Source organism: Bos javanicus, chromosome 24 (assembly GCF_032452875.1).
Source record: "Bos javanicus breed banteng chromosome 24, ARS-OSU_banteng_1.0, whole genome shotgun sequence".
In the NCBI taxonomy this organism is placed as follows: domain Eukaryota; kingdom Metazoa; phylum Chordata; class Mammalia; order Artiodactyla; family Bovidae; genus Bos; species Bos javanicus.
In genome coordinates, this window is record NC_083891.1 from 27,618,725 (window position 1) to 27,690,813 (window position 72,089).

Sequence of the window (72,089 nt, forward strand, 5' to 3'; positions counted from 1 at the left end):
GACACAAGAGAGAATTACAGAGGAAACTTGTTTTCTACTACCAGCCCCCCCAAAAGAAGATGGCCAACCCCTCCTGCTGTGTAGACCAGAGCACACTGAATTCTAACTGGCAATTCACAAAAGAGCTTTCTGTAAATAGGAGCTTAACATTTAACTGCCAACATAAGAAATTTAGAGTAAATTGAATTTTCTATGGCCTCCCAGGTCTAGCAATGGGAATCAACAAGCTGAAGAAGCCACATTTAGCTGTTGCTAAGTTACAGTGAATACCATTGTAATGTACGTGGATGTACATTAATTCCAAGTGCTGTCATTAGGCACTGCGGTAATACAAAGAAGAACAAATAGATTTTAAATGATTTTTTAATCTTATTAAATTAAACAGAAGCCACATCCTCTTGCACCATTTTCCCCCATGCCTTCAAGTTTTTTTTTTCTTTTGATTATTATTGTTGCTAAAACTTCACAATAAGAAAAGGAAGGAAAATACAGAGTTACAGGTCAAAATATAGACACACTTTTGTTTCTGTCTATAAGATGTAAGAATAGCAGTCAGTTCCGAGAAAGGAACAATGTGTGCATATACACAATGTAGAATATATCTTAAACATTTTCTTGATGTTCAGCAACAACACAGTGCTATTACTGAAACTGAGTTATAATAAAGTTTAATCTGACAGAGGAATTTGCAATTTCTACCTGAAAGCCAATAGTGGTGGCTTAGCAAAACTGAGTTCCCAAACTAAGAAAGATGGAATGGTTTGTACATCATTTGAGAGTAGATATTTCTTATAAAGTCTATTTACTCTAAGACCCAAAGTACTATCATAAATGCCACATCTTCTTGAAAAGACGTATTATTCATATCTTTAAAAAGAACTATTTTAAAAATGGATTAGTCATTGCATATGAATTATGCTCTATTTATATTATATTAAATAATTTACTAAAGTTCTTTCTACTAATGTAGTATCATACCTATATCCTTTAAAACATCTAACATATCAATATATCTAACATTTATCTATATCAATACCATAAATATGTCATGTTTTTATGACTTAATATAGACATCTTAGTATTAACCCATAATCTCTACTCAATGAAGTCCATATCCTTTTCCTCTTTTTCATCTGCTAATCTGCTCCTGCTTTCTTCACCATTCTATTTTCCACAACATTTCATATCTGTCCACATTGCATCTTATCTGTGCTTTCTTACAGTCATCAATTAATCAATAAATATTTAAATACCTACCAGGTGTCAGATCTATTCTAGACACTAAAAAACAATAGCAAGTATCATCAGATTTGAAAAAGCTTATGACCTAAATTGACTTCTTGGTGACTCAGATGGTAAAGTGTCTGTCTACAATGCGGGAGACCCAGGTTCCATCCCTGGGTTGGGAAGATCCCCTGGAAAAGGAAATGGCAATCCATTCCAGTACTATTGCCTGGAAAATCCCATGGACAGAGGAGCCTGGTAGGCTACAGTCCATGGGGTCGCAAAGAGTCGGACATGCCTGAGCAACTTCACTTCACTATGACCTAAATACGAATGTTGTTGCTGTTGTTTAGTCACTACCAGTCCTTAATTTTACCCTCAAAGTTCCAAAGCCCTCCTTTCTGACCTCCTTTCTCTCAGGGCTGTACAGCGAGGTAGCATGTAAATGGGTCAGATGCCTCTTTGGAAATAAAGTTACTTGGATGGGGTAGGAGAGCCAGAGGGAAGATCTGTGAAGACAGATGTCAGGAGGTGAATCGGAGGTTGGGGTTAGTCAGCAGTTTTCTCCTATCTAGGGAGAAACTCATGGTGAAACCTGGAATAAGATCCAGATGTTAGCTCCTTCCTGTAGCAGCATTAGTGGTCTCTCAGGCCAGGATAAGGAAGGGCCTGTGGACAGGTTCACAGAAACTATGCACTGTGAAAACATCAGTATCAGATTTGAAAGAACTAAAGTCGCTGGTGAGAACACGGTTCAGGCACGAAAGCTTAGAGTATACGAATTCACAAAGCTCTAACTCCATGTTTGCATAAATATATCAACCATGTGGTATACTGTGCTTAGTTGCTCAGTCGTGCCTGACTCTTTGCGACCCCATGGACTGCAGCCCTCCAAGCTCCCCTATCGATGGGAGAGAATATTTTCAGCAAGAATATTGGAGTGGGTTGTCATGCCCTCCTCCCGGGGATCTTCCCAACCCAGGAAGGGAGCCAGGGTCTCCTGCATTGCAGGCGGATTCTTTGCCATCTGAGCCACCAGGGAAGCACAAGAGTACTGGAGTGGTAGCTATCCCTTCTCCAGGGGGGCTTCCTGACCCAGGAAATGAACCATGGTCCCCTGCATTGCAGGCAGATTCTTTACCAGCTGAGCTACCAGGGAAGCGCCATGTAAACCATACAATGACTTATTTACACACACTTGTGTGCATATACACAAACAACTATTCTTTCACTAATATTTCCTGATGCGAAGGGAAGAGGGCGAATACTACTGTGATTTGGTTAAAATAGTGCCCAATGTTTAGAATAGCATTCTTTGAATTTATCTATTTGTAAAAAAAAAAAAAAAATTAAGCTCAGTTTCTATGAACTGTACATACAGTATGTTGTTGAAGGACATCTTCCGTCTGGACCTCTAGATATTTCTACATGCTCTTGAAATAACCTAAAATATAGAATACAGGAAAAAATACCAGGATGCACAAGTGTTTATACAATATTCAATATTTCTTAAGCTATTAATGCACAAATAAAATAATTTATTTGAAAGAAAATTAAAAGTTATGTTGTGCTACCACAGAAATACAGTTAATCTTTATCTAAAATAAAAATTGGCTTAGAATTGTTTAATACTTGGCAAATTCTTGTGGCAAAGTTGACTTGTCTGACAAAATAAGTGTGCTTCAGATTCTTCCTAAACAATGAGTATCGCTTTTTTTTTTTTTCCCAAGAGAGCTAAGATCATCTGGCTGAGATAGACGTTTCCTTCCAAGGAATCAGATGTAGACTTAGAAATGGAGAACTGCAAGGTTTCAGCATAAATATATTTTTGTGTTCATTTGCCATGATCTCACATTTTCTTTGTGCCTGCTATGGCATTCTGGGACAAGTATACGGCTATCTTCAGAAGGATATGAAAAGATGAAGGAGAAACCCAATCTCTCCAACCTACCATTATCTACAGGTAGATCTAATGAATGTTTGCCAGATTTCCCAACTGGCTTGGAAGCACAAGAAAAAATTTGAAGCTCAGGGTCTATGGAGGAGGTGCCCAGATAGGAAAGGAATTAGCAACCACTTTCTCCTTGATAGCTGTACTTGGAATGCTCTGAGTCTTCATTCTCTGTTCATACCAACTCTTATTTGAGTGAACTTAATACAGATGAAGAAATATCACAAAGACTAACAAAGCGTAATAAGCCAAGCATAGTGTATTTTTTGAAAGAAGTAAGTAAAACACAAGTAAGTGATGAATTAGATCATTGTGTGCTCTTCCAAGGGATCTTCCTGACCCAGGGATCAAACACTTGGCTCTTACATCTCCTGCACTGGCAGGTGGGTTCTTTACCACTAGCGCCACCTGAGAAGCCCAGATCAGATGTTAGGTCCTAAAAATACAATTACTTTATGAAAAATTAATATTAAATATAAAAATGGAAAATATAGAAAGTCATCCATCCCAGACATATCTACACGCTTATTTGGTGCTTTGCCAAATTGTATCTTGGAGGAAAAGTAACATTTACTTTCTCAATACTCTAATTCAATTAAAAAATAACATTTATTTCCTCACTATACTAATTTGATTAAGAATAACCTGTTGTATGTTTCACATGATTTCTGGTGAATTTTGAAAATTCAAGAAGGTCATGTGGATATTTTAAAAAGAGATAAAGTATTTATTTCACATGTAGTCTTTATCAATTTGACATAATTTTATCCTAAAACTCTGAATTCTCGAAAATATTGAAATTACTCAAGGCAAATGAGCTTGCCTTTTTGGGTAGAAATTTTCACATAATTTACTAGTGAAAGAACATTTTGTTTGAATTGTTAAGTATAATAGATGCTGCCAAGAAAGAACAGGGTTTCAGGCAAGAGGAATCATTCCTGACAGTTCAGCTCCCCATAAATTTAAGCATATGCTGTCAGATTAAAATAAATGTTTTTAATCATCAACCTTTGTCTAGCTTATACTACGTCTTGAGCAGGTGGTTCAGGAACAGAGTTTCCGAGCAACACTGGAAAACATTATTTTCCAGCAATAATGCATAATTGTTACGTCATTAATTACTATGCCTGTCAGCATTGTAATCCTGTCATTTAGGTTCAGCTTTGTGATTAATTTTACTCTTCCATCTCCAATTTACGGCCAGAAAGCTCTAAAGTCTGTTTGGTATAATTAGCAGCAGTGCTCACTTGTTCTGGAAGAGACTATTTATTAAATGTTTTCATTCCTTATTCAAGATGACATCTTTTATATCTTTCCCAAATACATATACGTTTACACACACACACACACAGTTTCCCCCCTTAATAGTTACCCTTTCTGTTATTTTGCTTTAGAATTTCATAAGTGGGGAGAAAGAGATCCAAGGGTTGTATGTGTTACAAACAGTCTGTGCTCTAATAGAATCCTGGAATATTCCATTACAAATGCTATTTGTTCCTTAGGACATTGACACATAAAATTTTCTTAAGTGTTCTGAGAGTCATGCAGGTGAGAAGAATGTCAGGTCACAGGCAACACCAGTCTTAAAATATCCTTTCTCAGTCATTCTTGGTGATACATATTCATCAGCTTTGTCATGCACTACACATCATAATACTGCATTATTTATGTTTCAAACAAGGATTTCCATTTCAACTTTCTAATTCAGGAAAGTCCAATTCTACATGCAACTCCCAAAGAGATTGGAATTCTAGGAAATAATTAGATGCCAGGATATCGGCTAATCTAACAGTTTTTATTTATTTAACCTACTTCAAAATGTCAAGCTTGACTTGCCATTTCCCATAAAATTTAACTCCGGAAATTAGACGTTATCCATGTTTAACTTGCTTTTATATATTTTTATTACTATTGTAATTATAATACTTATAAATAAGTATTTACTTTGGTGCCTCCATCACACTGTCATTTTCATTGTGATGTCAGTGCTATTTAAAAATATTGTGTACTATGACTCATAATATAGTACAGACACAGGCTCCCTCATTTGTGAATGTTGATTAGGACAGCAAGTTTTAAAACATTTAAATAGATCAGATGATTTCAGAGAATCAGTCGATAATTCTCATCTTCCTACAGTTTGTAAATGGCCAGTGTTGATTCGTCATCATTCCCTCAAATTTTTCAAACTAAAGACATCAAATGTTTTACATATGAAATTATTCCCTTTATCATCCTACTTTCTGCCATCCCTCCTGCTCATAGGAAGCTATTTGTCATAAATTGGTGCATATCCTTCAGTGTGATGTGTATGTGTGTATCTCTACATTATTTGAAGAGTATATTCTTTTCTTGTCATAAATGATTTAAGTGACATACTACAACTTTTTTCACTTAGCATGGTTTTTAAGACCTAGCCATGAGAATCAATACAGTTCTAATCCTAGATCTACATCATTTGTTGGAATTGTGTGGTACTCCTCCATAAGCAAATACCACAATGCACAATGGAAGTTTGAGTTGCTTCTGATTTTGCTTTATGATAAACAATATTGCAATAAATTAGTATGCATAAGCCTATAAGTTTCTCTAAGGTAAATAACTGCAGATGAAATCTCATGTTATAAGATATATGCATTTTCATATTTATTAAATATTATGAAACTAAAGGAGAGAAAGTTTAACGTGGCTTAACTGTGAGAAAATTACACACTCTTCATATGCAATGTCTTGAATGGCTCATCAAAACATCTATGTATCCAGATTTAAAAGAATTTTATGTCAAGAGCACAAGATTTAAAAGTTATGATTTAACCAGTAGTAAATTACAGTAAATACCATGCCATTGTTTTCAAAGTTCAAATCTTTATTAATGTGAAGCAAAAGTGGATAATGCACCATAACTTTTAAAGTATTAAAAGAGTAGTATTTTCCTAGGGATTTCCTGATATAACCAAAAGTTATTTAGCATTAAAACAAAATTTAGGACAAATAAATTGTCATACTTTTTTGGATAACTTCCTTTTCCATATTTCCAAGAATGAGTATAAATGTATTCACAAAATTTAAAAAAAATAGTGCCTAGGTACAGCTATATTTTTACATACGACCCACTATCACTTTCCATTTATTACTTTTTAAACTATTTATTTACTTTTAATTGACTGATGATTGTTTTACAATATTGGTTTGATTTCTGTCATACATCAACATGAATTAACCATAGATATACATGTGTCCCTTCCTTTTTGAATCTCCCTCCTACCTCCCACTCATTTCCAACCCTCTAGATTACTATAGAGTCCAGTTTGAACTTCCTGAGTCATACAGCAAATTGCCATTGGCTATCCATTTACATATGTTGGTGTATATGCTTCCCTGCTACTCTCTCCATTTCTTCACCCTGTCCCTCTTCTCCCCCACCCTTGTCCGTAAGTCTGTTCTCTGTGTCTGTGTCTCCATTGCATCTCTGCCAACAGGTTCGTCCGTGCCATCCTCCTAGATTCCACACATACCTGTTAATATGCGATATTTGTTTTTCTCTTTCTGACATACTTCACTCGGTATAATAGGTTCTAGGTTCACCCACTTCACTAGTACTGACTCAAATGTGTTCCTTTTTATGGCTGAGTAGTATTCCATTGTATATATATTCTGCAGCTTCTTTATCCATTCATCTATCCCTTTATTTTTATATACAGCCATTCTACTGCTTCCAGTATTTTTAATGCCCACCAAATATAAAATTACATTTTTATTTTGGTCTGAAGATTAGGTAATAGTTTATATTTTGAAAGGATGATGTTACAGATGATAAAATGATTCACTTGTGTTCTCGTGTGTCTAGAAGTAGATTGCCTTTCCTGCAATAAGCTTCAGATATACATTTCATTAAGACTAATCAGACAATCAGAACATTGTATCTTTGGATCCTGATCCTATAATTTTTTTTCTTTACTCAGATGGTATGGATTACAAAGTCAGACAAGGTTTTCTCCTAATTTCTCCTTTTCGTTTTTATGAATATCATTTTAACTGATAACAAGAAACCAACTCTTACTTTTGTACCACTGAACTTCCTGTTATAATGATCCTCAATATCACTGGCATAATTAGGTTATGGACTCTATTTGTTTTGTGCCCTCTCTCCTTTAATTTGGGTTGCTGCCGCTTATAGTGTATATATGTAAATTAAAAACTATACTAGATTATTTCCCAGGTAGATTTTATTCATGTTCTTTATGGCAATGATCATCACTCTACTGTTATATCCTGAGAGTCACTTCCAATATATATGGATTCCAGTACTATAGTGGATTCCTAAATGCTCTGAGAGGATTCATTTACTTCCTCTTTGCAACGGCTGGCCATGCAGTCCTAGTGAAATCAATCTAGTGTGCTGTAAATAAATTGTTAGTAAACACACTCACTTATTGGTATCAGCCACAGACACAGATAAAATCCCCAGCCAATTATTCCACCATTCTAGGAATCAGGTAGTCGATTTGCAGTCAAATATACTGTCTTGATATCTAGCTTCTCCTTGGGAATACTTCATAAACTGCACGTATATCACCCCATCATAGAAAAACCGCAGGGCAAGCAGAAAGGCTCTCTTCTATGCAAAGTTAAGGGGCAAGATGCAAGACCCTGAATTTTCCCCTCCTTCAAAAGATGGAGAATTTGCTCCCAATAAAACAGGTTCTTTAAAAAAGAAAGAAAGAACAAAGCTATGTGTGTAAGCAGCATACTTAAAAAGGGGCAAGGGAAAAACGCCTATCCCTCTCTTCTCTCTCCTTCCCTCCCTCTTCCTTCTCTCTTCCTTTGCTTCTAATTACACCTGTAATAAGATGGACAATAACATTCACCAGAATACCAGGAGATTATCCCTTGAGAGCCCAGCCAGCCAGCGGTATAGATCACTGGTATACACGACTTCGAGAAGGAGCAGGAATCTGATCAGAAGGTGCAGTTGAGAGAAGAGCTTAGTAGCGAGTAGACTGTATGCAAAGAGGGAGAAGGATGAAGGGAGAAATATTTAAAGTGCAATGTAAATTTTTCTTGGAAAGTGTGCTGAATTTCGACATACACGTGCTAATTATCTGCAGTATTGTAAAAACACTGTCTATATGATGTTGATTCTTTGTAATAGTCTAGGATTCTTTTGCAGATGGCCTACCACATACTTGACTCTGTGTGTATGTGTTTCCATACATATGTATGTGAATATCCTATGTGATTCCAAAAGAGTAGCTATTCTTGGCTTTGAAGTGTGTGTGTGTGTGTATTCTTATATATTATGCAAGTGCTCAATCACTAAGTCTTGTCTGATTCTTTGCAACCCCATGGACTGTAGCCCATCAGGTTATTCTGTCCATGGAATTCTCCAGGCAAGAATTATGAAGTGGGTTGTCATTTCCTTCTCCAGGGGATCTTTCTGACCCAGGGATGGAACCCACATCTCTTGTGTCTCCTGAATTAGCAGGTGGATTCTTTACCATTGCACCACCTAGGAAGCCTCATTCTTATAGCTAACCCAAGCTTAATTTCTTATTCAAATCTGATGTACCTTTACATGTTAAATATAATGGTAATTATTTAGTGTTAGAAAGGGGTATTGAAATTTCCCACTGTACATTTTAATATAGTTCTGGCTTCTTTAAGTGGGAATTTTTGCTTTTTTAATTCTGGGCTATACATTTAGAGACATACGTATAAGACCATGATCTACTTTTCCTTTTATCACTATGTAATGCTTCTCTTTATCCCTTGTGATGTTTATATATTCACTTTTGAATCTAAAGATTTTTTTGTACAGATTTTAGCATCTTTTAATTTAGGTGTAGTGTTTGCTTGGTCAAATAGGATTTTCTTAGCTAACCAGTATTAGATTACATACTTGTATCCAACATGAGGAGATCTCACTCTTTCTCTCCCTCTCTGTCTTTCTCTCTCTGGCTGAGTTGACATTAACATTTTTTTGTATTTCTATAATATTAGGAATTCTGCCATCTTATTTTGGGCTTACTGTTGTATCTTTTCCTACCTTCTACTATATATGTTGAATTTTTGTTATACAGAATTTAATAACATATTAATAAAAGTGAAAGTCGCTCAGTCATGTCTGATTCTGCAGCCTTATGGACTATATAGTCCATGGAACTCTCCAGGCCAGAATACTGGAGTGGGCAGCCTTTCTCTTCTCCATGGAATCTTCCAAACCCAGGGATCAAACCCAGGTCTTCCTCATTGTAGGCAACTTCTTTCCCAGCTGAGCCACAGGGAAGCCTGTATTATTAAAAATCCACCCATAATTTTATCTACCAATTTTCTAAAATTTCTCAGTATCTATATGCTTCACTGATACACTGCAAGAATTTTAGCACATTCTCGATTTTGCTGGATTCCTCAAAATCAACTTCAACCAGCAGGATAGTTAAATCAAGGTTAAGGATAATTTTATTTAGCTTACAGATTTAGATGATAGTTTATCAAGCTATAAAATTACAAAGTTCTTCTTCTCTATCAATTTGAAGATATTAATGGTCACCTTGCATCCAGAAAACTGTTAAAAAGTCTGAGAACAATCAATATTCTTCTTTCATAGTTAACTGAATTTTTTAAGTTTTGGGGATGTATCCTTATTTTTAATCTTCTTAAATTTCCCAATAATACTTCTATAATATATTTTTCTTTTTATTTTTTCAAATAGCATTTCAAGCCTCTAAATAAAATTTAGTTGAGACCCAGTATCTCTCTTTAATTTAAGCAAATGATTCTTAAATATTTTCTCCTTCTTATTATTTTTTTCTCCTTTGACATTTTCATTATAAATATACTGATGTCTGCTTTCTTTCTCTGCACTTTCTAAATCTCTTATCTCACTTTAAAAAATCTATTTCTTTCAGACATTTTCCAAGAGAGTCCTGGGGTTGATCTTCCTCTCCAGTAAATTGAGGTACAACCACTATATACTTTAACCATCCACAAACATACATATGTATTTACATAACACATACCATATACCATGATTTTAGTATGCACCTCTTTTCATTCAGTTCTCTAAAACTGTTTAGTAAAATTTTTTAAATTGCTGTGAAATCTTGGTACTCTTACGTATGCCTTGAAACAACATTTTGCATGCTAAGGATTCTAAAAAGATCAATATATAATTATGGGTTATGGACAACTTATATCTAAATATATCCAAAAGAGATTTATCAGTGAATATATAATAAAAACTCTAAAAAAACATGTGTTAAAGACCAGCATATTAAAAAGCCAAGACATTAACTTGCCAACAAAGGTCCATCTAGTCAAAGCTATGGTTTTTCCAGTAGTCATGTATGGATGTGAGAGTTGGACCATAAAGAAAGCTGAGCACCGAAGAACTGATGCTTTTGAACTGTGGTGTTGGAGAAGACTCTTGAGAGTCCCTTGGCCTGCTTGGAGATCAAACCAGTCAATCCTAAAGGAAATCAGCCCTGAATATTCATTGGAAGGACTGATGCTGAAGCTGAAACTCCAACACTTTGGCCACCTGATGTGAAGAAGTGATTCATTGGAAAAGACCCTGATATGGAAAAGATTGAGACAGGAGAAGAAGGGGACAATAGTGGATGAGATGGTTGGATGGTATCACTGACTCGATGGACATGAGTTTGAGCAAGCTGTGGGAGTTGGTGATGGGCTGGGAAGCATGGCGTACTGCAGTCCATGGGGTCGCAAAGAGTTGGACACGACTGAGCGACTGAGTATGGTTTCAGTGTGTCTGCCCTCTGATGCCCTCTTGCAACACCTACCGTCTTACTTGGGTTTCTCTTACCTTGGACATGGGGTATCTCTTCACGGCTGTTCCAGCAAAGCACAGCTGCTGCTCCTACCTAGTATGAGGGGTATCTCCTCACCGCCGTCCCTTCCAGCTTCTCATAGTTTTATGCTTTTGATCAACTCTTGGGGTATCTGGTTCTGCCCTTTGTTGCAAAACTTCTATATAATCCAGCTCCTCCTTTGCCTCCTTGGAGCAGTTCTCTCAGGGCCACTTGAGATGCTGCCTCCTGGGCTTGAAGTCTAGATCACTGGCTCATTACGAAAGATACAACTCAGGAACAGCCACCTGGGAGAGGTACACAGGGCAAGGTCTTAGAAGAGAGGACTCTTTGCAGGCTGCCATTGTCTCCAATGGCACCAGACCACCTGACCTGCCTTTTGAGAAACCTATATGCAGATCAGGAAGCAACAGTTAGAACAGGACATGGAACAACAGACTGGTTCCAAATAGGAAAAGGAGTACGTCAAGGCTGTATATTGTCACCCTGCTTATTTAACTTATATGCAGAATACATCATGAGAAACGCTGGGCTGGAAAGAAACACAAGCTGGAATCAAGATTGCCGGGAGAAATATCAATAACCTCAGATATGCAGATGACACCACCCTTATGGCAGAAAGTGAAGAGGAACTAAAAAGCCTCTTGATGAAAGTGAAAGTGGAGAGTGAAAAAGTTGGCTTAAAGCTCAACATTCAGAAAATGAAGATCATGGCATCTTGTCCCATCACTTCATGGGAAATAGATGGGGAAACAGTGGAAACAGTGTCAGACTTTATTTTTTGGGGCTCCAAAATCACTGCAGATGGTGATTTCAGCCATGAAATTAAAAGACACTTACTCCTTGGAAGAAAAGTTATGACCAACCTAGATAGCATATTGAAAAGCAGAGACATTACTTGGCCAACAAAGGTCCGTCTAGTCAAGGCTATGGTTTTTCCTGTGGTCATGTATGGATGTGAGAGTTGGACTGTGAAGAAAGCTGAGTGCTGAAGAATTGATGCTTTTGAACTGTGGTGTTGGAGAAGACTCATCTTGAGAGTCCCTTGGACTGCAAGTAGATCCAACCAGTCCATTCTGAAGGAGATCAGCCCTGGGATTTCTTTGGAAGCAATGATGCAAAAGCTGAAACTCTAGTACTTTGACCACCTCATGTGAAGAGTTGACTCATTGGAAAAGACTCTGATGCTGGGAGGGATTGGGGGCAGGAGGAGAAGGGGACGACGGAGGATGAGGTGGCTGGATGGCATCACTGACTCGATGGACGTTGAGTCTGAGTGAACTCCGGAAGTTGGTGATGGACAGGGAGGCCTGGTGTGCTGTGATTCATGGGGTCGGAAAGGGTCAGACACCACTGAGCGACTGAACTGAACTGAGCTGAGTGACTGAACTCACTGAAAGATCAATACATAGCATTTTTGTCTTATGAGAAAAATACTGGAACATTCTGCAATTGAAGATGACTTGTTTCTTTAAATTCTGGCTTCCTCCTCGTACTTCCAATATAATAATTTAATTCTTAGAAGTTTATTTTAAATTCCCATTGTGTCTAGTCTGTCAATTTGTTTTTTTTTTTCCATACACGGTTCAGTTTTCTTTCTGAGATTCATCAGCCACATAAGCATTTGTACCTGTAAGGAGAAATGGAAAATCAATATCTTAACTTGTACTCCTCCAAGAAAGGAACTTGGAGCATTCCTTAGAGGAAGAAGGGGAGAGGGAGGTGAAGAGTACGTCTCAGGACAGAGAGCCTTGTAGGTAACTAACTGAGTTTACTCACTCTCTACCTCCCTGACACCTAATGAGGGAAAACTGCACTGCAGAAAACCTTCCAGAAACTACTCCTAAGCAACTGGTCTTTCATAAAATTCCCTCTGGCTTGTACTTTACTAGCTTAGTGATTGGGACTTGAGGGGAGGTTGGGTTGACATGAGGTAGGACTCACATTTAACTATTATACATCATGACAACTATACCAGCTGGGAAAATGTTTGAAATAATTGCTGCTGTGAGACCCTATTTGCACCTTTCAGCCCAGAAATCTCTCTACTATCCAATAAGAGATCTCACCTGCAGATCCTTCCTGCAGAAGGAATCTGTATGAGCTCCACTCCACGATGCCACGTGTACCAGTCAGGAATAGGGTGTGGCGCACTTCTACAGGGGTTGCCACTATAGTCACTGTTCATTCTGACAGGTCACTGTTCATCATGACTGTGCCTTAACAGTTATTAAATGTTTTGACTGTGTAAGTGGAGGAAACAGTCAGGGCTGTGCTCCTATCTGTGCTTGTTACTGTAGCCTCCTCATCCCAGCCTGACTATGACATGACCTCCCAAATTACCAACTTGCTTGAAGTACTCAGTGGCAAGGAATGGTTTCAGAGAGAGAGGCTGCTCTATCACATGGAGGATCTTGAATGTGTTAAGAAACTCAAATTTGATTATTCAGGTCAGAGATTTCAAAAACATTCTCTATACAGCCCTGTAAGATGATAATAGTAAATCTTAAAAGGGGACTTTGCAATCATAGACAGTTAGCAAATTCTCAGGCCAGAGAAAACAAAATATAAGCGGGTGTTCTAACTGCCAGACTTCCGTAAGTTGTCATAAATTAATACATATTTTGACTACCCAGAAAAAAAAAAAAAAGATCTAGTATTGAGCATTTTACAAACAGGTTTGTTTTTATATACACATGTGCTCTATAATGAGCATAAATGAACCATTTCTGGGGCCTCCCAGGTGGTGCTAGTGGAAAAGATCCCACCTGCCAATGCAAATAGACAGAAGAGAAGTGGGTTCCGTCGCTGGATTGGGAAGATTCCCTGGAGGAGGGCATGGCAAGCCACTCCAGTTATCTTGCCTGGAGAATTCCATGGACCGAGGAGCCTGGGCGGTTACAGTCCACAGGGTCACACAGAGTCAGACACAACTCAAGTTACTTAGCATGCAGGCACACAGTGAACAACTTCCAGAGATTCAGTATAGAGCTACAATATCTAGAACTTGGGTATTGTGTGACTAGGAGAGAACACATTGCTACAGACAATGAGGAATCATGAAGAAGGGGATTTCAGTTATAAATATATTGCTCTGATGGTGTTTTGGAGACTGCAAATGAAGTAGTGAGGGAAGAGGAATGGGATTTGTATTGTGGAAGTCTCAAGTGGTATGAGGGACAAAACTAGCATTGCCAGCAACAGGGATGAAGAGAGAAAGTATCTGTCCATTCTACACAGTGCTACTTTTAGTAATTTGCTATCTCTTGGACTTTCTCCCCCTGCCTGAAATCTTTCTATTTCCTGTCATTTACACTAGATATTGAGTTTCTAAGGAATAGAGACCCTCATATAAGTCTTATCCATAAAAACTTCTACAATGTCTGGACACAATAATCACTAAAAAACAATTGCTAAGAATGAAAAGTCTTCCCTGGCAACTCAGTGGTAAAGAACCCGCCTGTCAATGCAGGAGATGCAGGTCCAATCCCTGTGTCAGGAAGATCCCCTGGAGAACTCAATCCAGTATTCTTGCCTGGGAAATCCCATGGACAGAGAAGCCTGGCAGGCTACAGTCGATGGGGTCACAAAAGATTCAGACACAACTTAGTGACTAAACAACGATAAATGAGATAATAATTGTATGTTTAATATTGTGTCATTAAGAAAAGAGTATTTTACCTAACAGTTTATTTCTGTTTCCAGTATGAACATTTTTTTCATTGAATTAAGTAATCTACTAACTGAAAATCCCAATTCTATGCCTGTAGGTTAGCTCTGATTAGAATTTGTGACAGAGTAGGAGAGACATATCCCATGGACGGAGGAGCCTGGTGGGCTGCAGTCCATGGGGTCGCAAAGAGTAGGACACGACTGAGCGACTTCGCTTTCACTTTTCACTTACATGCACTGGAGAGGGAAATGGCAACCCACTCCGGTGCTCTTGCCTGGGGAATCCCAGGGATGGGGGAGCCAGGTGGGCTGCCGTGTATGGGGTCGCACAGATTCAGACATGACTGAAGCAACTTAGCAGCAGCAGCAGCAGGAGAGACATATAAGAAAAGAGTCAACTGTAATTCATCAGCAGCTCTATATGTATCATAATGGGAGCAAAAATCCAATTGTTATGAATTCAATACAGAGAAAGCACATCATTTTCACTTGCTTCATAGAAGTGGGTTTTGAGTTGAGATTTAAATAACAAGTAACTTGTCAGGAGATGATGTGCCCAATGAAAGTAGTACATGAACAAAATGATGGAGGCATGACAATGTGTGATATGTTTGAAGAGCTCAGTATGTCTGAGGCATAGAATCCATAAAGAATGCAGTGGAATCAGAGGCTGCAAAGTCTAGTTAGACAGGCTCCCAGGTGATAAGAATGCTCTTCTTAGGAGATGATATTTTTTGTTACACTCATGGGATAGAAAATGCCAATTCAAAACAGTTTCTGGCTTTTTTCTTACTCTAAAAACAATTCACATGGAAGACAGGTTTTTAAAAGGCACTATGGTTGCAAGAACATTGTATATAATGACTGCATTTTTATATAATATAGAAAATATATTTTACAAACAAGTAATACATAAATATACATTATATATTATTATATAATTATTATATAATGTATATTATATACAATATAATATATATTATATATTACCTATAGATAGATAGGTATACAAGTATTTCCAGAAAGAGAGAAAAAGGGAAAAAAAAATGGGAAAAAAAAAACCCAGGATAATGTATCATCAAAGAAAAGACCAACACTTCCACGAAAACTTCTTAATTAAAATATTTGTTCTCCTTAGGGAGTCAGCTTGAAGGAGAGCTAAAGAAAGAAATTCTCATTACCAAAAATAGCATGTCTAGAGATTTCAGAGAGATTAAGCTTTGACAGGGCGTACAAGGGGGTGGCGGTAGATACCGAAGATTGAGTATCTAAGAACTAAAACAAAATTTGCCCATTTTGAATATCAGATTTCTTTTAAAAATAAGAATAAAAACGAACAAAGGAAAAGACCTTACACTGTTAAAACACTGAGTGGCTTCAGATCAGATCAAATCAGATCAGTCGCTCAGTCGTGTCCTACTCTTTGCGACCCCATGAATCGCAGCACGCCAGGCCTCCCTGTCCATCACCAACTCCCGGAGTTCACTCAGACTGAGTGGCTTAACTATAGACAAAAAGGAATAAATGACATGAGCTAGGTTCTAACCAAGGATTTAGGACTTACATTTGAAATTAGATTTTGGATCTAATTTTCACCTGCAGTAGGGGAAACAGATGTGGGTTATTTGGAGTACTGTATTCTTCATAGAGTTAATACATGGAGATTGTCACAAGGATCAGGGTAAGGAAATAAGAATCAAAGCCATTGGCCAATACGTTTTACAGTGGAGCCAGGGAGCAGGGCTGGGCTGAGAGGCCAATGCCAGGAAGCTGACAGTATCTCTTCCAGAAGCTTTCATCCCTATAGGCCCCTCCCAGGTACTGTTGTAATATTATATAATGGTGACAAGAAAGCCAGAGATGTTATTGAGAAGAAACTGAGAGAGAACTGCATAATAAAGGGGCTCAGTGATTCTGTGCCAAGTTTTACAGGTTAAATGTGAGAATTTCAATGATTATCTGAATAAAATTTTGAACAAGTAAAAACGCCCTCCCTTTACTTGCTTAGATTTTTAAAAAATATTTATTTGTTTTGTTTGTGTTACATCTTAATTGCCATATGCAGGATCTTCATCATGCTTAGTTGCCCTTCGGTATCTGGGATCTTAGTTCTCTGACCAGAGATTGAACCCCCATTCTCTGCTTTGGGAAATAGATTCTTAATCACTGAATCACCAGGAAAGTCCCATACGTACTTAGATTTTATTAAGAAAGATGTAATCAAAGATCCATTACACTTTGCCTCTTTAGACAATGTATATTGGAACCATTCAGTATTTTTAAAGAAGTTTAAGAATTTATAGGGAACATATCAATATTGTATTAATATATTAATATTATACTGTTAATTTCTTTGTGTATAGAATTAATAATATATTTAACAATTTCATACTTCATTTATATTATATTTTATTTATCTTATAGAAGAGTCAAGTTTTTTGAAATAAACTTATGATCATAAATATAAAATATATTTAACATATTTATAAGTGTTTTTGACTGCTTTGTTCTCAAACAACAATAACTAATTTTCCTTGGCTTTATACCTCCTAGGAAAAAACCTTAGAACATTAATAACCACATTAAACAAATACACATTATTTGTTGGATTAATTTGAGAGCATTTTGGAGTTATAAGAAGAAATGCCTGAAGGTGGAAGTTGCTAACTGCTCTAATTGGTTATTAGGTGATATCTTGTATCATGTTGTGATGGTCTCTCATAAGAGATTTAACTGTGTTTCAACACTCCTGATTCATTCTAGGCCCCAGTAAATGGTTATAAGGACTAAATGGAACACACTATCAATGACAAAACAGCAAATTTTTAAAAATTAATATTAATGTAACCATATGAGGGCTTCCCGTGTGTTCAGTGGTAAAGAATCTGCCTGCCAAATGCAGGAGACTCAGGAGATATGAGTGGGATCACTGGGCGGGGAAGATCCTCTGGAGGAGGAAAGGGCAATCCACTCCAGTAGTCTTGCCTAGAGAATCCCACTGAAAGAGGAGCCTGGTGGGCTCCATGGGGCTGCAAAGAGTCGGACCCGACTGAGCAAGTGAGCACACATGCATGCAAACCATATGAAGCAAAATATATGTAAATATCTGTATCTCCAAAACCCAAATACAGAATTTAACAGTTTATGAAATAATATTTAGAATTTCAGCTCAGTTTAGTCACTCAGTCATGTCTAACTCTTTGCGACCCCATGAACCAACTGCAGCACGTCAGGCCTCCCTGTCCATCACCAACTCCCAGAGTTTACCCAGACTCATGTCCATTGAGTCAGTGATGTCATCCATCTCATCCTCTGTAGTCATTTAGAGTTTACTTACCTGTTAGACTCATAGCAATTGAATATGTATCCACATGACCTGTGATATATACATAGGAGAGAGGCCTATGAGAAATATGAAGCTGAACAGTTTTTTGTTTTCATTAAAAATGTATTAAACTGACATTATCCGAAGTCTTGATGGGAAGATTTATGCTTCCTCTCGCAACTCTTCATGACAGAATCTGTATAAGCCTTGATTCCTTGTTCTCTGATTTTCTCTCATTGCCCCATAATTTCATTGTATATATCTTTACACCACATATGCCTCCAATACCTCGCCCTTCAGACTCTGCTTTGATTTGCATTCTGCTTGACTGGATCTGCATCATCAGATAGCTCCTTTTCAGATAGTCACTGGAGATGTTGGTTTTATTGCCCATAACAAATAAAACTTATCTCCACTCCTCAAAGCTTATCTGTGACTCTGAGACACTACAAGTTCAACAGCACTCAATAACAAGAGGCTCTAGAGCCAATAAGTAGATGAGACAATGAGATTGTAACCATTTGTTTAAAGGATTTAAGACTTCTTCATAGCCATAACAAGACACAAGGAGCACTTTATTGTGCTCCTTTAGAAGGACAGATCAGTCAAAAGATAACCTGAAGGTGTGTTTATGAGCAGATAAGACTGAGAAATCATTAAAGATTTCTGCGAGTTGAAAGCTCAGAGAATCCCAGTTCCCAATATGAAATAAAGGGTTGTTTGGGAAATTATTCATTAATGCCAGAGGAAACAATTTCCATTAGCTAACAACATTTTATCTTTGAAACCAATTAACTATAGAGTATTTCAGAAATCCCCTGCAAAACAATTTATACACTATAGGTAGTATTTTCTGCCACATATAATTTCATAAATAATGATGCTCTTTCCATTGTGTTCTTATGTGGCATGATATGGGGGAAATATAATTTCAAACCATGATAGGAGAAGTTCATCTCACAAATCTCACAAACCATTGGAGATAAATAAATATGATGGTGAAATTGCAGTCCAGAGCTTAATTATCCCAGTAGTCACATACCATTGTAAGAGCCAGACTGTAAAGAGGGCAGAGTGCCAAAGAATTGATGCCTTTGAACTATGTTGCTGGAGAAGACTCCCAAGAGCTCCTTGGACATCAAGGATATCAAACCAATCAATCTTAAGATAAATCAACCCTGAATATTCATTGGAAGGACTGATGCTGAAGTTTGAGCCATTTTGGTCATCTGATGAGAACAGCTGACTCACTGGAAAAGTCCCTGATGCTGGGAAGGATTGAGGGTAAGAAAAGGAGAGGGTGTCAGAGGATGAGACGGCTGGATGGCATCACTGATGCAATGGACATGAATCTGGGCAAACTTTGGGAGACAGTGAGGGACAGGGAGAGCTGGCGTGCTGCAGTTCATCGGGTCGCAGAAAGTCAGACATGCCTGGGTGACCGAACAACAGCAACAACAACATAGTTTACAATAGTTTAATATATGTATATTATAAATTGCAACTCAAGAGTTTCATATTTTTAAAACTCCATTGCTTTCCCTTTGAGATAGGGAGAAAGTTTGATGTCATGATTGCAAATACATCTTTGCTTACTGTATGCCAAGTTATCTGGTGCCTGGTTTATGTTGGCCATCTGATTTAATCCTCATAATAGTTTATGAGTTGGCAATGTTTACAGTACTGCTGTCATCCATATTTAACAGATAAAGTAATTCAAGCTTAAGTAGTTTACCCCCAAATTATGTATTGTCTGAGTCTGACAGATCAGGAATTTGAATACAAACTGCTCTGAAAATTAAAGAAAATCGTTGTAGAGACATATTTAGTCATACAAACTAAATAAACTTATAGCACACATATAATTGGTGCAGCAGAAATGAATTTTACAGGAGTCTTAAACATATTTCTTACAAATGTAACTTTGCTAAAGTTGAAAAAATTAAGAAATAGAGTTTTATAATAACTCTTGATGTTATTAAAATAATAACTATAAGATCCATGGGGATATTATAAGACATCTATATAGAATGGTTGAAAGCAAACAGAAAAAAATGCAACATAGTTTCCTTAAAGGTTTAATAAAAGAAAATAATGTATTTAGTAGATAATTATGGCTTATATAGCCACACATCTTTTTCCTCTACAGTGGCAGAATTATTAACACACTAAGGCAAACAAAGTTGTGTCATATTCAAACAAAACAGGCACACACACGTACTGCAAAATCTCCTGCTTATTATGTATTCACAGAAGCCCACAACAAATAAAAAATGATTACTCCTATCAGGAAAGAAGCTCTGAATCTCAAATTAAGACTTTTTATTGGAAAAGGCTGTGGAATTTTAAGAACTCAGTTTTAGACACAGCTGAAATATAGCTGCTATTTTAACTAAGTTTTAAAAAAAAGTTTGCATCCTTGGAAATATAATAAACCATATTGTCCCCACATATACATATATACGTATATATATAAAATCTCCAAAGGAAAATAAAATAAAGAAGCAAAATTGCTTCCATATATACATATATGTGTATGTATCTTTCCAAATACTCAGATTAATGTCTTTCATTATCAGTAACTGTTTTAAACTAGGTACCCTGCATTTCTGCCATTATATGCCTTCAGTTCAGTTCAGTTGCTCAGTCGTGTCCGACTCTTTGCAACCCCATGAATCGCAGCACGCCAAGCCTCCCTGTCCATCACCAACTCCCAGAGTTCACTAGGACTCACGTCCATCGAGTCAGTGATGCCATCCAGCCATCTCATCCTCTGTTGTCCCCTTCTCCTCCTGCCCCCAATCCCTCCCAGCATCAGAATCTTTTCCAATGAGTCAACTCTTCACATGAGGTGGTCAAAGTACTGGAGTTTCAGCTTTAGCATCATTCCTTCCAAAGAAATTCCAGGGCTGACCTCCTTCAGAATGGACTGGTTGGATCTCCTTGCAGTCCAAGGGACTCTCAAGAGTCTTCTCCAGCACCACAGTTCAAAAGCATTAATTCTTCAGCGCTCAGCTTTTTTCACAGTCCAACTCTCACATCCACACATGACCTGGAAAAACCATAGCCTTGACTAGACGGACCTTTGTTGGCCAAGTAATGTCTCGGCTTTTCAATATGCTATCTAGGTTGGTCATAGCTTTTCTTCCAAGGAGTAAGCGTCTTTTAATTTCATGGCTGGAGTCACCATCTGCAGTGATTTTGGAGCCCCCAAAAATAAAGTCTGACACTGTTTCCACTGTTACCCCATCTATTTCCCATGAAGTCATGGGACCAGAGGCCATGATCTTCGTTTTCTGAATGTTGAGTTTTAAGCCAACTTTTTCACTCTCCTCTTTCACCTTCATCAAGAGGTTTTTTAGTTTAGGCAACCATATTATTTCCTTAGCCTCTAAGAACCTCTCAAAATCAGAGCTCCGTTTTCTATCGATTAATTAGAATTGATTTATAAAATTTAACTCACAAATCTGCTCAGTTTAGAAATATTATTTGAAAGACCAGCATTAACTTTCCTAGATTAGTGCAAGCTTTTCCTAGATTATTAGTGTTCTTAAATAGTATAAATACGTTTACTAGGACATCAATCAAACTCATGGTTTTCATTGAGCTATTGTTTAAAGATTATTCAGTAAAAACAAACTTTAACTTTATGCTTAATAAAATTAGTGGAAAATAAAAGCCAGAAATTATCTCATGGGCTCCATTCCCATTCTAAGTGGTTAAGTGAATTATGATGCACTAGTATTTCACTTCTAAAGAATGATGCCAGAAAAAGACTGGAAAATAAACTCTTGATCATATGAGTCATGGAGGTTCACAAAGTCTCAAAAAGAAATGCTTCAACAGTTTCATTCTGTCTCTTAGTGTGTTAATGTAAATCTACTGTAAATATATACTTATACAATGAATTTTTCTAGTTTAGAATAAACATTGCTCACACTGTAAAAAGTATAAAATTCTTTTAATTATTAATTCTTAACTGCTTTCTTCAAGATACCTTAAAATTGAGATAAATTTTTATCACTGAGTCAAAAGTCCATCAATTTTAATAAGCTAAGAAGTAATCATCTATGCTTAAAATATCTTAGGATTGTCATCTTTGGATAGTTTGATTTCTTGTATCTCCTGCAGTTGTTTTTATGATGAAACTCTCATTTCAGATTTTATCATCAAGACTAATTAAAGTAGCCGGGAAGTCAATTTACATGATTTTGAGTTGTAATTTTATTGTATTATGTAGTTTTCTATTTTTTATATTATTTTTAAATATAAAATTAACCTAACCTTTTTTAAAATCACATATCATTTACATAACTGAATAGCTAATCAATGGATGAACATAGTCAAAATGTACAAATTTCCAGGTATAAGATAAACAGGTAATAAGGATGTAATGTACAGCATGATTAATGTAATTCACACGGCTGTTTGTTATAGTTGTCATGGCAAGGAAAGCATTTTTTCTTTTTCTTTTATATTGTATCTCTATGAGGCAATGTAACTTCCCTAAACTTACCATCTGCTGATGTATGAAGGTCAAATCATTATGCTGTACATTTTAAGCATATAGAGCATTGCAGTGTGCTCAGTCGCTCAGTTGTGTCCAACTCTTTGTGACCCCATGGACTGTAGCCCTCCAGGCTCCTCTGTCCGTGGGATTTTCCTGGCAAGAATACTGGAGTGGGCTGTCATTTCCTCCTCCAAGGGATCTTCCTGACTCAGGAATTGAACCTGAATCTCCTGCGACTTCTGCATTGGCAGGCAGATTCTTTACCACTGAGCCACCAGGAAAGCCCAACAGGTATAACACTGTATGTCAACCATGTCTCAATGAAATTGCAAGAAAAAATTGAATAACTAATCAATTTTAAGATCAGAAGAGATAAAACTAATAATTTTCAAATTTTCTCATGAATCATCTAGGGCTATTTAGAATCTTTTAAGGAACATTGGGCAAAGGAAATGAGAGTAAGAGTAGAAAAGAATTTTAAATGGGAAGGGAAGGTTCCTGTCACTCTTCATCAGAGCAGTTCTGTATATATGTATAAATATTTATGTGTGCATATCTGCATATGTGTGTGTGTGTCAGATTCCTAATGATTTTAACTAAAGTAGTATTCTGTTGAAAGAAAATGTTTGAAATACTCTGATATGTATCTGCAATCTCATGATCTCTTTTATCAATTAAGTTACCTGTGATTAATTGCCATAAGCATCAGTTTCCTAATCATATAATGGCAAAAAGCCAAATTCTCTAATGTTCATTATGCATGAAAGATTTATAAACCGTGGTTTACACAGAAGCACCTCATTTCCAAATACAAATAATCATGAGAATAAAAAGTTCTCTCCATATATTTTAAGATTCAATATTTACAACATCAAAGATTAATGAAGTGAAAAACAAAGTACATTATATTTTTGGCAAGCCTGTATCTTCATTGATTAAATTTCCAGATTGCTTCGACCTTCATTCATTCCTTTGTTAAATAATTGAACAACTATTTTTTGAAGATATTTGTATTGATTTCCAGTATAGAGAATGTAAAATTTTTATGATGTGAGTCAAATATTACTTGTGAAACAATATGAGCTATTCATATTTTATACATCATGAACACACTTTTTATAATAAAAAAATTGAACTTTAAAGGCTATAACTTTTTCCAAAACAAGTCAGGCTAAAAGTGAAGGAAAATGTATTTGTCATACAATGAGGAATTAAGGAGGTGCCTACTGATTTCATAAGAAAGACTTCACCTAACAGTCCAGCCTTCAACTGAGTAACAAAACTTTAGAACATATCACAAAGACTGCAATTAGTGGATTTAGGATCCAAAGCAACCTTGTCTAACTCCATATCTTATCCAGCTTCCCCTGTTCAGCTCTGCCAGTGATTATGATAGGGGAAATCAGCCAAACCTTCTATATTTTGCCCATATATGAAGGAGTGGTTCATTGTGTACTGTGGCATTGGAATAAAACAGCCTGGTACTGTTGTGTGAAAATTGTGTAAGTCTTAATTATGTTGAATTGGTTCATAATGCTTTTCAAGTCTACTATATATCCTCCTACCCTTCTGTATATTCACTCTATTAATCTTTGAGAATTTGATATTGGAAGTCAACTAAAAATCTTAATTTATCTACTTAAAATGTATTTGTAATATATAATGGAATTGTATGTTACTTTGTTATGTATTTTCCAAGTCTCCTGTAAATGTACTTTCATACTTTCATAATTTAAAAAAGAAAGAGAAAAAAAAAGAGTAAGACAGTCCAGCAACTTCCAATTATTCTTTATTACATTAACAAATGAAACGAATGAAAACATTTCAGAAAACTTAATATTGACAGGACATCAGGAGAACTTTTATTTCTTAGGGAAGATAATAATGGTACACTAGAGGAAAAACTATTGTAGGAAATGTAAAAAAGAAAATAATTTCGATGATAGTATTAATAGTCACTTCTTTCTAAGAATACTCTAATTATAGTTCCTCTAGTCAGAGCAAATGAAACTCACTGTTAGACATTCAAGTTAAGCAACAAATAGAAAGTTTTCCTGAAAGATTTATGAGACCATTATTCTCTCTCTTCCCAGTAATATGCCACAGTGGACTGACAGTTCACGCAGAACCGCACAAAAGGCAATTAATTCATCCAGCAGAGCACTACACAGAGGCAATTTGTCTGACATGTAGCATTTGATTTTCAATAGTTGCTTATCTACCCAGGGAACATACCAAGTTCATCCTTCAGAAATGGGATAGGCCAATAAGCCGGCTTTGTGTCCCGAGACTCAGGGATACCATTTACTTCAAAATCTTACGAGCATGGCATTAGAGAGAGAGCTGAGGAGGAGGCTGTCACATTACATTCGCTTAAATAAAATAGATTCTGAGTTACAACTAATCATACAATTCAATATATGATCATTTATGCATCTTCAAGTAGCCCATGAGAGTTTAAATAGATAATAATAATGGTAGATAGATATAGGTAGATAGATAGATGGATCCCACCTGCTCCCCACAACTATGAAAATAAGTCTTGATCCTTGATACTCTCTCCACCTAATATAGCATCACTTTATATTGTGTTGTTAGGATTAATTGCAGACTACTTAGAGCAGTATTCTATTTTTAGTAAGTGCTTGATAAATTTAGTTATTCCTATTGGTGTTTTGATTATGATGGTAGTTTTTAATAGAAACATTGGACTAACAGTCCTCTGCTTGGATCAGCACGTATCTTCACTCAAAACCACAACCATAACAAAAAAATAGCAGGGTATTTCTCCCTTCTTACTTTGCCAACCTTGTCAGTGAATTCTTCAGTGCCTTTCTTATCTGTGTGCCACCCAGCCTTGTGCCAGGTACAGAATACATACTCAGTAGGAATTTGTAATTTGACTGTTGTGCAAATGAATAAATGCCATTGGGTTATTTCAGTTTAGTTCATTCACTCAGTTGTGTCCAACTCTTTGCAACCCGATGGACTGCAGCACGACAGGCTTCTCTGTCCATCACCAATTCTTGGAGCTTACTCAGACTCATGTCCATCGAGTCAGTGATGCCATCCAACCACCTCATCCTCTGTCGTCCCCTTCTCTTCCAGCCTTCAATCTTTCCCAACATCAGGGACTTTTTTGATGAGTCTGTTCTTCTCATCATGTAGCCAAAGTAATGGAGTTTCAGCCTTAGCATCAGTTTTTCCAATGAATATTCAGTACTGATTTCCTTTAGGTTAGACTGGTTGGATCTCCTTGCAGCCAAAGGACTCTCAAGAGTCTTCTCCAACAAAACAGTTCAAAAGCATCAATTCTTCAGTGCTCAGCTTTCTTTAAATCCAACTCTGAGAGTTGGATGACTACTGGAAAAACCATAGCTTTGACTAGACAGACCTTTGTTGTCAAAGTCTCTGCTTTTTAATATGTTGTCTAGTTTAGTCATAGCTTTTCTTCCAAGGAGCAAGCATCTTTTAATTTCATGGCTGCAGTCACCATCTGCCGTGATTTTGGAGCCCCCCAAAATAGTCTATTGCTGTTTCCATTGTTTCCTCATCTATTTGCCATGAAGTGATGGGACCAGATTCCATGATCTTAGTTTTCTGAATGTTGAGTTTTACATCAACTTTTTCACTCTCCTGTTTCACTTTCATCAAGAGGCTTTTTAGTTCCTCTTCACTTTCTGCCATAAGGGTAGTGTCATCTGCATATCTAAGGTTATTGATAGTTCTCCCAGCAATCTTGATTCCAGCTTGTGCTTAATCCAGCCTGGTATTTTGCATGATGTACTCTGCATATAAGTTAAATAAGCAGGGTGACAATATACAGCCTTGACATACTCCTTTCTGTATTAGGAACCAGTGTGTTGTTCCATGTCCAGTTCTAACTGTTGCTTCTTGACCTGCATAAAGGTTTCTCAGGAGGCAGGTAAGGTGGTCTGGTATTCCCATCTCTTGAAGAGTTTCCCCCATTTGTTTTGATCTACACAGTCAAAGGCTTTGGCATAGTCAATAAACGAGAAGTAGATGTTTTTCTGGAATCTCTTGCTTTTTTGATGATCGAACGGATGTTGGCAATTTGATCTCTGGCTCCTCTGCCTTTTCCAAATCCAGCTTTAACATCTGGAACTTCACGGTTCATGTACTGTTGAAGCCTGGCTTAGAGAGTTTTGAGCATTACTTTGCTAGCGTGTGAGATGAGTGCAATTGTGCAGTAATTTGAATATTCTTTGCCATTGTCTTTCTTCGGGATTGGAATGAAAACTGACCTTTTCCAGTTTTGTGGCCACTGCTGAGTTTTCCAAATTTGCTGGCAGCACTTTCACAGCATTATCTTTTAGGATTTGAAATAGCTCAATTGGAATTCCAGTTTAGGATTTTTTTTTTTTTAAATGTGTGAGTGAAGTATGAAAACCTTTCTAAACTAAGTGCCATTTAAAAGATTGTTTTAAATAAGAAAAATTCTTTCCCTGTTTTTTTTTTTTCCTTACTCCTCCTCTACCCTCTATAATTCAGCAAATAGAATATAACCAACCCTGTCTTCTAATCATTATGTTATCATCAGGATCCTTACAGACTTCCTGATATGCTAGTAATTATATTATTGCTTTCATTAATTTATTCAGTTAACCTTTGAGTACCAATTCTGGAACATTCATTCATTTGGCATAGTGTGTAGCAAGAGTATCTGATTAGAGTACAAAAAAAAAAAAAAAAAGAAACCCTTGTTGAAAATAATTTCAAATGATATATTCAACAGAGGACTAGTATCCAAATAATATTTTTCAAGCCATCAAAACCTGGCATTAAAAAACAAATTATCCACCTAGAAAATGAGCAAAACCCATCAGTTCAGTTCAGTTCAGTCGCTCAGTCATGTCTGACTCTTTGCGACCCCATGAATCGCAGCACTCCAGGCCTCCCTATCCATCACCGACTCCTGGAGTTCACTCAGACTCACGTCCATCGAGTCGGTGATGCCATCCAGCCATCTCATCCTCTGTCCTCCCCTTCTCCTCCTGCCCCCAATCCCTCCCAGCATCAGAATCTTTTCCAGTGAGTCAGCTCTTCTCATGAGGTGGCCAAAGTACTGAAGTTTCAGCCTTAGCATCATTCCTTCCAAAGAACACCCAGGACTGATCTCCTTTAGAATGGACAGGTTGGATCTCCTTGCAGTCCAAGGGACTCTCAAGAGTATTCTCCAATGCCACAGTTCAAAAGCATTAATTCTTTGGCACTCAGCTTTCTTCACAGTCCAACTCTCACATCCATACATGACCACTGGAAAAACCATAGCCTTGACTAGACGGACCTTTGTTGGCACAGTAATGTCTCTGCTTTTCAATATGCTATCTATACATAGACATTATTCTGACTAGGATATACAGACATCAAATAAGCACATGATTAAATGTTGAACATCAACCATTTGAGGAATGCAAGCTAAGACTGCAATGAAAGATCACTATCCACTCTGTGGCTGGTTCGTTTCACTTAGTTTAATGGCCTCCATATTCATCCATGTTGTCATATATGACAGAATTTCCTTCATTTTAAAAATGGATTAACATTCCATTGTACAAAAATACCACATTGAAAAAAATCATTCATCTGTTTATGATATTTAGGTTGTTTGTATCTCTGATAAAAATATCTTTCATTTAATTAAAATATTCTATTCTATTAAAAATTCATTTATTAAACACTTTCATATTGCTGGACAGTGGTCTGGTTGATAATAGGAATAATAAAATAAATAAGACCAAATTATTAGAACAAGAGAATAAGGTTTTTTCTATGTGATATTAGTTTGAAAGGGCATTTGGAGTCTTTGGTATTTGACTTCAACCTCAGGCCCCAGTAGAATTTCAACCTGCAAAGAAAGTAGAGGATATCATTTCACATGGGCATGAAGGTGAAGGTAGAAGTGGAAATCCATGTTGGTGGGTTTTTTTTTTTTTTTTAGACATTTTTCATTGAGGTAACATTGGTTTAAAATATTATATAAATCTCATATGTACAACATTATATTTCTACTTATCTATACCCTACAGCATGTTCATGTTCAAAATTTAGTTTTCATCCATCACCATGCAGTTGATCCCCTTTTCCAGTTTCACTCTCCTCCACCTCTTCCTTTCTGTTAACCACTACTCTATCTTCTCTTTCTGTTTGTTTTGTTAATTTGTTTTGCTCACTTGTTTGTTTTTAGAGTCCATGTATGAGTGAAATCATATGGTATTTTTCTTTCTCCATCTGACTTTTTGCACTTAGCATAATACCCTCAAGGTCTATCCACATTGTTGAAAATAGCAAGCTTTCATCTTTTTTATAGTTGAGTAGTAACATTGTATGTATATGCCACATCTTTTTTATCCATTCATCCATTGATGAGCGTTTAGGTTATCTTGGCTATCATGTATAACGCCACATGTTGGTTCATTTTAATTGGCCATCCATAGGGAGGGACCTCAACAGGTGAATTAGAACACAGATCACTTGGACCTCAGTAGAGCAGAATTAGAGTGGTAATGTAAAATGGGCAGGTTGCATATCAGATCACATATCAGGCGGGGCATAATTTGTCAAAATAACACATCTTTTATAGTTATATGTTGATAAGTTGCTTGTCATTCATGTTGCTCAGTTGTCTAGTCGTGTCCAACTCTTTGTGATCCTGTGGACTGTAGCACACCAGGAGTCCCTGCCCCTCACCATCCCCTGGAGTTCATATGCGTTGCATTGGTGATGCCATCCAGCCATCTTTTCCTATAACGCCCTCTTCTCCTTTTTCCCTTAATCTTTCTCAGCATTAGGGACTTTTCCAAAGAGTTGGCTGTTCACATCAGATGACCAAAACACTGGAGCTTCAGCATCAGCATCAGTCCTTCTAATGAGTATTCAGAGTCTATTTCCCTTAAAACTGACTGGTTTGATCTTGCTGTCCAAGGGACTCTCAGGAGTCTTCTCCAGCACCACAGTTCAAAGGCATCAATTTTTTGGCCCTCTGCCTTCTTTATGGTCTAGCTCTCACAACTGTATGTGACCACTGGGAAGACCATAGCCTTGACATACAGACTTTTTTCAGCAGAGTAATGTCTCTGCTTTTTAACACACTGTCTAGGTTTGTCATAGATTTCCTGCCAAGAAGCAATTGTCTTCTGATTTCACGCCTGCAGTCACCGTCTGGAGTGATTTTAAAGCCCAAGAAGAGGAAATCAATCACTACTTCTATGTTTTCCCCTTCTATTTTATTAAGTAATGAGGCTGGATGTCATGATCTTAGTTTTTTTAATATTTAATTTTAAGCTGGCTCTTTCACTTTCCTCCTTCACCTTCATCAAAAGATTCTTTAGTTCCTCTTCACTTTCTGCTATTAGACTGGTATCATCAGCATATCTGAGGTTGTTGGTTTCTCCTGCCTATCTTGGTTACAGCTTGCAACTCAAACAACCCAGCATTTCTCATGATGTTCTCAACATATATGTTAAATAAAAAGGGTGACACCAGACAGTCCAGTCATACTACTGTTTTTTCAATCCTGAACCAATCAGTTGTTCTATACAAGGTTCTAACTTTTGCTTTTTGACCTACATACAGATTTCTCAGGAGCCAGGTAAGATGGTCTGGTGTTCCTATTTTTATAAGAGCTTTCCACAGGTTTTTAATGATCGACAGTGTCAAAGACTTTAGTGTAGTTGGTGAAACAGAGGTTGATGGTTTTCTGGTATTCCCTTGCTTTCTCTATGATCTAGCAGATGTTGGCAATTTGATCTCTGGTTCCTCTGCCTTTTCTAAACCCAGCTTGAATATGTGAAAGTTCTTGGTTCACATAATCCTGAAGGCTGGCATGCAATATTTTAAGCATGACCTTAGTAGCATGGAAGATGAGAGCAATTATCTGATGGTTTAATCATTCTTTAGTACTACCCTTCTTGGGAATTGGAATGAGGACTAACCTTTTCCAGTCCTGTGGCCACTGCTGGTGCTTCCAGATTTGCTGGCATATTGAATACAACACTGTGATATCATCATTCTTTAGGGTTTTAAATAGCTCTACTGGAATTCCATCTAATTCACTAGCTTTATTGACAGCAGTGCCTCATAAGGCCCACTTAACTTCACACTCTAGAATACCTGGCTCTGGGTGACAGACCACACCATCATAGTTATCCAGTTCATTAAGGTATTTTTTGTACAGTTCTTCTGTGTATTCTTTCCATCTCTTCTTGATCTCTTCTGAGTCTAATAAGGTCTCTACCATTTCTGACCTTTACTGTGCCCATCTTTGGGCAAAATGTTCCCTTGATATTTCCAATTTTCCTGAAGAGGTTTCTAATCTATCACCATCTGTTTTTCTCTATTTTTATGCGCTGTTCATTGAAGAAGGCCTTGTCTCTCCTTGATTTTCTTTGTAGCTCTGTGTTTAGTTGGATGCACCTTTCCCTTTCTTCCTTGCTTTTTGCTTCTCTTCTTTCTTCAGCTATTTTGCAAATCCTCCTAAAAGGCCTTTTATCCCTGATTTGTACCTGCTGAAAATAACTTTTGGTTCAAGTATATTTTCCTTGTAATTTTTCTCCAGTGTGTATATGTGTGTGTGCACGCATACACATGTGCACGTGTGTGTGTGGTGTGGGTGTGTATCTGGGTGTTTATTTACTAATCCCAGAGGGTGAAGAACATAATTATTTAGCATTTCTATTTGCATATAAGCAGGTTGATTCCCCACTTTTCCCAGAAATGATAGAGACTGACATATCAGAAGGTGAATTCAGTATAAACATTAATCTCCCTTTCCACTTCCTGTGCTTTTGTCATTTCTCATCTTGACTGCCACAAAGCTAGTTTCACACAAACCAAGGCTTAATTTAATTAAAAATAATAATTTTAATAAGACAAGAGTTATTGTGTAGCAACTATTTGGAAAACAATGTCATTAATTTAGCTACTGCTATGAAGTATTCTTCCATGCTAAAAATCAAAACTTCAAATATTCCTAATTCTTTGTGCTTAATAAAGCATAACGGGTTTTGCCATTTTCTTAGAAAGATTAAGCAATATCATAAAGCAAATTTATTTAGTTAAAAAATGTGATACATTAAAGTTTTGTTAATGGCTGTATATTTATCTCATGAAAGACAGTTGGAAAGGTAATTATAACATGCAAATTAGCTCCCATTGGGCTGCATATTAAAATTACATATTAATGTACATTATCTCAAGTTGCAACCTGTGCTTGGGCTTCTTCCAGGTAACTAAGTCACTGAAGTTTTTGTCTAGGCTTGCGTTCTTTCTACTAATCATTCCTTTGAGGTATTTTATTTAAAGTCCTCTAATGCTCTTGTGGAGAAGGCAATGGCACCCCACTCCAGTACTCTTGCCTGGAAAATCACATGGATGGAGGAGCCTGGTGGGCTGCAGTCCATGGGGTCGCTAAGAGTCAGACAGGACTGAGCGACTTCACTTTCACTTTCCACTTTCATGCATTGGAGGAGGAAATGGCAACCCACTCCAGTGTTCTTGCTTGGAGACTCCCAGGGACAAGGGAGCCTAGCTGGCTGCCGCGTATGGGGTCGCAGAGAGTTGGACACGACTGAAGCAACTTAGCAGGAGCAGCAGCAATGCTCTTGACTGACACTCTACCTTTTACCTGTTAGGCTATTAGAGAAATGCATTCCAGTCCCCTAATTATTACTTTTCTCATGTAGTCATCTATTTTGTTCCTAGAGTTTCCTTAGCTTAGCAATATGTGCAATATTGTCAATAAATACAGTACAGCCTTGAACCAGGAAATGCATCATTCACAAAAAGTTGGACAACAGAAAATTTATGTTTTTGTTTAAAATTGTTCAATTTTGTGATCTTAACATTTACTGTAAAATTGGAGAGGTATTCTGAGAAAGGAGAGAATTGGTCAAGTTAAAGAGCATTTGGTTCTGATTTATCAAGGAGGATTCAGTTCAGTTCAGTTCAGTTCAGTCGCTCAGTCGTGTCCGGCTCTTTGTGACCCCATGAATTGCAGCACACCAGGCCTCCTTCTCCATCACCAACTCCCAGAGTTCACCCAAACTCTTGTCCATCAAGTCGGTGATGTCATCCAGCCATCTCATTCTCTGTTGTCCCCTTCTCCTCCTGCCTCCAATCCCTCCCAGCATCAGAGTCTTTTCCAATGAGTCAACTCTTCACATGAGGTGGCCAAAGTATTGGAGTTTCAGCTTTAGCATCAGTCCTTACAAAGAACACCCAGGACTGATCTTCTTAACACCTCAGTAATCATTGATGAGGCAAAGAATGGACATTTTGAGGACCAGGACATGGTCTTTTCATAGATTAAAATGAGAGTTTTCTAGGAGACTTATTGAAGTCACATGAGGAAGAATGTTTCTTTGAAGTAAGCAGTTTCCCTGAACAGAAAAAGTGGGGGGGGAGTTTTATCAACCATTACTATTTTCTAAGGTGATAGAATTCTGGCAAAGTTCAACATTGTTGAGACAAAGGACTTGGTGAAGCAACAGAAAGTGAATATGCTAATGATCCCCTAGAGGGAACTATGGCCATTTATTTGGGTAAGTATACACTGAGGATGTCCTTTTTATCATAGGGGACTGGAATGCGAAGGTAGGAAGTCAAGAAGGCAAACACTCTCTTCCAACAACACAAGAGAAGACTCTACACATGGACATCACCAGATGGTCAATACCGAAATCAGATTGATTATATTCTTTGCAGCCAAACATGGAGAAGCTCTATACAGTCAGCAAAAACAAGACCAGGAGCTGACTGTGGCTCAGATCATAAACTCCTTATTGCAAAATTCAGACTTAAATTGAAGAAAGTAAGGAAAATCACTACAACATTCAAGTATGACCTAAATCAAATCCCTTACAATTATACAGTGGAAGTGAAAAATAGATTCAAGGGATTAGATCTGATAGACAGACTGCCTGAAACTATGGATGAGGTTCGTGACATTGTACAAGAGGCAAATATCAAGACCATCCCCAAGAAAAAGAAATGACAGAAGCAAAATGGTTGACTGAGGAGGCCTTACAAATAGCTGAGAAGAGAAGAGAACCGAAAGGCAAAGGAGAAAAAAGAAAGATGTACCCATTTGAATGCAGTTCCAAAGAATAGCAAGGAAAGGTAAGAAAGCCTTCCTCAGTCATCAATGCAAAGAAATAGAGGAAAACAATAGAATGGGAAAGACTAAAGATCTTCAAGAAAATTAGAGGTACCAAGGGAACATTTCATGCAAAGATGGGCTCGATAAAGGACAGAAATGGTATGGACCTAACAGAAGCAGAAGATATTAAGAAGAGGTGGCAAGAATACACAGAAGAACTGTACAAAAAGATCTTCATGACCCAGATCATCACGATGGTGTGATCACTCACCTAGAGCCAGACATCCTGGAATGTGAAGTCAAGTAGGCCTTAGGAATCATCACTACAAACAAAGCTAGTGGAGGTAATGGAATTCCAGTTGAGCTATTTCAATTTCTAAAAAATGATGCTGTGAAAGTGCTGCATTCAATATGTCAAAAATTTGGAAAATTTATCAGTGGCCACAGGACTGGAAAAGGTCAGTTTACATTCCAACCCAATGAAAAGCAATGCCAAAGAATGCTCAAACTACTGCATAATTCCATTCATCTCACATGCTAGCAAAATAATGCTTAAAACTCTCCAATCCAGGCTTCAACAGTATGTGAACCATGAACTTCCGGATGTTCAAGCTGGATTTAGAAAAGGCAGAGGAACCAGAGATGAAATTGCCAACATCCGTTGGATCATCAAAAAAGCAAAAGAATTTCAGAAAAACATCTACTTTTGCTTTATTGACTATGCCAAAGCCTTTGGATGTGTAGATCACAAAACACTGTGGAAAATTCTTAAAGAGATAGGGATACCAGACCACCTTACCTGCCTCCTGAGACATCTGTATGCAATTAGAACTGGACATGGAAAAGCATACTCGTATATTGTCACCCTGCTTATTTAACTTATATGCAGAAGACATCAGGCAAAATGCCGAGCTGGATGAAGCACAAGCTGGAATCAAGATTGCCAGGAGAAATATCAATAACCTCAGATATGCAGATGACACCACCTTATGGCTGAAAGTGAAAAAGAACTATAGAGCCTCTGATGAAAATGAAAGAGGAAAGTGAAAAGGAGAGTGAAAAAGTTGGCTTAAACCTCAATATTCAGAAAACTAAGATCATGGCATCTGATCCCATCACTTCATAGTGATGCAAATAGATGAGGAAATAATGGAAACAGTGGCAGAATTTATTTTTCTTTGTGGGGGGGTGCTTCAAAATCATTACAGATGGTGACTGCAGCCATGAAATTAAAGGACACTTGCTACTTGGAATAAAAGCTATGACCAAACTAGACAGCATATTAAAAAGCAGAGGCATTACTTTGCCGACAAAGGTCCGTCTAGTCAAAGCCATGGTTTTTCCAGTGGTCATGTAGGGATGTGAGAGTTGGACTATAAAGAAAGCTGAGTGCTGAAGAATTGATGCTTTTGAACTGTGCTGTTGAGGAAGACTCTTGAGAGTCCCTTGGACTGCAAGGAGATCCAACCAGTCCATCCTAAAGGAAATCAGTCCCTAATATTCATTGGAAGGACTGATGTGGAAGCTGGAACTCAAATACTTTGGCCACCTGATGTGAAGAACTGACTCATTGGAAAAGACCTTGATGCTGGGAAAGATTGAAGGCAGGAGGAGAAGGGAATGACAGAGGATGAGATGGTTGGATGACATCACCGACTCGAAGGACATGAGCTCCAGGAGTTGGTAATGGACAGAGAAGCCTGGCGTGCTGCAGTCCATGGGTCTAAAAGAGTCGGACCTGACTGAATGTCTAAACTGAGGAAAAACAAGCACCCACAACTGTATCACCAAGTGTTTGAGTTGATGCTGCTGGTGAGGGAATCAAGGCAACATCATGAGCCCTTTTTCAGAATGGAAACCTATGCAAGCCAGGTGTTAAATGAGGTCTTGGCATTTGTTTACTTACTGAGTCCATGAAACCATCCAGGAGTCATTTCCCTCAGTCCCCATCTACAGCTGAATTGGACATACTTGTTGGTTGACAAAACTCCCATGTTTATTCCTCAGCCTTGGATTAAAGACTATGGTTGAGGAAAACCAAATTGAAAACATTATTAACTGCTCAAACCCCAAGGTAAGGAGTAATTTTAAAACAATATTTCACTCTGGGGATGATGGTAAGAGTGAGTACCTCTCAAAATCCTGGATGATGCCTGGCTGGTTATACTCATTCACTAGTCTGACCCCTGGATATACGTGGTGGATTCTAGAGAACATCAGCAGACAACTGCAAACACAATTAATTATTAGTTCAAAATTGTAGCTAGCTGTTGTGCCAACTGTGATGTGTTTGTTGAGCAGGTTAATATAGCCTCAGGTACATGATATGATGCAACTGGTCTTGTATTTCTATCCTTATCTGGAAGACAGAACAGAAATATGTCACATCCACTGACATGACTAACTGTATATATGCATGGTTTTGTTCATGGGCTGTGTTAACCTTCCAATCACTGCCATCTTATGTCTCAAAGAGATCTAGACTGCCTAGCCATTCTGTAGAACTTCATATGGTTCCTTACTTTGATGGTGTTATATTAAGCAGGACATATAAGCAAGAAGTATTATGCATATTAGAAGTTTCATTAAGACACATGAATTTTAAAGGGGGGAGTGTATGTGTGAATTCTATGATTATTTAAGATTTTACCACATCAGTAAAGTTCTTAAGGGTCCTGGGGTGTGGGGGAACATCTCCAAAGGATAAAGGCAAATTACTGTAGTTCATCCTTGAGCTTGATAAAAAGGAAACGGGAAGTTGAGTAAACCTTTCTGGGTTCTAGATGAAGCATATTCTATGCTTGGGATTACTTCTCTGAGTGACATGGAAGTTTGCAAGGCTTGGCCAGGGATTAGGGGGGCTAGTCTGTGATGCAAGTAACTCTGCTATTTTGACCATACAGCTTGGCAGACCTTATGCATTAGAAGTACCTGTGGTAGAAAAGGGATTCCCTTGTGGTTCAGACTGTAAAGAATCTGCATGCAATGCAGGAGACCTGGGTTCGATCCCTGGGTCAGGAAGATACCCTGGAGAAGAGACTAGCTCCCCCACTCTAGTATTCTTGCCTGGAGAATCCAATGGACAGAAGATTATGGTGGGCTACAGTCCATGGGGTCACAAAGAGTCGGACATAAGTGACTAATTTTGCTTTTTCATGGTAGAAAAATATTATGTAGAATCTATAAAAAACTCCAATATGAGAATTCCAAAATCAATCCTCGCCAACAGTGAGCAAGACAATGCCACCTGCAATAGATAATACTAGACACATTTTATTAGTCCCTCATAGATATGGATTGTTTGTTCGGAGAATGTGAAATGACAGTGTGGTAAGTTTAGACAGGCCTAGCAGCAATCCACTCTGGGATGGACATGGTATATCCAAAATTGGGTATGATCAGAGCCAAGGGATGCAATTAAGTTTCCACAGCAGCTGGTCTAAACTCCCATGATATCCACCATATTTGTAGTGCTGCCTCTTCTTCAGGTCATACCCCTGGCCATATGATGAGACCCTTTAAGCCCACTACTGGAGGTGAAAATGTTGATCGTAATTCATCAATAATTCAGCTGAGTATGTGAGTGCCAAACAAAGTGGACTATGGCTGTAACACCCCGAAAAGTGGTCTGTACAGACAGCAGAAAGTAGAAGTCCCCTACTAAGTCATCTATTCTGTATGGAAAGAGAAATAAGTATAAAGCTCATGAGCAGGAGCTAATAGTCTGGCTCATTAGTAACAGGTCTGTAAGGAGAAAAATTAGAAGATGAAGACAAGATCAGAGGCAAAAGCATGTAGGTGAACTGATGGGACTGGCTATGAAATATGAAGATTTTTGTATGGCATGTTAAGGATGACCAGAGGAGTCACTAAGGCAGTCAGTAAACAACTAGCTAATTGACATCAGCCAATCTCTATCACTGCCACCATTCCCATTCTTCACCCCTGTCACGTTCTTGCCAGTGCTAGCATGGAGGACACATGAAGGGAGTTGTCGAGACCAGCTCAACAAGCAGGGTTTCTGAAAGCGTGATATGGCGCGAGAATGAAACAAGACACCAGAACAGTGAAAAGCGAGGATCAGGTGACCAACACCGCTCCAAGGTGAAGGTGAAACTCAATCAAGCCAGCTTTATTATACTCGTAGCCGTGAATGAAAGAATATGCGGGGAGTTAAGCTATAACTCATGTGGCCTTCAGGGCCGAAGAACAAAATGATCATTAACCATTGAGTAACTAAGAAACAGTAATCAATAACAAATTAGTAACTAAGGCTAATATTCTTATCTATAGATTTTCCACCAGATGTGTAAAACATGTGACTTTGAGACGCCAGTTGAGAAACAGTCTGGGGTCGGTTTTCTGACCCCAGGATCATAGCTTGTTTTCAAGACTATGAGCTGTTCCCTCTGGACTTGTTCCAAGAGTCTCACGCCTTGTAGCATCCAGTTTATCAATAATTATAAGTTTCTTTTGCGGCCCTTGCCGGGGCTGCTTTTCTTTTATTCTTCCTGTCTCCTATAGGAGTGATCATAGTAGAAAGAAGGAGGTTATAAATGAGCCTTTACTTCTGCCATCAGATGTCCAAACAACTAGTAACAGAGACCAGAACTGAGCCTGATATGTGTAACTCTCCCTCAAGGACACCTGATAACCACATAATGGTACTTAAATTATTAATACTTTAGACCCCTTTCACCACGGAAGGGACAACAATTCATCTTGACTAGAACATGTAAGTATCATGCATGTGGTTTTCCTTCTCTGACCACAGTGACTCTGATAGCACCGCTATCCAAAGCCCTACAGTGTTTAGCCCACTGACGCAGGATCCCACACAGCATACACTGCAACAAGTGGCTCACATTACAGCCAAAGCAGTGTGTATAAATACAGAACTCAGGAGTCCAGGCACATTGTGGCCTGATTGAGTGTTAGAAAGCATTTAAAATATGCAGCTTCCTTTGAGCAGATGCCTGCCAAGATAGGAAATTACTATCCATAATAGCACACACCTTGAATTAGTGACCCTTACGTGCCACTGTGTCTGCAATAGGTAGGAAACCATGGAGGTTCTGAGGTTTTGTTTCTCAAAAGGCCATGCCATCTGATGACTTCAAATTTCTTGCATATTGAAACTTTGGATGAGGAAAATAGTCATCGTTCTGGCAGAGGTAATTCACTGTTCATCATGAGAAGGGAGAATACGATTATGTAATAGGAAGGATTATGTAAAGAATAGATTTATTATTCAGGTAATCTATTGAATGCCCGCAGATAAATATTTACCTGATTTTGATAGCAAATGGGCAAGTTAAGTGGCCATGGAGCAGGAAAAAAATCATTAGGGGTAAAGAAGTTGAGGAACTGGGAGTCAGTGACTGAAGGATGGTTGTCATGCATGTTTAAATATTAATACTTGTGAATTATAAAAGCAGTAATGCTGTTGAGAGAAATGGTAACAGCTAGTGACTTGAATATTGGTATATGACCAAAACAAGGAGGGGTGTTGGTGGTAAACTTTTCAGATCACTGGAGTGAAGATTTAAGAATGAATAAGAAACAATGGACTTGAAGTAGCAAGGGACAGGTAAGGAGGATGCAAGCATAACCTTCAAGATCAAGGTCATTGACTGAGAGATAGCCATACTTGGGAGAGCTGCTGTGGAAGCTGTATGCTTAGGGGAGATAGATTTTATGTAGAGAGAGGGAAAAGGATTTTGTGTGGAGAAAGGGGAAAGGATCCTGCAGAGAAAAGACTAGAATAGGAGATTTTAATGACAGATACAGAATTCCCAGAGTGGTGATGCTTCAGGACGTGGTAGTGCTTGAAAAATGTACATCAGAAAGCTGTATGAATAAGAGTTTTAAGTGGCACATAATGGCCTTGAAATCTTGGGCTTGGAGTTAACCGAGATAAACAGGAAAATGAGAAATCAGTGGATTCAAGTAGGTAGTCACTTCCTGAAGGGGGAATAGATAATTAGTTTGAATTATAGCTTCCCTTTGAGAACTGGACTCTTTGGCAGATTGTGGTCATAAGAAAGGGAATAAGTGTATAGCAGAGGCTTACCAGGGGCACCTGAAGTTTTCTTGGCATCCTCTTTATTCCTGCCAGTGATGGCACTGGGGTGAACGGAGGGGCATACTGCCAGGATCCAGCAGTGCTCTGAGCACCCCTGAACATTCCCGCTGGTGAGTATTATCATTATCATCATCTTAGTTGCAAGAAGCCACAGCAGGAAGGATAACATCAACACATTAATAGATTAGAGGCAAAAAAACAGATGATCATCTCACACAGGCAGAAAAATGATTCATACTTTTTTAAAATATGTGTTCAGCAGACTAGAAATAGAAAGAAAATTTCCTTTACCTCATATAGGATAAAAGAAAAAAAACAACCTTGCAGTTAATGATATTTCTAAACATTGGTACCTTAGATGCATTTTATTAAGGATCAATCAGTATGGTTTTACTATCACTTCTATTTACCATAACAATAGAGATCCTAGCCAGGGAACTATGACAAGAGAAACAAATAAAAAGGCACGTGGGGAAAGGAAGAAACAAAAAATATAATTAATGCTTTATATACTTTATAAAAATCATGTATATTTGAGCCTATATTTGTTGCAAATACATAAGCGTGATATGCATGGGAATTGTAAAATTCCATCCATCGAATTCAGGATTATGAATGACCACAAGGGAGAGAAGATAGTGAGGTTGGGGATGGTAACACAGTTTCAAGATTACTTATATTTTATTACTAAAATTGAAAATAGTTTAAAGCAAACACCAAAAATTTTATAATTTGAGAAAACTAGGTGGTGGATACCATGGATGTATGTTTATTTATTAACATAATTTCATCTTGAAATATTTTTAATGAAAAGTTATCTATCTGCCAATCTATCTCCTCATCATGTCCTTGCACTTTAAGAATCATTTGTGAAGAGAATACCATCTAGCCCAATGTAAAATGTCATCTATTATCTGTCCTTAGTTGTCTTTTTAGATGTGATAAGTTTAGCTTCAAGATTCAGAGCAAGTGTCATCACTAATGACTTTACACTGCTCCACTCTTCCAGATAGGGTTCTTCTACTTTGTACTGTGTTAACACCCAGGGCTCATATCCATCATGACATGTGTTCTACTGGATTGTAATATTCTTGTAACTTGTGTGTGTCTCACCAGGTAGATTGTATATTCTTTGAAGTAGGAATTTTATCTTTGTATATCCAATTTCTGGGTATATAATAGGAATCAATGGCTTTTGAAGGAATAGATGTCTACTTAAATTTAAGAAAGCCATGAGCACTGGGAGCCAAAAATTGAGCAATGACAATGATAGTATTAAGGAAAAAAGAGAATTCTATCTTTGTCACTCTTAAAACCTGAAAACAGAATTTTGTGGTCTTCAAAGGAAACCGGCTCTCATTTACAAAAAATTTATTTTTCTGTTCAGATGGTTTACCTGTTGTTAATGGTCAAAGTTTTTTGGAATCTCTGTGGCTGTTACTTTGAAGAATCATTTGAGAAGTATATAGATGCATTCATCTGAATTATTGGTATAGCAGAAAGTTGAACATTTTAATATAATTAATTTTCCATGTGATGCACTGAGCAGTAGCCTACAATGAAATATACATTTCCATAATATTGTGCTTTTCCTGAACTGGCATTTTATTTATATTAACATGTTGGTAATATTTCTCAAAATCAGTTTAAATTTCTCCACATTTCTCCTACAAGAAAAAATATCTAGTGACTTAAAGTATAATTAGCAAATGTAACTGTTCAATGAAACAAGGACACCTTTTATACCTGTTGTTTACAATTCAAAATGTATAATGTCTTATGTTTTTCTTCTTTTCCTGACTTGTAGAGTATCCAGAATGGTATGTGTGCATGCATGCTCAGTTCAGTTCAGTCGTTCAGTCATGTCCGACTCTTTGTGACCCTATGAATCGCAGCACGCCAGGCCTCCCTGTCCATCACCAACTCCCGGAGTTCACTCAGACTCACGTCCATCGAGTCAGTGATGCATGCTCAGTCGCGTCTAACTCTGTGTGACCCCATGGACTGTAGCCCGCCAGGATCCTCTGTCCATGGGATTTCCCAGGCAAGAATGCTGGAATGTGTTGCCTTTCCCTTCTCCAGGGTATCGTTCCAACCCAGGGATCAAACCCACATCTCCTCCATTGCGGGCAGATTCTTCACCTTCTGAGCCATCAGGGAAGCCCCAGAAGCCCAACTTGGCAGAGGATGGTATTGTAGACATTAAACATTTTGAAGGCAGGTGATCTGGTGCAGGGTTCAGCTGTCAGTTACTAACCTCTTTGTTTGGGCTTCAACAGACCACTTACTGTGTGTCATCAATTTCCTAGTTGAGAGTTGGACAAAATGGTATTTTTTCATAGTTTTCTGGTACAAACTAGATGGTATTATTATTTCTTCTTGAAGCTTAAAATGCCAATTATCTGCTAATATCTGATCAACATGTCACACTTGACAAAGCATAACCTGTAAAGATGTATAAGATATTTAGTATCACAGGCCATTGGCCTAGCATCTGTCACATGCAATTGTTTCTGCCACTGATGTTGCTAATATAAATACAAAAGAGAACCCTGGAGAAACATAACAAAAATGTCTGTGGTGATTATTAGAAACATAAGATAATACGCATTAATATAAAAGGCAAAACTAATTATTTCAAGTAATATTGAAGCCAAATAATGATCTGGTGATTTAACCCAACTTTTAATTGTATTCATGTTGATAAAGCATTCATTCCATCTGGTTTTTTATCTGCAATATATAAAATGGGTTATCAGTGGATGATTAAAGGTCTAATACTTCCTTTTTGAGAAATGACTGGTGTAAAAAAATTACCTAATTTTAAAGCATTATTATTTATATGCAGACCCTTTTGTGCCAATATGCATTATGTTTTCTGATAATCAAATAGGTTCAACTGATCATTTGGCACAATCCACTTTGTAACCAAAAGCATATATTTGTAAGAAAATTGGCTGAGGTTAAATGGAAATTTTAATGAAAATTAGCTAAATCAAACTAAATAAAGGCACAAAATTGATTGCCTTGGTCTTATTCATTAGTAATGAAGCCTAATCAAATGAGTTGGCTATTCATGTTGAGGTTTGATAGAAAACAACACAATTCTGTAAAGCAATTATCTTTCAATAAAAAAAAAAAATGAGTTGCCTAGCCACAAGTTAGCACCCACCAAATTATTGCCTTATAGAATGAATTTCCTTACCATGGATGCTACTTTGAAATGATGCCTACCTAAAACAGAATACAGACTATCAAGAGCCCTTTTGTTATAGGGTTACAAACATCTGGATATTTCAGAGTGCTTAAAAAATTCAAGTGAAATGTTTGATGTATTTGACAGTTTTTTGTAGCTAAAATAAATGGTGATGATGCTTTTAAGAGGTGAACAATTATTGACTTCAGTCTATGGTTATGTCTTCTTTAATACTTACCATTTTTGTTTGGCAACCGTTCCCTAACCAAATTATTAAAAAGACATTTAAGCATCCATTGGTTATTCAAATAAAGTAAACTATTTTGTTACCTTGAAATACATTAGTATACATATCTACATCTTCCCCGGTGGCTAAGTGGTAAAGAATCTTCCTGCAATGCAGGAGACCCAGGTTTGATCCATGGGTCGGGAAGATTCCCTGGAGGAGGGAATGGCAACCCATGCCAGCATTCTTACCTGGAAAATCCCATGGACAGAAGAGCCTAGCAGGTTATAGTCCATGGAGTCACAAAGAGTCAAACATGTCTGAGCGACTAACACTTCCACTTTTCACAGCTTATTCCAGTTCCTATGAAATTCTCAGTAGAGCATATTTTTCTAAAGTAGAAATTGAAACTGAAGAGAGAAGTTGAAAGCACACAAGTCAAACTAATAAAGCTCTCTCCTGTAAATATTTGCTCTCTGAAAGTATTTCCTACAACTTAATTAAAATTAAAATGAATGGAAGAAAGGAGAAAGCAAACTGTTTCTCATGACCAAGGAGAGAAGGGAACTTGGAGGGTAGAAAGACAGCGGTGGTATTAGTGAGGCAACCCAGTCAAGATATGAGAACGCTAAAGCTAATGAGAGGAAAGTTGGAATAAATAAAGACTGAAAAAAAAAAGGACGGTTTTCGAGGCAAATCAATGAGATTACAGAAGGAAATAGAGAAAGTTGAAGGCAATCTAATCCTACAGTAAAAACAAAACAGCGAAAGAAAACTAAGAAGTAATTTGAGACTATTCAATTTCATCAGGAGAAACTGTTTATGGAAATGCTTTATTTTCGGCAATAAAATAAACACAGGGAAATTTAAGAGAATGATACTTATATTCATATTTTTTATAATTATCATGTACCTGCTTTGTTCAGGCATTATGTAGGCTTTGGATTCATAGATGTTTGTTCAAAGAAAAACACAATTATAATAGTGCAGTTGCTTTCTGAAAGTATATAAACCGTACAGAGTGAGAATAGGAGAAAGAGGGTCTAGGTTTGATTAGAAGACAACAGAGGACTTAATCTGAAATTAGAAAGTTAAATAAGTTTGCAAGCCCATGGACTATAGCCTATCAGGATCCTCTGTCCATGGGATTTTCCAGGCAAGAGTGCTGGAGTGGGTTGCCGTTTCCTTCTCCAGGGGATCTTCCCGATCCAGAAATTGAACCCTGGTCTCCCGCATTGCAGGCAGATGCTTTACAGCCTGAGCCACCAGGGAAGCCCCTTATAAAATAAAGTGAGATGAAATCTGATCAAAAAAAACATATTCTGAAGTGTCCCAAGGCCCTTCAACGACTCTGGCTTAGCACTGTGGTCCTTTAGAAGACAATAGTGATGCTGGTGAGTGGAAACGAGCAGCCACCAGACCAACAGTCATCTTGTATGCCTGAGAAGGACTTCTAGACTCTATGCCAGAGGTGAAGTGAAGCGGCTGGGTGATTTTGAATGAGAGAGTGGCTTAATCAAATTTTCTATAAAAAGATGACTTGATGGAAATATGAAGAAAGAATGAGATATGGAAATATTAAATGCAGAGACATTATTAAAAAGATAATTGAAACATTACAGGTGAGAAATTATAAAAGTCTTAACTTGGACAATGGTAATAGACTAGGAAAAGAGGAGATAAATATTTAAGAGACAGAATTAATAAGACTTAGTGGTCCTAATTCTTCTATATTTATGGCTTTCGGGTGAACCCAAGAATCCTTCATCCCCAGGACATCCAAATCCTCTTGACCATTTACTCTGCTCCTTCTTATAACTCTGGTCATCCCCTGTGTGAGCTATGATGGGGGAAAAGTTGGAATGTACTTCGCAGTTTTATTAATGCTTTTACAAATGTTTCCAATAATAAAATGTTGTAGTTCCTGAAAGATTATTTTCTGTTAAAAATAAAGTCCATTATTTTTTATTACAACCAGGATAGCATTACTTCACTGCTATGGATTTCTATTATCTCTGGGTTAGGTACAAGAGATATTAATAGATTTCAATCTGCTTATCACACCCTCACAGACTTAGAAAGTTGTTTTAAATTCCTATTGTCCAGCAATGACATGAATACCTAACTGTGCATCAAACACTGTTTTTAGACAATTAGTAAGGAAAAGAGGGGCCACTTCCTTTATACAACTCAAACACAATGGGAAAGAAAAATATAGTACACTTATTATCAAGAAAAAGTATAGAGTTACCAAATACTATAAGTGCTAGCAAAGAAAAATGCAGGGAGTCCTGAGGCATCTTAATGGAATGATTTTAGTACAGGATCTGAATGGAAAGAAGCTGAAATAAACTGATTAGAAATTCAGTGGAATGGAACATTATTATACCAGATGAAGTAGGATGAGTTAGATCCATGACATGGGACCAGAGGCTTTAGAGAATGCAGAAGAAAGATAAGGCAGTGTTTTTCTATCCTTGGTAGGATTCTGAGATGATGCTTGAATCATGGAAAGACCTTGGAAAATGCTGGTATGATCAAATTTATATTTTAAGAAGGTCTGTCTTCCCAGGGCTTCCCAGATAGTACAATGGTAAACAATCTGCCTGCCAATGCAGCAGATGAAAGAGTGGTAGGTTCGATTCTTGGGTTGGGAAAATCCCCTGGAGAAAGAAATGGCAACCCACTCCAATATTCTTGCCTGGGAAATCCCATGCAAAGAGGAGCTTGGTGGGCAGCGGTCTATAGGGTCTCAAAGAGTCCGAAATGACTGAGCTTGCAGCACACGTGCATATGCACTAATAGGAAATGAAAGAGCATGGAAGTGGGAAGATCATTTAAGAAATTTTCATAGGGGATAGAAGTGAATGAATCCAAGAGACATGTTGGACACGGGATGAATAGGATTGGAATAATGTAATGACTCTGATCTAACATAAATAAGTCTCAATTTAACCAGAGTTTATGTATGAGAATAAAAACATCGATTTTAATATTTTCACAAATCCTTCCTAATCCTTACTAGTGAACTGCTTTCCTTCCCACTGCTCCCTTCCACAACAATTTCTATTCCACTGTGCTGCGTGCCTGCTAAGTCATTCCAGTCGTGTCTGACTCTTTGTGACCTTACGGGCTGCAGCCCACCAGGCTCCTCTGTCCATGGGATTCTCCGGGCAAGAATACTGGAGTGGGTTGCCATGCTCTCCTCCAGGGGATCTTCCTGACCCATCGAACTTGTGTCTCATTGAAATTCCTGCATTGGCAGGCAGGTTCTTTACTACTAGCACCACCTGCCAGCTCTATTCCACTATATGTACTGAATTCACTATCAGAACTTCCCAAGTCCCCACTTTGGAACAGTTTGTATTAAAGGATCTTACACAGTAATAATTTTTCTTTCCTCTTCTTTTTTTTTCCCATTTTTTTCTTTTGAAAACCTGTTGGAATTTTGTAGTCCATAAGAGCTGAGAAAAACCCATATTTACTAAATCAGTGATTTCAAAGATTTGATTTCATAGTGTGAGTCAGATTATTCTACACAGACAGAAATAAGGTTATTTGAATACCAATTTTTTTTTTGGGGGGGGCTGCGTCTTTGATCACCATAACTAAAAAGGAGAAGGCAACATGTTTTAGGATTTAAAGGAACAAAAGTTTTCTCCAGCTGACCCTGAATAATGGAATTTCAGAAACACAGAAATTTGTAACTGAGTATAATTCTAAAGCACAAAAGGGAAACAATAGAACTCCAAGCCTTTCCTCCATGTCCTTTCTGCTTAATTGGAACTTCAGTATGGCTTCCGCAAGTTTGACTCTGAGTGAGTGCAGTTTTTGATCCCCCCACCTCCACCCCCTCAACTGGATGAATGATTCTGAAAAGGTATATACATTGAAAGAGGAGAGAAGTGTTGGGGGAGAGTGAGAGAGGAAAAGGAGTAGGAAGAGAGAGGGGGAGGGGGAAGGGAGGGGAGGGGGGGAGAGGGAGGAGGGGAAGGAAGGAGGAGGAGTAGGGAGAGGATGGTGAGGAGAGGGAGAAGGAGAAGGAGAAGGAAAAAACCAACAAGGTTTACAAATATGCACAGGTTAGGAAACAGTCAATGAAATTTGAGGCCAAAGGGTTTAATGTTTTCAATTTTGTGTTGCTTGCTCAGTTGCTCAGTGGAATCTGACTCCTTGTGACCCTGTGGACTGTAGCCCACCAGGCTCCTCTGTCCATGGGATTTTCCATGGACTGGAGTGGGTTGCCATTCCCTTCTCCAGGGGATTTTCCCAACCCAGGGATTGAACTTGCATCTCCTTCATTGGCAAGCGGGTTCTTTACCACTGAGCCATCTGGGAAGCCCTTAGTTTATATTAATAAATGTTTAATATTACTTTAATAAATGCTTGATTTATATTTAGTTGATGGATTGGTTGGTATTATGTGTGTGTGTCTATAATTACAAGGAAGCGCATGAGTGGCTGTGTTGAGCTTCAGTCTTACCTCCCAAACTACAGAATAACCACATCCCCTTATTTGTGCCTTTGTGATGAGGCATGTTAAGGGGCTTGTTAATAACCTTTAAGAGTGTGGTTTATTCTCTTTTTCTGTTAATGTGTTGTTTGGTGCTAGGAAGAAGAATTTGCACTTCATAATCATGGGTTGAATTTATGAACTTTCAGTGAGTGTGGAGAGCCTTAAACTTTAACTGGAGAATAACTTAAATGACTCATCTGAGCTCCTGGTTTTTATAGCCTGCTTTACTTTCTTATCCACTACAAGAGGCTAACTCTTAGAATCTGACTATAAGTATAGTGATTTACATTCAAAAGAAATTTATTTTGCATTGCATAAAGAAATTGGAAGAAAGAATTGGTCAACACAGAAATTATGTGGCATCCTTCTGTATTTTATGATAAAATTAATGGACAAATTCTAACCAGGGCCTATAATAATTTCATTTCAAAATTACAAATTCACAATAAAAAAAAACTAATAAATTATTTCCAAACTGAAACATAGATTAGAGAAATGAATGACAGACATAGGCATTCTCTTAGGTGCTCTTTGTAATCTACTGGTTTCCACTTTTATAATAGTTTGGGGATGAAGCATCTCTGCCTTGCCTTGGATTACATTTCTGTTTTCTACATTTATGAACCTTTATTATACTCTTTTCATGTAATTTCTGTATTTCTACTTATGACAATACTAAAACTTCTGTTTACAGGTTGACTACACCTCCCCATACTGATGATTGTTCTGCATCAATACAGCAGCTTGATTAAGCAGATAGGTTGTGTTTAGAACTTACTGTTATTTTGAAAGTCCATTCACTTCTTTATACCCTGATGGGACGCTTCAGTGTATGCTAATCACATTTGTTACACTTTCTTCGATACTGTTCTTTACTATAAATTTGTACCTACTTTGTTTTTATTTCTATCAGCCACAGATTTCTTCGTAAGGTAGTCATGCAGAAAATATTTTCCCCAGCTATTAGAAATCAGTGTTCAGAGATTTCTTCATGTGTATCCAAAATAGAATTAAGAAGTGTGAACATTATTTGGTTATTTCATTCTGGATCTCTTTTTATTATCTGTTTGTGTTCTCTGGGTGTTCATATCATCACCCAATTTAGTGCCCTTTGTGACTTGAATTAATGTGCTGTGTATCTCTGTGTTCAGACCAAAAATAAAAAAGTTAACATTCTTCTCAGATACTTTAAACGAATGCAGTTTAATACTAATAAAGCAGTGCCATGATGTTGTTCAGAAATGAATTAATAGAATGTTTCTACCTAAGGGAAGTGCAGTAGCATAATGATCATGAAAAGAGATTTGGAACTTCCTTAAAAAGAATCCCTTAAAATTTTAACTTAATCTACTGTATAGCTACCGTAAAGAAAGATAACAATATGGTCAATGAAATTATTTTTTGAAAAAGCACTTAGATTGAAAAGGAAATGACTATAGGAGATAATCTTCCATGTTATCACCATGAACCTTTGGAGACAGTAATGAGCATAACAAGAGTGAAAAATTCTTAACATGTTAAGACGAGAATGGCAGAGTGAAAATTCCTATTCAGGAGTTCCACAATTTAAAGTTAAGCTGTAGTTCCCACCGAAGCTGTGTTCTTTAGGATGCTTGATTTTATTACTTTTAACACAGGTAGATAGAGAGACTTCAAGTATGCCCTATATGTATTTTCTCCTTCAGAGAAGTTTATGATACCTCAGAAATGCCCCTAAAAAGGTATAGAATAAAAATCCCAAAGTAGCAACACCCATCCATATGGCTGGAAATCCCATGCCAGGCAATGCTTCTTATAGTTGTGACATACTTTATATTCTTCCAGAAAAATCACATTGCATTCACAGTTTTTATAGGTATTGTGGTAATATAATTTTTCATTCTTTCATTCTCACTCTGGAGTCAATGAAGGGGGAAGAAGTTTGGACTGTATGGAACTAAGGAAGCACAACTTTGATTCACTGCCCTTCTGAAACAAATTTATCAGCTTTATATGGTCAGCTGTAGCATACCAAGCTTTAAGCACTGAAGCACTTTGAAGACCCTGGTGTATTATTATACTTAGAAGTGTCTTTGCAAAATAAAAATTCTTGCATTTTTCATGATATATGAATATATGTACTTTGCTATATGAATGAATTCAATTTCCCTTGTATGTTTACAGGCTTATTTGCTGTGTCCTTTCCATGATGGGATTTAAAAATTTTTCTCTACTATAAAGCTCTGCTTGTTACATTCACACTTTCCCAATTCCACTAATTTAATCATTAATGCAAATGATGGACTGTAATGTATTCTGTGTATGTGTGTATACATGTGTGTGTACTTATTTCTGAATACCAAAAATTAATGAAAAACATATTTCCAAAATTCTATCTTCTCTCCTAGGTGCTTTATAGCAAATGCTTCTAAAATATACTGTGTAGCAGGTGAATGGTAGAAGACCAGCTTAATGTTTTCTAAGATCAGAGGTACTCTTTCATCTAAAAATATGCAAACATGTAGAATTTGCCAAACCAAACTAAAGCTCCAGAATTTGAAGGTAATGGACACTTTCCTTAGCCCTTCTGAAGGACAATCAGGGCAATTTGGAGGCAGCTCATTTTACCTAACAAGAGCTAAAGCATTTATAGAGTTGGCTGTCCTTAAGGGGAAAATACTGAATTATAGACCATAATTTTATGCATAATTTAACTCCCCTTCTAGAAATATCTGTCTTTATCTGAAGAGATTAATTGCCTGAAAAATCTTCATGCCCCAGTACATCTAGGAAGCCTTTATATAATAAACCTTGTTGGATAAAAGCAATATTAAAATAATATCTTTAACTGTTAAGACAAACACTGTCTGTTAACTGTAATTAAGGTAATTTCAAGACTCCAATAAAGTGTCATGATATTATGAGTAGAGACATGTATGGAAATAGAGGATATTCCCTCATTATACAAGTTCAAGACAGTTTTGGAACTTGCATGTAATTAATAGTTTGATAATGAGGAAAAAAATTGTAAGATTCAAGAAAAATCATGGCTAGGAAATGAAAAGTAAATAGTGTTTCTATATTCCGGTTGATATCAGAAGCTTCTTGAATTTAAGTATGTACCAGAAAGAGCAGGACAATGAGCTCATTTCCTATCTGCCCTAAATACCGAACTTCAGTGTTGTGCATGCTTGAAGGGAATAACCAGCTTGTCTTAGATTTGTTAAAGTTACAAAAAACACTCTATCCAGTTATTGAAACGTCCCAAGTATTTTGAATGCTGTTTAGAAAACATGCTTATTGGAATTGTATGCAGCACATAAATACTCCATAATCCTGGCATTCAGTACCTTATTGTTCTCATGCGTCCCTGTGCACACCCATCTTCCACTGAATGGATATACCACATTTTGCTGATCCATTCATCTGTCAACAGACTTCTGGGTGGCTTCCACATTTTCACTATCGTGAATCATGGTGCTATGAGCGTGGGTCTATGAATATCACTTCAGAATCCTGTTTTCAATTATTGTGGGTCTATACCAAGAAATCCAATTGCCAGACTACTTATGATAATTATATTTCTAATTTTTGAAGGAGTAGAAGGATATTGAGCTAAAATAATTCTGGAGGTGAGTGAATTCTCTGCTTTCTGTTACATATATCTGTTCTCTTTCCACCTAACTTTACCCCCTTCTCCATATCCAGTAGCTGAAATAAACACAATGGGGGAGAATAGGAAGGCAGAAATGAATCACATGTCATCTGAATGCACATTCATAGCTATACCATGAGTTTTAATATGTGATGAAATTGTGTCATTCTTTTTTATGGGTGGTTTATTTATTTTCGGTAATTTTATTTCTTTATTTGCCAATTTATTTCTTTGACTGTCCTGGGTCTTCGTTGCTTACCCAAGCTCTTCTCTAGTTTCAGTGCCCAAGCTTCTCATTGTGGTGGCCTCTCCTGTTGAAGAGCACAGGCTCTAGGGTATGTGGGCTCAGTAGTGCAGCTCTCAGCTCAAGAGCACAGGCTCAGTCCATGGTTTTAGTTGCTCCATAGCTTATAGGATCTTCCTGATCAGGGATCAAATCTGTGTCTCCTGCACTGCCAGGTGGATTCTTTACTACTGAGCCACGAGGGAAGGCCCACTGTTATTCTTGATATATAAAACTGATATTGATAACTCCTCTTCATTAAAGCAGACAATCAGGGCTCTCCAATAGTGCATGGATTTACAGTAATTTGTATATACTCTATCACTCAGGCTTTTTTAAAACAGTGGCATGAATCCAGAAAATCACAATGTCAACATTAAATCTGTACTTTCTGCAAAAAAGAAAAGATGTTGGTTATGAAGTAAATAGGCTTCCCTTGTGATTAGATGGTAAAACATCTGCCTGCAAGCAGGAGACCCACATTCAATCCTTAGGTTGGGAAAATCCCCTGGAGAAGGGATCAGCAGCCCACTCCAGTATTCTTGCCTGAAGAATGGACAGAGGAGCCTGGCGGGCTACAGTCCATGGGGTCACAGAGTTAGACATGACTGAGCAGCTAACACAACAGCGTGAAGTAAAGATGATATGAGGCAAAGAACTCAGATTTTCTTTTTTACCTTTGCATTTGGCCAATTTAATGGATATTTGTTGATTTTTGAGACTCCATAAGCTTTCCTCACATTTCAATTTTCTTTTGGGAAATTACCCATTTTCTTTTAAATGTATTCTGGTGGCATTGTTAATTATGTACCCTGACCTAGGGGAAGGTAAGAGACCTAAGTTGGACCAATCAGGCTCATACTCTCAAAATGAGGCAGAGGAATAATCAGTAGTTGGAATTCATCCCATCAAAAATATTACTATTAATAATATGAGGAGTTTCTCCTGATATTTATGATGATAACTCCATAAAATATCCAACTGAAAAGGGGGAAACACCCCTATGTAGCTGTCCCCATATATGTATATGGGAAAAACAATGATCAAAGCAATTCTATTCCAGATTTGACTGTACATAAATATTACAAGGAGCCAAATCTGCTTCCATTTAACTTTGCCTAAATACAATATAGTTTCTCTATCATAATGTTTATGGAATCTTCTTGATAAAATGTTTTATTATTCTGAATTGGATGTTGGTTTCCATGTTATACGCACTATCACAAAATATTCTTGGTTTATGAGTTTTCGTAAAGAACAGTTATCTATAACATCCACAGTAGAAAAATGATTTCTTTGTTTAATTTTGACCATATAGGATTTTATAGGACAATGTATATCATACAGATCTATATTACCAGTATTCAATTTATTAAATTTTACAAAACCAAAAGACAATTAACCCACTTCTTCCATCCCCCATGCCCTGCTTCTAGCACCCACCAATCTGTTCTGTGCACCTATGAACTTTTTTTTCTAATATTCAGTAGTAGTTCCCCATTATTTGCAGTTAATCTGTTCCAAGACCCCCAATGGATGCTTGAAATCATGAATAGCACTGAACTCTATATTTACTATGCTTTTTTAGTATACATATATGTACTGTCTCAGTTGCTCAGTCATATCTGACTCTTTGCAACCCCATGCACTATAGCCTAACAGACTCCTCCATCCATGGAATTTTCCAGGCAAGAATACTGTAGTGGGTTGCCTTTTCCTACTCCAGAGGATCTTCCTGACCCATACATAACTATGATAAAATTTAATTTATAAATTAGGCACAGTAAGAGATTAAAAACAGTAAAAAATTAAAAAAAAAACAATTATAACAATATACTCTAACACAAGTTATGTGAAATTGGCTTCTCTCTCTCTCTCTCAAAGTATTTCATTGTACCATGTATTTGCTTTTTTCTTCCTGAGACCGTATCTAATGATAAAATGCCTATGAGATTAGATGAAGCAAGGTGAACCATAGAAGCACTGTTATATAGTGTTAAACTATTATTGACTCTCTGACCATTCCTCAAGAGAAGGATCATCTCTTTGAGGTGGGCCTAGATCATCCAGCTGTGGATGATGATGGTTGACTAGCAGGAGCAGATGATATGATGTCAATGATGGGTGGTCTCAGGAAGGCTAGAGGAGAACACCAAGAGATTTCATCATGCTTATTAGAATGACAGCATGAAATTTAAAACTTCTCAGTTCTTCATTTCTAGAATTTTCCATTTCATATTTTTGGACCAATGTTGACTATGGAATTCCAGTTGAGCTATTTCAAATCCTAAAAGATGATGCTGTTAAAGAGCTGCATTCAACGTGCCAGCAAATTTAGAAAACTCAGCAGTGGCCACAGGACTGGAAAAGGTTAGTTTTCATTCCAATTCCAAAGAAAGGCAATGCCAAAGAATGTTCAAACTACCACAACTGCATTCATCTCACATGTTAGCAAATTAATGCTCAAAATTCTGTAAGCCCGGCTTCAACAGTACGTGAACCTTGAGCTTCCAGATGTTCAAGCTGGATTTAGGAAAGGCAGAGGAACCAGAGATCAAATTGCTAACATATATTGGATCATCAAAAAAAGCAAGAGAGTTCCAGAAAAACATCTACTTCTGTTTTATTGACTACGCCAAAGCCTTTGACTGCATGGATCATAACAAATTGTGGAAAATTCTTCAAGAGATGGGAATACTAGACCACCTTACCTGCCTCCTGAGAAATCTGTATGCAGGTCAAGAAGCAACAGTTAGAACTGGACATGGAAAAACAGACTGGTTCCAAACTGGGGAAGGAGTATATCAAGGCTGTACATTGACACCCTGCTTATTTAACTTATATGACAAGTTCATTATGTGAAATGCCAGGCTGGATGAAGTACAAGCTGGAATCAAGATTTCTGGGAGACATATCAATAACCTCAGATATGCAGATGACACCACCCTTATGGCAGAAAGTGAAGAGGAACTAAGGAGCCTCTTGATGAAAGTGAAAGAGGAGGCTCCAAAATTACTGCAGATGGTGACTGCAGCCATGAAATAAGAAGACGCTTGCTCCTTGGAAGAAAAGCTATGGTCAACCTAGACAGTATATTAAAAAGCAGAGACATTACTTTGACCACAAAGTCCATCTAGTCCAAGCTATGGTTTTTCCAGTAGTCATGTATGGATGTGAGAGTTGGACTATAAAGAAAGTTGTGTGCCAAAGAACTGATGCTTTTGCACTGTGGTGTTGAAGACTCTTGAGAATCCCTTAGACTGCAAGAGATCAAACCAGTCAATCCAAAAGGAAATCAGTCCTGAATATGCCTTGGAAGGACTGATGCTGAAGCTGAAACTCAAATACTTTGGCCAACTGATGCAAAGAACTGACTCTTTGGAAAAGACCCTGATGCTGGGAAAGACTGGAAGCAGGAGAAGGGGATGACAAAGGATGAGATGATTGGATGACATCACCAACTCGATGCACATGAGTTTAAGCAAGCTCTGGGGTTTGGTGAAGGACAGGGAAGCCTGGTATGCTATGGTACATGGGGTTGCAGAGTCAGATACGACTGAGTGACTGAATTGAACTGAACTGACTGTGTGTAATAGAAACCATGGAATGTGAAACTGTATATTGAGGGGAGGGGTGCTACTGCATGTATATTTTAGATTCCACTTATAAGAAAGATCATATGGTATTTATCTTTGTCTGACTTACTTCACTTAGCACAATGCCTTCAACACCCATTCATGTTGTCACAAATGCCAAGACTTCATTCTTTTTTATGATATAATAATATTTCATTATGTATGTACACCACTATTTCTTTATACATTCACTCATTAATGAACACTTAGGTTGTTATTATTATATCAGATCAGATCAGATCAGTCGCTGAGTTATGTCCGACTCTTTGTGACCCCATGAATCGCAGCACGCCAGGCCTCCCTGTCCATCAACAACTCCTGGAGTTCACCCAGACTCACGTCCATCGAGTCAGTGATGCCATCCAGCCATCTCATCCTCTGTTGTCCCCTTCTCCTCCTGCCCTCAATCCCTCCCAGCATCAGAGTCTTTTCCAAGGAGTCAACTCTTCGCATGAGGTGGCCAAAGTACTGGAGTTTCAGCTTTCGCATCATTCCTTCCAAAGAAATCCCAGGGCTGATCTCCTTCAGAATGGACTGGTTGGATCTCCTTGCAGTCCAAGGGACTCTCAAGAGTCTTCTCCAACACCACACTTCAAAAGCATCAATTCTTCGGCTCTCAGCCTTCTTCACAGTCCAACTCTCACATCCATACATGACCACAGGAAAAACCATAGCCTTGACTAGACGAACCTTTGTTGGCAAAGTAATGTCTCTGCTTTTGAATATGCTATCTAGGTTGGTCATAACTTTCCTTCCAAGGATAAGCGTCTTTTAATTTCATGGCTGCAGTCACCATCTGCAGTGATTTTGGAGCCCCCAAAAATAAAGTCTGACACTGTTTCCACTGTTTCCCCATCTATTTCCCATGAAGTGATGGGACCGGATGCCATGATCTTCGTTTTCTGAATGTTGAGCTTTAAGTCAACTTTTTCACTCTCCACTTTCACTTTCATCAAGAGGCTTTTTAGTTCCTCTTCACTTTCTGCCATAAGGGTGGTGTCATCTGCATATCTGAGGTTATTGATATTTCTCCCAGCAATCTTGATTCCAGCTTGTGTTTCTTCCAGTCCAGCATTTCTCATGATGTACTCTGCATATAAGTTAAATAAACAGGGTGACAATATACAGCCTTGACGAACTCCTTTTCCTATGTGGAACCAGTTTGTTCTTCCATGTCGTTCTAACTGTTGCTTCCTGACGTGCAGACAGGTTTCTCAAGAGGCAGATCAGGTGGTCTGGTATTGCCATCTCTTTCAGAATTTTCCACAGTTTATTGTGATCCACACAGTCAAAGGCTTTGGCATAGTCAATAAAGCAGAAATAGATGTTTTTTCTGGAACTCTCTTGCTTTTTCCATGATCCAGCAGATGTTGGCAATTTGATCTCTGGTTCCTCTGCCTTTTCTAAAACCAGCTTAAACATCAGGAAGTTCACGGTTCACATATTGCTAAAGCCTGGCTTGGAGAATTTTGAGCATCACTTTACTAGCGTGTGAGATGAGTGCAATTGTGCAGTAGTTTGAGCATTCTTTGGCATTGCCTTTCTTTGGGATGGGAATGAAAATGGACCTTTTCCAGTCCTGTGGCCACTGCTGAGTTTTCCAAATTTGCTGGCATATTGAGTGCAGCACTTTCACAGCATCATCTTTCAGGATTTGAAATAGCTCACCTGGAATTCCATCACCTCCACTATCTTTGTTCGTAGTGATGCTTTCTAAGGCCCACTGGACTTCACATTCCAGCATGTCTGGCTCTAGGTGAGTGATCACATCATCGTGATTATCTGGGTCGTGAAGATCTTTTTTGTACAGTTCTTCTGTGTATTCTTGCCATCTCTTCTTAATATCTTCTGCTTCTGTTAGGTCCATACCATTTCTGTCCTTTATCGAGCCCATCTTTGCATGAAATGCTCCTTTGGTATCTCTGATATTCTTGAAAAGATCTCTAGTCTTTCCCATTCTGTTGTTTTCCTCTATTTCTTTGCATTGATCGCTGAAGAAGGCTTTCTTATCTCTTCTTGCTATTCTTTGGAACTCTGCATTCAGATGTTTATATCTTTCCTTTTCTCCTTTGCTTTTCGCTTCTTTTCTTTTCACAGCTATTTGTGAGGCCTCCCCAGACAGCCATTTTGCTTTTTTGCATTTCTTTTCCATGGGAATGGTCTTGATCCCTGTCTCCTGTACAATGTCACGAACCTCCTTCCATAGTTCATCAGGCACTCTATCTATTAGATCTAGGCCCTTAAATCTATTTCTTACTTCCACTGTCTAATCATAAGGGATTTGATTTAGGTCATACCTGAATGGTCTAGTGGTTTTCCCTACTTTCTTCAATTTAAGTCTGAATTTGGCAATAAGGAGTTCATGGTCTGAGCCACAGTCAGCTCCTGGTCTTGATTTTGCTGACTGTATAGAACTTCTCCATCTTTGGCTGCAAAGAATATAATCAGTCTGATTTCGGTGTTGACCATCTGGTGATGTCCATTTGTAGAGTCTTCTCTTGTGTTGTTGGAAGAGGGTTTTTGCTACGACCAGTGCATTTTCTTGGCAAAACTCTATTAGTCTTTGCCCTGCTTCATTCTGTATTTCAAGGCCAAATTTTCCTGTTACTCCAGGTGTTTCTTGACTTCCTACTTTTGCATTCCAGTCCCCTATAATGAAAAGGACATCTTTTTTGGGTGTTAGTTCTAAAAGGTCTTATAAGTCTTCATAGAACCATTCAACTTCAGCTTCTTCAGCGTTACTGGTTGGGGCATAGACTTGGATTACTGTGATATTGAATGGTTTGCCTTTGAAACAAACAGAGATCATTCTGTCATTTTTGAGATTGCATCCAAGTACTGCATTTCGGACTTTTTTGTTGACCATGATGGCTACTCCATTTCTTCTGAGGAATTCCTTCCCGCAGTAGTAGATATAATGGTCATCTGAGTTAAATTCACCCATTCCAGTCCATTTCAGTTTGCTGATTCCTAGAATGTCAATCATTCTATTCTGTATAATGTGGCAGTATATAATATTAAAATATATGGCATACATAATTATATATTATATATGTATGTTATATGTAATATTTTAATATTATATATTGCCACATATATAGAATAGATTGATATATATATAATGTAATATAACACTGTATAATTTAATGATATAATTATGTAAATATATAAGACAGAAGAGTCATATATGTAATACAGAAAGATTATATAATAATACAGGAAGAGTATATGTCATATATTTATAAATATATGATGTAAAGTTCCTTCTTCATTTCCTCTTCATAAATGGTATAGGTTATACCCTTCAAATATACAAGACTATATAGATGAGAAGCAATACTATATGAGAAGCAAATAATCCTGGTCCAATTAGCCATTATATTTATACATTGATCCATGCATCTACTTCTTAAACCAATAATTAGTAAATATTGTCTGTCTCCCAGTATCATGTTATGTACTAGGAAAAAGAAATTAATAGGTTGGGTGCCCTGACATGACTTAATCTTATAAATTTTTTAACTTAAATTTCTTGAACTTTTGTACTGTTTATAGAAAAACATAGGATGATAAGAATTGAGAGTTTACAATATTTTACATGTTTGCACTGCTATCTGAAATAACTCCAGTGATAATTCTAGTATATTTGTGAATAATGACTATTGTGTCTTTCTATATTATAATGAACTGATAATCTAGGCTGATAATGTACATTTTAAATCAGCTGCATTGCTAATAAATGGTATTAAGTACTTAACAAAGTATTCTTAAAATGAGTGATGAATAGATAAATATAATGAGATTCTTGTTTTTTTGAAGAGAGATGGATAAATAAACAACTGATTGCTTTTAGTGTACACAATGAGGAGAAAAGTGTAAAGCATAATCTCATTTTATGGACCTGTTCATCCCTAAGTATCACTTGAGAGGAAAGCTTACTGGAATTGTTGATTAATGAGAGGGGAAAGTAATCAAGACACACTTAGAGCATAGAAACATGTAGGGAGTGAGATTTAGGCAAAGGAACTTGCATGAGTCCATAAATCAATATGAAAATAGTTAGGTAGAGTGTGATGGAACACCTATAGTATACAAAATTAAGACAGGGTATAGAATCTACTGTTTTTACTTACTTGTATTATTCAGTAAATGTGTGTGTATTACTCAGTAAATACCTATTTCGTGTCTGTTAGGCGTCAGGCAATGTAGGGGAGAAAAAAGTTTGCAAAATAGCTTTGTCCATTGATATATATAAAGATGTATTCTTGCATGTTGCGAATATTTATTGTGCACTTACTATTCAGTGGCAGGCCTTGCAGGGAAAATTTCAATGAGAAAACTAGACAAAACTACCTGCCTCATATGATCTCCATCCTCACGATGGAATATTAGAGGGAGATGTTCTTTTAGAATAAAAGATTGGGACAAAGACAAAAAGAAGAGAATGGGCCAGAGAAACAGAAGGAAGAGTATACTTGAATTATCGTAAATCTGAGTTTGAGTTCCATTAGGGTCCTATTAGATGCCATTAAATAGTAATGAGAAATGCTTAAGGACCAATACAATTTCCTAGAGATAATATGGGGTCATGAAAAATCTGAAACCTATCCTGGAAGGAAGGTTGAGTTAGCCTTTTGCAAAGAGATAGATTATTGTGAGATGAGTAAGACCTATAAACTCATTTGCACTGTTCAAGTGTAATACGAATACTCAAAGTAGTTTAATGGTTGAGGTCTGTAAAAACAGCCCAATCTTCTTAGTCCATCACCTATCAAAACCAGCATGGTCAGGAGATTAGGATCTTAACTTCAACTTGGATCTGTAGCTTTTTATACCCTTCCCTATCCCAGGTGGAGAAAAAGGGAGAACTATAGCATAAAACAGTCCCAGTAAATGCCAGGTGGATTTACCGTGGATATAACCTTATTTTTATTTTAGTGAGTCAATTTAAATTGAAGCCAAGTATGGATTTTTGTTTTGTGTTCTTCACACTACACACACTAACTCCACAGAAACAAAGGGCCTGCTGTCTTCCAGGAAATATTAGATGTTGGTTTTGACTAACATCTGCTTTTTTCTTTGTTTGTTTGTTTTGAATTTTGCATCAGAATTGAGGTTCATTGAAAAACCATAAAGAAAGTTAATGTAGAATGTCCCAACATTCAAATCTCTAGATATTTAAATGTCACTTTACAGACTTTTTATTAACCATAGTATTTCTGAATTATCGCTGTAATATTTCAGTAATGGGATAGAAGCTGTCAAGGTCAGAACAGCCTCATAAGGGAGACATGCAAAAAGAAAGCATTAGATCTGAAAAGCACAATGGTAGCTGTTCTAAGGAACCTTTTTATTAAAGTAATGGACCAAAAGATATTATGTAGAACTGTGAGATTCCAGAAAACACCATGTGGCAAGTTTGCTCAGAGATGAAAAGCAGTTTTTCCTTTCTGTTATCTTTATAATTTAGCACATAAAACACCTTGGCTCCTTTCATTCCAAGTAAAATGTATATTTAATATCCATAAAGCTTAATGAAACTGGCTTTTCTACAGAAAGTCTGATTTAAACGACTTTAAATTGCATTTTTAGTCTACAGACCAGTGATGTTATTTGCAATGCTCCTGGTAGCCTGCAGGCGGAGCCCTGGGCTGCACAAAAGGTGGGTGCAGCCTCTATCAGTGAGCCGCAGACCTTTCCTCTCTTGGTCTGAAAGGTCCTGACAGCTGCATATAACAACTAGGAACTAGCTTGGTCATTACTCTCACTAGGATACTGAATGTTTTTTGTTTTTTTTTTTCATATTTAGTAGTTCAGTCAATGGTCAAATTTCAGATCATGGGATAAATCATCTACCTTTCTTTCTCATCACTCCACTCTGTTATCAAAAACAGACAGAAGAGAAAGCAAAACTCTTAGCAATGGGTATTGATTTAAAACCCCGCAGACCATCAGTATGTGCATAGCATTCACAGTTTACTGAAAGTCTCTCTTCTCATTTGCTCCTCTTGCTACCCCTGTGAAGCACAGTTTATTAGTATTCTGATTTGGTACCTGACAATTCTGAAGTGTAAAGACGTCACATAGCTGATGATGTTAATTAAGTCAATAGGTGTTAGATACAGGACCCAAATCAAGACACCCTTATATTTTATATTTTACAATATGTGTAGGTTTTTTCTCTGCATTTACACATCCTATGAAATTATTTTACACCTTTTTTTTTATAGTAGCATCATCCCAAAGAGATCCAAATGAGTTCAAACCTTCAGGAGCTGTGTAATCCTAAAGAAGATTGAAAAAGTCTACCACGCGTTCTTTTTTTTCTTTATCAGAATAACTTGAGTCTAAGTTTAGATATTGATTTTTCACTAAAATTTAATATCATCTCTGGAAAAGTGTTCTATATAGATGTTTGTATTTTAGTTCTGTGTAGATAATAGTTATATTAATATCATCAAAGGAATCAACTTTCAAATCATATTTTTTTTCTTCTTTGAACTAGACCTGAAATAAAGCCTCTTGAACTGACACTTTCTTTAAAAACCTTTAATGAAATCTTTTTGAAATCCCCAAATAAGGTCTGATTAATATTATTTATTGTAAATCCCTTGTCATGGTTTGCTAAGTCAATACACATACCTTGATGCATCAAAATGCTTTTTCAATGAAATCACTAGACCACAAAATAATTGATATGTTTTCCTCCATCATTTAACCAGTAATGATTTTTCAATGTTTTTCTATGTAATTAAATGTGTCTGTGAATCATTAATGCCATCTAAAAGTACAACATCCATAAAATTGTTGATTTGACAGTAATATAAACATGAGGCGTGAATGTTCCCAAGTTTTTTGAGAGGCAAAACCTTTTTTGTGAAACGTTAATATTTTGCCACTAAGGGACATTTAATTCTAACCAAATGCATAGCTACTTACTCTAGTTTAAATTGCATTCAGAGACTTATATTTTGGGATAGTATTTCAAATACTCTTGACTGTAAGATTATTCTAGATAATCAACAGTTTCTAAGAGCAAGCTCATCTTTAATTTAGAATAATCATGAAATAATTCCAAGAGTAATTTCAAATAATAATCATTATTATTTTGAACAATAATTAAATATATCAAATAAGATTAGCACAAAGTCAAACAAAAGACTGGCCCTAGCACAGAGAGAGATCAATATTCCCTCTCTCTCAAAAATACCTTTTTAACATTTTTTAATTACTTTGTGTTTCCTTTGTTTTTGTTGAATTTTAGGAAAGTCAATATTCTCTACATGGGGGAGAGAGACACCAATATAGTTTCACTAACATTCATCTTATTACTTTCCCCCACATAATTTCAGTTATAATTGAGCAGAATACTTAGAATATTTAAGTAGTTTTTATTAATATAGTGTACCAGGAAAAGTATGATATTTCCACCACATTCACTTGAGATACCAGTTCAATTGTATTTAGCTGTTTAATTGCAAGAAAACCATTTAAACCCTCTCAAGCCCTACTTATCTTTCTTTAAAATTTCTTACATATGTCATAAATTTCTTAGGATATGTTCAAAATGTTTAGCAGTTCATAGCATATAATAAGTGCACAAGAAGTAGTAGCTATTTGCTTATTCTTCTTACATGGAAGTAGCTGGATCACTTGCTCACAGTGTCCAAATGCATTAGACAGTTAGATGGTTAACACATCTCTTTGACAGACTCTACAAACTCTATTTTTTAAGCATTCACTCACTTAATAAACATTTCCTGAACACTTTTTATGCACCAGTACTGTACTGGTGCTTCCCTGGTGACTCAGATGGTAAAGAACCTGCCCACAATGCAGGAGACTGGGTTTGATCCCTGGTTTGGGCAGATCCCTTGGAGAAGGTCATAGCAACCCGGTACAGCATTCTTGCCTGAAGAATCCCATGGACAGAGAGCCTGGTGGCTACAGTCCCTGGGGGTCACAAAGAGTCAGACACGACTGAGTGACTAACACACACACTGTACTAGGGTACATATATAAATAAAGCAAAACCATTGTCTCAAGAAATGTGCTGAATTATTAGAATCATGTTTCCATGTATCGAAAGCATATCATATGAAAAGCATTGCATCAAATACTTTTAGAACATTAAACTATTTAATTAAACCTGTTCTACAAGTCAAGATTTGAACCTCTATTGTATTCTGACCTTTAAACCCATGTTCTCAGTAGGTACAAGATACTACTATGCAAATTGGAAGCACATTTTGATACAAGAAGACAAGAGCAATATAATTAAATTGCTTAATGACAAATATCTAATTTTTGCCATTTATTTTTCACATGCATATTAATTTCAGAAGAAAAAAACAAATGGGTTTTATTTCTTTGATTTTTTTTTTCTTTAAACAACACACGTTTATTCTCTCAGAATTCTAGATGCTGAAAGTCTGAAATCAAGGTGTCAGCTCTAAAGGGGACTATTTATCTGCCTCTTTTAGCTTCTGGTGGCCTCAAGCATTCCTTGGCTTGAGGCAGCTTAACTCTAGTTTGTGACTCTTCTTTGCTCTGTGTTCTTTCTTCTTATTAGAACACTTATTAGCCTTTGGATTTACTGTCTATTCCAAGTTCAGTATATCATCTTGATATTTTTACCAGTGCATCTGGAAAGACTCTATTTCCATATAAGGTCACATTCTGAGACTCTCACTGGGTGTGAGTTTTGAGGGACACTACTTCCTGCCTGGAGAATCCCAAGGACAGAGGAGCCTGGCAGGCTACAATCCATAGGGTCGCAAAAAATTGAACACAACTGAAGTGACTTAGCACAGCAGCACACTCTACCACACAATTTTAACCTGTAAATTATTAGGAATAGCAGACATTTTCTGTTGAAAATGTAGCATTATATATTCATTTATCAAACTAATGCAATTCACTAAGTTTCTGGGGCATATATAATACAGAATTTGTCTTTAAGTAAAATATGCCTTGAAATTTGTCCTGCATGTCTATTACTATATATGATAGATATGCATGGCATCCCAAATTTCTGGATTACCTGATAATCTCACAATCTAGTAAAGAATCCAAGCATAAAGCAACTACTTACAAAAAATCATTTAGTCATGTATGTGATGTGCAGAATAAGGTGAAGAAACAGGTACACTGAACACATATCAGATGGACTTGATCAAATCTTGAGAATCGGGTTTTGTGAGGAACTAATGTCTAAACTGAGGTTAAAAAATGACTAAGAAGTAACTAATTAAAAAGAATTTATCTTTGATTCCACTGTATTTCTGAACACTCTCGTTATTCTAATTTTCTGAGAAATATGTTAATTATGCTCCTTTCATTCATTTACTCTTCTAGTATGACTTAATATACCCCAAAGAGAAACCAATGAATTGCCCTGTGAGTAGGCAACACAACCTCGCTTTTACATTAACTTTTGGCATTTAGATGCAGTTGGACAGAAACAGTAGGGAAACTTCAAGAATAAAGAACCATAATCTGACCTCTAAATTCTTCTGAAGAAGCTTGTTTTATAGTACTGTAATTACAGGTAAGTGTCATCCAATGTAACACTGAACTATAGTCCCTGGTAGGTCTCAGAGAACTCCCATTTGTAGGCAAAAGCTTGTAAATGCTGTATTTATGCTACCATTGCCTTCAAGTTTTGTGTATACGTGGACCTGCTGATGAAGACATATGTATATGGGTATCGGGACTTCTCTGATGGCTCAGTGGGAAAAGAATCCACCTGCAGCGCAGGAGCCACAGAAGATGCGGGTTTGATCCCTGGGTCAGGAAGATGCCCTGGAGGAGGGCGTGGCAACCCACTCTAGTATTCTTGCCTGGAGAATACCATGGACAGAGGAACCTGGTAGGCTACAGGCCATAGGTTTGCAAAGAGTCAGACACGACTGAAGTGACTTATCATGCTTGTAGGTATTAACATATGTATATGTACAATTAATATGTGTATACATATGTATTATATGTATTAATCTAGTTAGGCTTTTACTATCATGTACAGTAGGACTCTTAGAAGATTACTATTCTTCCATTTCCTTGGTAATTTCTGGGAAAACAGGGATATTTTAGAACAGAGTTTCTACAAGCTTTTTCCCTAAAACAACAAATGATTGAAGTGAAAATCTCAGTGACCATAACATTAAGGTAATTGACACTATTAAAAATAAGTCAAAATATCTGAGTAAGATAGTCCCATGTGGAAACATGTCTACTTTCTGATAATATGGTTGACTGCTTTCTATGAACAACTTCCATAGAATATCCTAGAGAGGAAAGAAGGAATTTAATAAATAAGCCTCTCTCATAAACAAGCAAGTCCATATGAAACATCCTTAGAATAACAAGGTGAAAATTTAATTTAATCTAATTTAAGCTAATTTAATCATACATAATCATATTCATATCTATGTTGTACCAATAAGACCTTCCCTTAGCTGGAGATTGTTTGCAACTTTTATGGCCTCTTATCAATTAAACAGTCAATTGAAGCCCTGTTTTCAATATGATTCAATCATAACATTGATTAAAAGACTACAGAAAAGCTCCTCTTTGTTGGTTTAGCAGAATTTTGCATACCTCAGTTGGGAAATAATGCACATAATTCTGTTGAATACAGGACGATACTCTTACCTTTCTGCTTTCAGTATTGAAAACTAATTTAATAAAAGATATTTCATTATATCCTCCAAGGCTCTTAATTGGACAAATTTGCCTCCTTTATTTTAGAATACAATAATTCACTGCCTAGAACTGTTTGTACATTTGTCATATACATCCCTTCACTAGTGTCTGAAAAGCACACTTCTTACCTGCCAATTGCAGAACTCATTTACATTCTGATCACCAGATATAAATCAAAGACTCTGTTCCAAGCACTGAGCTGGGCTCCACGGGTACATTAATAAATCTGTCTTTTCTCTTACAGCCATCTGTACCCTACACAAAACAATCATGCAGAACCTTTCCATACAATGTTAAAATTGTTCTAAAAACAGCAGATATTTACTGATTTCTCGCTTTGTGCCTGGGACTGTTCTGAGCATTCTTCAAGCACTAACTCATTTATCCTACATACTCTCCCCATGAAAAAAAAGTTACAAGGCAAATTTGAGTAATTTGCCAAATGACACAAAACTAAAAAGTGGGAAAAACACAACCTTTTTTACACTTCAGAAAAATCACTAATTAAAATGTTTATATATTGGCAGAAGTAACACTTTTCGGTCCTCTGTGTTTGTATCTTAACTCACTCCATCTTCTAAGGGACCTTGTTATTGATCATTTCTTCCATCTAAAAGTTCTCTCAACTGCATTCTTCACATTAACATTTAAATATACTCATCTTCTACCTTATAACAAAGAAAAATAAGTATAAGAATACATTAATGCCCTATCATATGATTTGTTGTTGCTGTTGTTTCAGTACATTTTTTTTCCTGGAAGTTTTACTCCTTCCCGGGACTTCTATTGTCATTAATGTGACTGACAACAATCACTCCAAATTTATAACTTCCATTCTCAACTCTTGGTACCATGCTATAATTGATCTCCTTGTTCCCTGCTTAAGTGAATGGCATCTTTTTAAACAACCATTCTTGCATGTCAAAAACCTAGAAGTCATCCTACTTTCTAAGCCTCTATTTTATTCCTTTAAAATATCCTATAACTTTCATTTTCTAATTTGCAATTTTAGCCACTTATCTCTATGTCATATCACATGACTCTAGATCAAGCTATGAGTTTTCTCTGATCTGGAAAGAAACAGCGTCAAAATGGATTTCCCTTCTCTCACTTTTTCCATGCTGCATTTTATTATCCACTCCATAAAAACATTATTTTAAGACATAAATATAATGATGGCATTTCTTTCATTAAACCCCATTGACAGATTCAAGTATCTCCTTTGACACTTGCTGTTTAGTCCCTGAGTTGTGTCTGACTCTTTGGGACCCCATGGACTATAGCTCACCAGGTTCCTCTGTCCATGGGATTTCCCAGGCAAGAATACTGGAGTGGTTTCCCATTTCCTTCTCCAGGGGATCCTTAGCATAGCCATTAAAGTCTTATATGGTCTGGTGCCTTATTACTGCCCTGACCACATTGTCTAATGTTAAAATTTTTTTTTCAGGAAGAATTTCTCTTTCTTTAGCTAAACTTTTTTTTTTTTTTCTTTAACTAAACTTTTAAGTTGTGGGTGGTGGGGAGGCCTTAGAAAGAACTGTTCCATGGTATGAAATACATAACTCAGAAAAACTCAGAAAGATGTTTCAAGGAACTTAGTCTATTGTGCCTGCACTTTCTTCAATTTTCTAAGAGAGTTATTCTTACCTGAAGCTTGCTAGCACCAAAGATTTAATGGGCATAATGCATATGACAGTCTTTCTCATAAAATGAACGCAAAGAAAAGGAAAAAGAGTGATTGACAGAAATGTAAATACAAGACAGCAGAGAATAAACTGGGAAAGTACATGTCTGGATAACTATATGACACTAAAAGCTATTAAAGGTGACAATGGCTTCATCTTTTGTCCATGCTGTGTTTTATGCAAAATACACTCAGACTAGACCTGGAGTGACCTCAAACAGTACAGCTTGGAGTTTTTTAACGCATCTTGGATTGGCATTATATTTTATTCATGTTTGCAGTGACAGTGGCCACCATACCTAATAATATAAAAGCTGTAGATTCTGCCAGGTCACTTCTACCAGTTTCTCTCTATCCCGGACAAGGGAGTGTACAAATCGGGACAAAGGGTGATGTGCTGGAGGAGGAGCTTCAGCAAGCTTTTCTAGAAGCAACTTTTGGAGTCTCTTAAGTAAAAAGAAAATCAATCATGATCACTCAGGAGGTGAAGGTGACTATGGTAGTGTTTTCTGGATCATAGGTCCTTCAGTCTAAGACATCTTACAGAGAGGAAAAATAAAATGCAATTGAAATACTTTCCATGGTGCCTTCTCCCTCCTCCACCTATTACATATTTTTCTTCGAAGTGTTTGACTGTGAATCCTGACCTTCCCGCTTACAGTGTGAAGTCCAGTTACCCCAGCAAGCAGCTCTACTAGATGCAGGATTTTCAGTCCTCCTGGCTTTGCAGTTGTGTTTTCTTTTACTGCCAGCACTGCTAGGTCTGGTCCACTTTTATGAGGAGGTAAATGCAAACTCTTATTGACAGGGCACTCCATAATGTCACATGCATTTGAGACCCCAAGTGTCAGAGTTGTATAAAGCTTTGACATAAATATAATCTCAGTGCTGAAAATTGACCCAAATTATTGCAAACTTTTAGAGCAGCATACTTCTCAACTATGAAAAGGGAAGAATTCAACTGCCTATAAAAAAAGGCTGTTCCACACTACTGATATCTGAAGATGGAAAATAAAAATTACTTTAGGAATTTTCTGTCTCCTTATCATGATGGTCTTTTTAAATCATGAATTGATTAAATTCATGATCACAACTATGTGATCACATTGATTTAGAAAGACATCTTTAGGAACCTTATGTATGAAGTATCTTTAAAAACATAAAAGATTAAAACAGTTTTCCTATCTATTTAATAAAAATAAGACCATGTAAAATAAGACTTATTCTTTAATACATTTGTATATACATGCTGCTGCTGCTGCTAAGTCACCTCATTGTGTCTCTGTGAGACCCCATATACGGCAGCCCACCAGGCTCCTCTGTCCACAGAATTCTCTGGGCAAAAATATTGGAGTGGGTTGCCATTTCCTTCTCCATCGTATCTAAATAAATGAGCTAAAAAAATAATAACACCACTCAGCAAATGTTCTTTGCATAAGCAGTAGCACCTGGAATGGAAACATGGTTGGTGCCATAGGGGTTTGACGCTGTGGCAAGTAAGAAAGATAGTCTTTCTGGCTGTTTGGGATACACATAAAAACTGCTGACTTTATAAAGTCCTAAAGTATCCTAGTAACCAAAAGAAAGAATAACTTAACAAGAGATTGAACTAAGCTCTACGGTGAATGCATCACCCATGTGGTTTGCAGAAGGCTGGAAAAACAAAAGTAGACACAAGTGGGAACAGTGCCTGTAGGATCAGCAGAAGAAAAAATCAATAACAAATTTGGTGTGTATGCTAAGGGAGAAAACACCTCTGCATGGTGTTAGTAAGATAGGATTCGGTTAAACAGTGGGACCCAGGACTTTTGTTTAGATGTGATAAATGACATGTTATCAGTGAGCGTATTTTAGAGTTTCCAAGATTAAATTTATCTGTGGTTCTTGGAAAGAGAGAATGGAGCGGCTGAGATTTTCCAATGTCCTTCAGTCGTCCTTCTCTTTTTAGGATAATTTTCTCTAAAATTCTTAATAAAATGTAATCAAATATGAAATCTTATAAACAAACACAATCACATACATTTGATTTATGGCATAAAAACTGACATAAAGCAGTTCTTACGCATTAATACTTGGAAAAGTAAATCTGTACCACCCACAAAAATAAGTGTGTGCATGATATTTGTTATGTCACAGAGATGGAGTGATAGATTCTCAAATAATGCAAATTAAGTCAATATAATTATTTGGATGCTATAGTGAAATAGAAATGTTAAGCAATCAGCATCTTAAGCCATAATAAATCCTTTAGGATACAGATCCAGAGCCACTGAGAGGAAATATGATTCCTGGTCATTCATAAATCACCAGACAAAAGAGGATGGGAAACATAGGAAACACTTTCTGTTTCTGCTGTAGCCTCTTTTTCACTTGATATCAGGAAGTTCAAATAGATTTTTATGAATACCCACCTAAAATCTTACTGTGAGCAGGCAATATTATATAAACTGGTAAATTTCTGCTTCCTTCAAAGAACTCACTACCACCTAATTACATACCATAAGTTGAGCACAGGTCAGCTGGTACCCCATGAATAATTTAGTTTTACTAATTCATCTGTATCAAAGAGGATAAATTATGAAATACGTGAAAGTCAATAGAGTGAAACTCATTTACAGTACTGAACATTCAGCTTACATTTTATTGTAACTAAATGCACACTAGAAATAAAATATGATCCTGCAGAAAGATAGTCCACTGTAATATAAATATGTCTATAGACATAGAATATGTTACCAAAAAACTGACTGTTAGCTCTCATCATTAACAAGATGAGAGTAAAATCTTGTATCTTGTGTTTGTTCACTTAATTTTTCATTAAATTCATAAATTCAATAAATTTGTATTATTTGAATACTACTCTGTTCTAAACACAGTGCAAAATGTTTGAAAAAATAGTCTTTTTTCCCCTAAAAGCTTTAGAATCTAATGGAAAAAAACATGTAAATAAATATGTTTATATTAAAAAATATGTTATGGAGAGATAATATGGTTCAGAATCCTCAAGTCACAAAACAGCATATAATTCCAAAAGAATGATGGGTAGACTAGGAGTAGGAGATGTGGCAAGAGATGAGAAAGAGATACTTTGGGGAGCAAATGACTTAGGAATGATGAATAAAATGGTATTTAGAACCAGGGCTGGGGATTAACCTTTAAAGACAAAGGAACCATCTCTTCCACTCAGGAAGGGGTTAAGTCACTCTAGATATACACTGAGACAGTTAGGTCTGTGAGGCACAGGATGTGGGGGCACCCACTTATTTTTGTACCTGATAGCTTAGATATTCTCTGTAGAAAAGGAGGCAAGATATTGTGAAAATTGAGAAACAGAAAGAGATCAGCTAAGATGTTTAAGTATGAAAATTACTCTTTGGAAGAGGTATTATGAGAAATGACAAGAAGGTGAACAAGAAAAAGTAAAATGATTGCTAATACAACTGAGTGTCCAGTGAGTGTAGAAAAAACAAAAATGTGAAGAAGCATCAATCTATATCAAAATATGATCTCTTCTAGCAAATCTCAGCATCCTAAGGAGAAGAGATAGACGGCTTGATTGAGCTCAAAGTTACAAAAATTGTTACGGCACGTATGCCAAAAATCATTTATATAAGCCAGAAAAGTGATCCAAACAACTGATTCAAACATGTAAACTTCAAGTAAAATGTTGATATGACTCACCACGGAGGCTGGGATTCACAGGAAATGAACTGAAGCAGTGGCAATGGGAGAAAAATGAGGGAGGAGTTGAAAATTCAAAGCTATGATGAAGATACATGCTATATAGTTAAAGTAATGAAGTGAGAGGCTAAAATAAATGAAGGCTGTGATCAGAGATTAGTATTCGGAAATTTATTATATTGGAGGTAATAAAAATGTAAGTGATGATAAAATCTAGCTGAGATCATGGGAATGGTTGTCTAGAAGAGGGTGGAAGTTGAGAGAATTGGGATCCAGGAAGTCAAACGTCTACGAAAATAAGGTGTCCAGTGGGCTGACCACATAATCTTTGAGTCATTATAGAGGCTGTGAGGATTTACAATAAAAAGAAATACTGTGATCTGTGCACCCAAGGGTCTCAGCATATGATAATATCAAAAGATGATAAATAAAGGTGAAACTTCAAAGACAGGCGCTTTCTGCATGAGCCAAACAGCAATTCTTGGGAAGTAGTATTGAGGATTAAGGAAGTGCAGATTCATGACTATGGGGCGAATGGAGTGGGAATGAATATAGCCAGCTCTCTGAAGGAGAAACGGATAGGCACGTGGAGAGTCAGATACCAGTTGAGTCCAAATGCTGAAAACATATTTGGATGAAAATTTGCACTTTGCAGGGTTAAAGTACCTTATACATAATAACTATCCAATAAATGCTAGCTGTTGTAAGCATGATCTAATATTATCAGCTATTTTGAATCCCCCACCCTCTCCCCTCAACTATTAAGAAGACTGGGATCTGTTTCCTAGGTGGGAATTTATTTTGCTAAGCCTTAT